The sequence below is a fragment of the Lissotriton vulgaris genome, chromosome 1_1 (genome assembly GCF_964263255.1).
Source record: "Lissotriton vulgaris chromosome 1_1, aLisVul1.2, whole genome shotgun sequence".
Taxonomy (NCBI): Eukaryota; Metazoa; Chordata; class Amphibia; order Caudata; family Salamandridae; genus Lissotriton; species Lissotriton vulgaris.
The window spans coordinates 2,046,224,728-2,046,296,816 of record NC_141685.1 but is presented as its reverse complement, the minus strand read 5'-3'; the positions used below and the strand labels follow the sequence as shown (position 1 = coordinate 2,046,296,816).

The following is a 72,089-nucleotide window of genomic DNA, read 5'->3' as shown; positions in this document are numbered from 1 at the left end:
AAGTCTACCCAAGACTGGCGAGGCAGCTTCCTACTGCCCCTGAATTTCAACCTTAACTCCTCCTCTGGGGAAACAGGTACCATACTCTGGGAACTGGGAGTGGGACTGTCAATACCAACACTTAAAAAGCTGCCACCACTGGACTCCACCCTCCCTGGGGAATCCAGAAAATTCTGACTGCGGTCAGGGGATAACCTACACTCTAGGGCTATCTTCTCCCTGGCCCTCTCAGCCTCTGCAGTCCGCTCATTCACACCCAGCTGCGCCATCCTCCAGGCATACTCTAACCTGAGCTTCTCCATGGCCAGCTGGTGCTCCCTCTCTTCTCTCCTATCCACCCACTCCTCTGGGGACAGGGAAAGGGATGGGGTGCTACATCTGACACTGGACCCAGCAAGGGACTCCCTATCTAGGGGGTACTCACTCTCTGCTGGCGCCCATCCACTGTCAAACTCACTCTCCACATCAGACTCTTCAGGGCTCCCCTCAGACCCACCACCCTCATGGTGTGCGGTCCGGGCCCTCTCCCTCTCACTGTGCTCACGCTCCCAGTCACTCTTCTGCCACAGGATCATGTTATCCCTAAGCTTGGACTGGGTGTCTGACTCACTCACTGGGATGTCTCTCTCCTTACATAACCGTACCAACTCATGCACACTGTACTTAAACAGGCCACAAAGGTTAAAAGGAGATTCCATCTTGACAGGATGCTCACAGACACGTGCAACACAAGGGAACTAGCAATCTGAAGTAGAAGTACACAATTCCAAAATTTCAACACTCTCCTTAAAAAAAAAGAACTCACTCATGCGTCCAGGAAAACACACCATTCATCCACACACACCCTCCCCTCGGATCGGTAAGGCAGTTTCTACCACCCCTGACTTCTCAACCTGACCACAAGTGACACAGGTACCAAACTCTGGAAGCAGGGCGGGGGACAAATGTACTGAACACAATTATCAAATGACACTCTTCAGGAGAAGCAATAATGGAACTTCACCAAAACACAATAATCCCCAACAATGTGGTCATCTAAAATGCAGAGCTTTGTAGTGGCCAGTTGCTACGGTGGTACAACGCAAACACAAATCCTTATCCCACCGCTGCCACCAATGTTAGAACCGGGACCCTGGCCGGCCAAGACTCGCGTCGAGGTCAGTCAGGGATCGCAAGTTCTAAGTGTCAGGGCAAGGGAGTTACACGCCAAGATAACCCCTCACTCGCCCTCTAGGTAACGTGGCGCGAGCAGTCAAGGCTAAACTTGGAGGCGATGTAAGTTAAGTATTTGCGCACGCACCCCAGCAACAACACCCAAGGCCCACCACAAAGAAACACTCCACACAAGGTTATGTAAAAATAGCCTTTGTATTATAATAAATATACATCAGATAAAACACACATCTTGTTACACTGTGCCAACAGGCACGGGCGGAATTTACAAGGGATATTTGTACAGGACAGGGCCACTTGGACCACTGTCAAGGGTATCAACACTTTTAGCAGCAATACTTTCAGCCCTAAAGCAATACCTTCAGTAATAAAGCAATACTTTCAGCAATAGCACTTTAGCAATATACTCAGTAATAAGCATTACTTTCAGTAATAGCACTTTAGCAATACCTTCAGTAATAAAGCAATACTTTCAGTAATAGCACTTTAGCAATATACTCAGTAATAAGCATTACTTTCAGTAATAGTACTTTAGCAATATACTCAGTAATAAGCATTACTTTCAGTAATAGCACTTTAGCAATATACTCAGTAATAAGCAATACTTTCAGTAATAGCACTTTTAGAACACCATATAAAAGTAGAGTATGCCACCAGTAATCACTGGTAACAGGGCCTCCCTAGCACCACCTATACTAGGGAGAAAACAACCTCCTACACGTCACACTACCTGTAGGGGTGTAAAAGCAACACACATGATGTCGTAACATTCAGAGGTGTAAAGGCACATGACGCATCAACAATACATTCAGAGGTGCTAAAGCGAAACACATGATGCCGTAACATTCAGAGGTGTAAAATCACTACCAATTTCGCCAAACTCACCAGTCACCACCTGTGACTGTCCCGGTGTCCCAATGTCAGGGCCTAAACGTGGCAGTTGCCCACAAAGTGCTGGGCAACTGGAGCAGGGAAAGTTAGCACAAAGTTGGAGCCTCTCTGGGCTCAAAGAACCACCACTGTGGCACTGGTGAGCCTCTCTTAGGCTCTCTCACCAGTAAGGGGGGCTGCTGAGCCTCTCAGGGCTCCAGCAACCAAAGGGTGCAGCCTCGCTGGGCTGTGGGGTCCCCCTCTCTGGGGACCCGGAGTAAAGACAAGGCACTTGCGAGCCTCTCTGGCTCTCTAAACAGGAAATGGCGCCCTGAGCCTCTCTCAGGCTCTAGCCACAACTGCGGCGCTTCTCTTTGGGGAGTCCCCCCTCTGGGGACTCGAAGTGAAGGTGGGGCGCTCAGAGCCTCTCAGGGCTCGTGAAATTACTGTGGCGCCTTGGAGCCTCTCGTTGCTCCAATACTCAGATGCCCCCTGAGCCCTCAGGCTCAAAACACAAAGGCGCGAGGTCGCGCTACAGAGAGGGGGCGGGGCGGACACCGGCAATGTGTCCCGACGCTCCCCCCCTCCCCTGCAGGCACCTACCGGGTTCGCGCTGGTCTCTCCAGCGGAGGCGGGTCTCTCCCGCTGGTCCCGGGGCTCTCCTGGGCGGCGGAGCCTGGCCGGCACCTTCTCTCCGTTCTCCTCGCTGCTGGGCTCCTCTCTCTCCCGGCGGCGAGGCGGGACTTCCGGTTGCTTCTCCCGGGGCCGTGCTCTGATTGGCCGGCCGGAACACTTCCGGGTCGTCGCGGGCAGCGCGGCGGCCCGTTTTAGGCAGGCAGGCGGGCTCCCAGATGATCCGAGGAGTGGGCTCCCTCGTGGATCAATAAATCGGCACAATACCGCGGCAATAAGCGGGGTGGCACCCGCGCTGTCAACTCGCCACACGGGGCGATCGGATGCCGGGTGGGCACCGGCCTTCACGAACAAAGCGCTCCCAAGCGCTATAAAGGCCAGTAAAGCGCTCCCAGCGCTAAAGTGGCAAATAAAGCGCTATTAAGCGCGGGGTCACCACAGAGCGCTCTCAAGCGCCAAAAGGCAATACAAAGCGCTCCCAGGCGCTGGGGGCTAATAAGCCCAGCAAAAGTTCCTCAGGGCAGGCAGGGGGGCAAGGCTGGGCCAGAGCCAGCACACTGGGTCTCCAGGCAGGGAGACTCCCCAAGTGGCGGTCCTTCTGGCCCCAGCAGCAGCAACAGCCCCCTCTGGCAGGATCCAAAAGAAGAACATTTTCAGTGGGGACACAGCCCCTTCTTATACTGACAAATCCTTTGTTACAATGTGCAGGGTGGGGGGAAAACCAGTCGCAGCTGGTTCTGGAGCACTCTTGATGGCCCAACCACCCATTTCATTCACTGGGGAGGCTAGGGTCGTTAGACACACCACAGGGGGGCGGAGCCAGCATTGTGTGGGGAAAACCCAGCCCATCCAGGACCCAGGTACACTCCTCCCACACATCACTCATGCTAATCTCCCACTCACCACCGGGCAAACCCATCTAGACTTCCTGGAGCCTGGCATGCCAGCCAGCTCCAGCCAATCACGCTCCAGCACCCTCACAGCACATGCACACATATCTCAATGTCCAGAAGTAGCACTTCCCAACTAGACACAAACATGCCGCAGACACCATCTTGCAGCATTCACTCTCACGAGTTTATACATACTAAACTCGAGCCTGCACTCCCCACGCATCAGGAACTACCAGGGACACACACATTCCCCATGCATTCCTATGGGAGGGCAGGCCAGCCATACTACACGCACGCACTTTCACTCTGGGACTCAGGGGAAAGTGCGCAGGGACCCAAAAATCACTGACACAGGGTCACAAATAAGGCAAAAAGTCTAGGGGTGAACCTGCCCTGCGGGCCAAGTCCAACAGAAGGTTTTCCTGAAACCTTTGTTACTGATAACGGTACACAGCTTGTTTCCTCCGAAGTTAAACAGTTCCTTGACTGCTGTGGTATTAAACATCATACTGTGTCTTTGTACGAGCCTAGAGAAAATGGTCTTGTGGAACGTTTTAATCGTGTCCTCAAAGATTGTATCTCTGGGATTGGTTCTTCCGACGATTCCTGGTTGGAGATGGTCAGGAAAAGACTTTGGGTCTACCGCATCACGCCTCATTCGGTCACAGGTGTGAGCCCTTTCAAACTCTTAAAGGGTAGAGAACCTTCTTCTGCCATTTGCCCCTGGTGGGTTAAAAAACTTAATAGGAATGATTCTAAAGTTGATGTCGAAAGTGTTGCCAAGCGTGTTGAAGACAAACAGCAGAGTATGAAACTTGCATATGATTCCAGAATGAATGTTAAACTTCATGATTTTTGTTGTTGGTGAGTGGGTGAGGGTAAAGAAACCTGGTTTCTTAATTAAAGGCTTCTCCAAATTCTTTCCTCCTATTAAAGTGGTCAAGGTATTTAAAAACTGTGTTGCCACGCAAGATGGGAGGGTTTGGAATGTTCGTAGGGTTGCTAGATGCCCTGCTACTTCTGATTCTTCTCCATCACCATCACGTGCACAGACCAACACGCCTTCTCCTGCACTTGTCAATGTTCCTGCTCATGTGCAGGTTAATGTACCTCTCCAGACTCCTGTTCTTAAAGATTTGTCTGTTGCTTCTAGGGTTAAATCTGATGTTAGACCCAAGAAAACTCCTAGTAGATATCTGTGTTGATTGTTCTTTTATTGGGGTAAGATGTGTTGCATTCTTGCTTTTCCACTGCTTGTTGATATACTCTGCCTTACCTCATTGTGCTGGAACCTGGAATGTATGATGCGTGCCTGCATCTTACATCCTTGGTTCCAGATTCTTTCCCAACTGTATTATCTCCCTGTACCTTTTACTTATTGGATGTGCTGTGCTTCCTTCCATCAAACTTTAAATAAAGCACCTCTTTTTATAGAAGAAGCCTCTTACTTTTTTACAACATTCTTTTACAAAATGTCATTTTCCCACACAATAAACATTGATTCATTCTTCGACGTTTGTTTTTTTCTTCTTTAGTAAACGGGCCTCTTGAAGTACTGATATGCATCGGCTCTCCAAGATCTGTTTTAGTAGCAGTGTCTGATTTATTAACACTTTTATCTATATGTATGAATATTTTATGATCTGCTCTACCTTTTTATCCTTTGCGTTTCGATAAATGGTGTTGAAACGTAACTACTAACTCTATAAATTCGCTGCAATTCTCTGTGGGGTACAAATCCTTTAACTCTTCACGCAGTCCTCTACAAAAGAAAGATATTCTTTTTTTCTTCCGGCCATTCCGCTTCAATTACCAATCTATTATATGTTGAAATATAATTAAGTTAATCAGAAGACCCTTGTTTTAAATGTAATAGCTCATTATCTGCTAATTGCAAAAAGACATGTTTGGGGAATAATCTTTTCATTGTTTCTTCAAAGCTTCTAACATTTTATAATATTGGATCGTCTTTTTCAATTAAGGGTACAGACCATAAGAATGCATCCCCACCAAAATATGATGAGAAAGATACAGCAAATCAAGTTAAGCTTGCAACCTAAATAATAAATCATGTTAGTTCCGAATCCCTATCAATGTTCTGTTCGTGCTGCGACTCTTATTACACACCACAATTACAGTCACGTAATCAATATGTTTTGAGATCTTGGATTTCTATGAATGTAATAACCAAACAAAGAAAGTCCATAGAATTTTAAATACATTTCAAATGGAAATAATACAATATCACAATAGTAATGAATCCACAGATTGAACCTACAATCATCATCTCATATCACAAAATTCACACGCACAACAGAAATCTGTAGGAAATTAACCCATTGACCGCGGTGCGAATTCCACCGCGGTTCGGGTGATTTATGGAGTGGGCATGTTTCGGATGGCGCCCGGCCATCCTCCGCACACACCCACTGTGAGACAGAAGTAGAAAGACCACCCAGCGCTTAAACATCAGATAATGGGAACAGCCAGGTTTTTATGCTTTTGCGAAACATCAAGAGATTGGGAATACCTCTAATGTGTGCTGGAAGAGAGTTCCAAAGTTTAGCCGCTAAAGGGCCGAGCAAACAGCCCCCTGCCCTCCAAACTCGAGGAACACAGACAAGCGCACGGTCGGCAGATCTCAATGCGCGCCTAGGCACATAGGGCCATGGGTTCGACGGCCCGCGTCCTTTTCCACCCCGTTTGGTCGGAATACAGCTATCCAGACCGCCCAACAACCAGTGCTGGAAGCACAAGTTCGCCCCCTCAATATCTGCGGGAATTTGAGGTCTATGCTCCGCTAACCAGGAAGCTAACACCCACGGTCCAACTTATGCCAAGGCCGTTTATTCACTGGGGCTGGACGGGACACATCTACTCTACCCTGCAGCTGCAGAGAGAATGTGACCAGTGAATGATCCGTCCAAGCCTGAGGAACCAGGAGGAAGTTTTTAGACAACTAAAATTAGAAAAAAATGAGGTCTAACAACTGACCAGCCACATGTGTGCCCTCAAGAACATGTTGCAACAACTGGAAGGCTTTAAAGTCCGCCAAAAAACTGGCGATCTCACCCTTCCCTCCATTCTCAAGGTGAAGGTTGAGATCCCCCAAAATGGTAAAGTTTGCCGCCTTACTGGCCAATTGTCCAATTTTGCTAACTAGATCTTCACGAAACAGACCTGACGGCCCTGTGGGTCTATAGATTAAGAGACCAGACATTGTGAAATTGCAGCTAAGATTGATTTTAAACAGAGCACTTTCACAACCCGCTATCCTCTCCTTGCCCAGGCTAAAAGTATAGGCTTCCTTAGCCACCACTGCGATACCACTCCCCCCTTGCCCCCTCTCTGTTAATTCTTTTTAGCACATAACCAGGTGTGAGGGCTAACCATGGCTCCGCCACTGCATCCTGGGTAAGTCAAGTTTCAGTAAGAAAGAGAGCATCAGGGGACTCCTCTGTTAAGAGATCAAAAACCTCAGCATGGTGTCTCGGCAAGGAGCGACATTTCAAACTAAGGAACCTATATTCCGTGGAGTTAGGTAAGCACGAAGACTGCTCCCCTGAATCCAGCTTAAAAGCACAGAATTCACACTCATAAGTCAGCTCCTGAAAGGCCCAAGGTAACGAAAAGCACTTGGAAGCCGTACCCAGAAGCTCTTCCCGTGTATAACTAAGCAAGTCACCAGAAAAAAATGCAGGGGTCCTGGCGACAGGCGACGGCCCAGTAGGACGGGCGCAGACGGGCTTGCCTTTGGCGCGCCAGCGACGCGTCCGCTGCACGGGCACCTAAGTGTCGACATTTATAGTGATGATCAGGCAAGCAAGGCTGCAACCACTAGCCCGCTAACCCACTGGTTCTTCCCAAGATGGCGGCAACACTCTAGCCACTCCGGGGAACCGCAACCGGCAGTCCGAGCCCCCGCCCGATTTCAGCAGAGCTCTCCCGCCCTATCCACCAAAATGTTTTTCTCCCGAAAGCAGCATCAGAAGAATTTTAAAAAATGGCGCGATTAGGTGAGTGCATATAAAAATTCAGTCAACAACTATGCGGTAATACAATGGCAGCAATGCACAGATAATATGAATAAATGCTAACTAAGCTCCCGGCTCACGCCTCAGGAGTCTGGTGGCTGCGAGGGCGCCTAAGTGTCAACATTCATAGTGATGATCAGGCAAGCAAGGCTGCAACCACTAGCCAGCTAACCCACCGGTTCCTCCCAAGATGGCGGAAACAATCCAGCCACTCCGGGCAACTGCAAACCGCTGTCTGAGCCCCCGTCCGATTTCAGCAAAGCCCTCTTGCCCTATCCAGCAAAATGTTTTCCCCGAAAGCAGCAATAGTGGTGAATATTGCCCACAAATCACCTCCTAGGTCGGAGTTAATTGCCCCCTGCTCCACCGAAGGCGCCTCTGTGTCTTCACCTCTGGCCTAGTAGATTTGCACTGCTCAAACTGCAACTTTGGTTGAAGTTTGTCTGGTTTCCTCCTCGTATGTCTAATTATGCACACAGCACGTAGTAAAATGCACTAAATAACTTTTGTGGCAGGTTCCTTGTTCGCTTAAGCTGGTTATATGGTGCATCTTGCACTGGCAGCAATGCTACCAAGTATGGCCCAGTGCCTGGAACAGCTTACAGACCAACATGCCACATGACACTATGTGCATCTCACTTTAAGGCGGTCATGGCATTCCTTGAGCGGGCCCTATCATTTTTTAGTGATGGGGCCTTCCACCCCAGCCTCTCTGCGCAGTCCGCTATGATCTCCTCAGAGCCGCAGGGAGTCGACATGCAGAAGCAGAGCAGTGCCCTGGAGCAGTGAGTGCCATGGCGCACACCCCTTGGCTGCAGCCACACGCGATCAGGGGCTGAGGCGCTCAGGGCTCCAGGATTGCAGGCAAGCCTTGCTGGCACCAGATCGTTACACCGGCCATGCCCAGTGATGCAGATGAAGCAGTCTCCGCGCTGGGCCCACCGGCAACCCAGGCCATAAACTCTCTCCCACCAGGCGCGGCTGCCTGCAGACACGAGTCAGGGCAGCCGTAGACCCCAAAGAAGCGCCAGGCAGTAGGTGCCGCACTGGAGAACGGCGTCACACCATACATGGTAGGCTGTGCCCCTGCCATTCGCATTCTTCGATGAAACAAGGCAGAAGATGGGTTGTTTGGCTAAGCGAAGGTGGGATATGATACCGGAGCGTTAGCTCCTTCGGAATCTTGAGATTTACATGGTAGATGGCTGGGGGTTACGCTAATTCCGGCTGCATTATTGGATTGGTCGCAGGAGCTTACTCAGGCTGCGGCCATCTTGAACCCAGGCAAACTAACGCCCCCAGGACTGACTGCTATTGCTGCACAATGGGATATTCCCATATTGCAACCTCGCAAACAACACTGGGTCAAGGTAACAGAGAATGGAAATTTAAGAAAGTGAAACCATGGACATGTGACCAGGAGGCCTTCCAAAGTTGTGGTGGGAAGCGGCGCTATTTCTTGGCTAAGGCCGCTGTACCTGTTTTGGTTCCGTCTTCTCAATCATGCTAGTGCCCCTAAACTCCGCTCTGCAGCAGTTGGCAGAGTTTTTGCTGAATTCCACACTCCAAGCGGAGCGCGAAGTGGCAAAAACTGTACAAGCTGCACCGGCAGAGCGGAGCTCACTGTCCACGCCTCCTCAATGGCTGTGGCAGTTGTAAGGTTAGGGTGTTGCTTAACCCAATTTCAAGCGCTCGCGGGAAGAGCATCAAGAAACTTCTCTAAATATACTTTCTCTGTAGCATCTACCACACTTGATGTACTTATTTGAAGCCACTAATTTCCCAGGTCTCGAAATATTGTAACATAGAGCTCTTGGATTGTCACCCGTAGACCACTTCTCCTTACCAAACCGGGCCCAGTAATACTTGGTATCACAACTCAGCATCTCTAGGATGTTTTTTTATTGTCCGCATACGGTTTATTGTCCTGCCAGGTTGGCCGCTTGATACGAGCTTGTACTTCACCAGACAGTGGTGATATATATTGGCCCCATCTTTCAGGTGGCCATGCAGCCATAGATGCCACTTTCTCAAAGCTGATAAAAAGATAACGGGGTCATCCCCCACCTGATATTTCTGTAGTGCAGTTCCTGGGACTTTTGGATGAATCATTGCGCTGGTAATGACATTTGTCATTCTCAATATCACCTGCACATGTTGATTGTTTATCAGAACAGCATGACCCTTTAAGGCTTCCTGAAAGGTCTCATGGGCTGCTCGTGCCTGCTGCTCAACTCAATGACTAGCTCTAAATTCTGCTGTCTCTCCGCTAGCTGTGTCATGGTTGCAGTCATTCAAATTTCCCACTTTTGACATCACTTGTTATAAGTGAAATGTACCATAGGACCTCTAGTTCAAGTGGCTTTTATTGGAGTCGACTCCAGGTAAGTAAGGATACTCTCAAAGTCCTTTCCCCCCTAGACTTGGTTTTCATTCTCCGGTCCTCAGGCTCTGTTTGAGACTCATTCCTCCTCTTCTGTCATCCGGGTAATAGGAGCTGAGACTCTATGGGAAAATCCATATGAATAGGATTAATAGGCTATTCTTTGAATATTAGGTTCTTTTATACACCACATACCTTGTGAGTGCTCTGTTATGCTATTCTCTCCCAGTGTTGGTTTTCATTCACCATTATTATTTATCTGGATTTTTTTGGGTGCTTCTTCCACCCTTCCCTATTTATCTGGTATTCCTTTTAGGGTTCTTCTCCCACCCTTCCCTCCCCTCTCCTTGTACCACCAACTTCACAAGATCCACCTCCAGGGCTCTGGCAGTGGTACCTGGGATGTTGTCATTTATCTCGGGGCTGCTGGTCTGGCAAACAGTTGATTTTGGCTCTTAGAGACCGCCACTGCTGCCTTCATAATCCTCCCAGTGTCTCCTGAAGACATCTCTGCCTAGCTGATGGATCCATCTTCTACCTCCACCTGCTCCTATGGTGTTCGGGTCCCGCTGGCATCTCCTCTGTCTCTCGAGTCCGTTGCCAGCCTTTTGTGTTTCCCTTCCTCGCTTTTCTTTCCCGAGCTGTGGGGCGATTCTCAGCAATCCGCTCCCAACACACATACCACATCGGCCCTCTGATTAGCTGGGTTCCCGCTGTCCGGCATCTTGGAATTCCCGCTTCACTCCAGTGATTCTTCACTCGGCCATTTAGTTCTAACGCATCAATGTGTGCACAAGAGACTGAGGTAGGTGATGAGAAAGGAAATAGGACAGTTGAGCCTGTGGTGGGTGGATGGGAAAGCAAAGTTGAGTACGCAAAATGTAGATGGACTCTTTTTCTTTTTTGGGGTTATGGGGGGGTTATATAGCTCAAACTGGACCCTAAGGTATGAGAGCATTTTACATGAACATCAGTTGCGTTACAGACGGACATTTAAATGTTTGTGAGGCACAGAGAGATTAAGTGATTAGCCTAGAATCACAGTATGTTGAGCGTCCCCTGCCAAGACTAGAACCTGTACGCCAGCTCCGATGTAGACTACTCTAGCCATTAGGCCTCATCCTCTCCCAAAGATCTCAATTGAAAGCAGAAGGTAACAGAACATCTGCCAAACATTAGCAGTTGTCTAGTAACTTCACCTTTTTAGAGTGTGGTGGGAGAAAATGTTCTCAATTGCGGTGCTGCCTCAAGCAAAATGATGTAAAGACGAAGTACAAGTCACAAAACTGCAGGTATGTTTCTTAATGTTTATTATCAGAGCACACAGTAGGCAACTTACTCACTTTGGAATGTTCACCTTTAAACAGCTACATGGAATCTGACATACGTCCGATTCCATGTCTGATGACAGATTCAATAAAGCACATGGCACTGGCTTGATACAAACATCTCCTTTGCTTCCACATAGTATAAGAGAACAGAACAAAACTTAACAATACTAGCATAAAAACATAAAATGAACTTCTAGAAGAAACAGAAATGCAGAACTTCATGCTTGACTCCCGTGGAGCGCATAGTATCATTTCATGTACACTTTTCTCACAACAGTATAAGATGCCAAGTATAAGATGCAGAGTAAGGAGAAAGGTTACTGTACAAACTCTTTCAAATACCCTGGAGATCTATAACTCCTAATACGCCTATTCACTCCTTGGCACACACTTTCACTTTGTGAATTATTTCCACTCATAGTCTAAAAAACACAGGAATTATCACCAATACCCAAGAGTGAATCACAAGCATTACCATGTCCTGCATTCTCCAGATTCTGCGCAAACAAATACCCACTGCTAAATTCACTTCTTTCACAGAACACTCACCACCCCTTTAGTATAGGGCTACTCGAAGACAATTCCTCCACCTTTCACCATTTTCCAGAATATAGAATTTAAAAACTCATTTGACTTTGTACGGAAATTTAAACTTGAACAAGCCTTTAGAATTTTTTCCTGCCTTGATCTTCACCAAATCACCAATATTAATAACCTTATTGACATCAGATGCATTACTCTCATTTTTTTCACGGCTACTCCCTCCATTTGACACCCAATCTTTAATTCATGAAGGTACCAACTTGGTTACAGCAACCCTACCTCTCATAAGCCCACACCATTTCTTCCACCATTTTATCTACCACTTGTCCGTTCACACTTGCTATTTGTATAATGCTCTTAACCAACCTATCAGCCCTCTCCCATAAACCATTACCTTGTGGGTTATACAATGTGCTGTGATGATGTGTACTACCACACCCAATCAAAAATGTCTGCATCTCTTGTGAAACCAACTGTGTCCCATTGTCCATTATGAGTATGGATGGGACTCCCTCTTCCAAAAATATTTTGCCCAAACACCAGATTGTGGCCTCTGTGGTCGATTTCTCTTACACATTTCACACACAACCACCTTGTGAACACATCGACACCCACAACTGCAAACCTATTTATTGCCTGTAATTCATTCATAAGTCCAATAAAATCCAAGCATATACTATGCCACAGATTTCCCGGATCAATAATATGCCCCATACTGGATTTGGGGCCCACCTTCAATCTCTTTTCCCCCTCCTTGTAAATGGGACACCTCTCCACACATGGCACCACCTGATCATTCATGCCTGGCCACCAAAACTAAGGTTTAAGCCGACTTTGGGTCAAAGCCTGCCCCAAATGTCCCTCACGGGCAAGTGACAGAAGTTTACTCCTTAAACCAGGGGGTGGTATTAATCTATCACCTCTCATCAAAACACTTTTCCCACACAACCCTACTTCCTTCTGAACCTTGACAGACGGTCTCACCGAAACTGACATACAACTCTTCCCTTCTGCGCCCCTGATTCACCATACGGACAACCTTCTAAAGAACACCATCTGCTTCCATCTCTTGGTGCCACTCCTCTGCCGTAAACGCACCCTCACCCACCATTACAACATCCTCCACCAAAGATACAGCACCATCACCATCAGAATCTGAAACTGGTGGCCCATTAACAAGTCTCCAATCAGCAGACATCCTTGACAAACAGACAGCTTGTAAATGTTTCCACCCCTGAACATGCTCAATCACACACTGATAGTCCTGCAACTTGGCTGCCAACCTTGCCGAACCTTTTCCAGCCCTGCTTGGAAGCAATACTCTAACCACGGGCTTGTGATCAGATCTCAACAGAAACGGAGTAACCCAACCACAACCATACATGCAAATGTTCTCCACACAAAGCAGAAACGGTGTATCCCAAATATTCTATTTCTTCCACCAAAAATAGACATTTCTCCTTCCGGAGTGTCCAACCCACCTCAGCAATTCTATGCTACACTTGTTTTAAGACCATATTGTGTTCCACTATAGACTTCCTCAAAAATCAAGATGTCGTTTTGAAAATAGACCACATTGCCTATCCGTCTGAAAACCTCAGTCACCATGCGTTGAAAAATACTATGCACGTAAAAATGACCAGATCACCAGGAAAGGACATAAGATCATTTGTACAAAAGACTAATGTAAGTCCACTGTTGTGATAAACTCAGGAGCTAAAACATGCAGTTCTCATTTGTTGCCCCGCCAAATTCAGGATAATCGACGGCGGACGACATCACTATTTCAACGACCCTAAAGAGCTGGCTGCATACCTGGACAGACTAACATCTCAAGAAATGGAGACGTCACAAGCCGGTTCCAGCAAAAGGAGAGCATTGCCGAACCAAATACTGGATGAGCACACCTCACTGGCAGGGCCAAGTTCTTGCACCTGCTTTTTAGAAGGAATCAATAACTATTACCGATCTCACTAACTACTCCACTTTGCACAGTATGACAAGATGGGATCAGTAACAGAAAACTACTTCACTAAGTTACACACTTCTACCTCAATAGCTTTCTCATACCAACAGACACCCTGCAATGTCGTCGCAACAACAGGAGAATACGGTGCACAACCTAGAGGCATAGCCTCGTATCCTTTATAGACGCTTATACGGTGCAGGCACCCTGATCAGACACGCTGTATTTGTGATGTATGAAGGGATGGGCCCACACGCATAGGGGTTCTACATATCAAATAGGATCTCATAGGGATTGCTGCAAACTAACCTACCCAACAGTTATTCTCCAAGAGACGGGACAACGATCCTGCCGTCGCACCGCTGAAAAAAGCAGTCAGCCGATGATCAGTGGAAAGGCATACAAGTAAATTGAAAAGGTCCCTTGGGTCCCTTGGGTGGTAATAAATGCTGTCAAATATTTAGACTCACTGTGAAGCTTTATTTGGTGATAAGCAGTACCAACCTACAGGAGGTAACCCATAAACTGAGTAGAAACCAGGGTAGAAGTGTATAACAAACCACAATGCAATGAGAAACTTTTTCGTATATTTTAGTAATACACTCAAAGGTAAAACAGCACTGTGTTACATTGAATGTCATGTAAGCCATGAAATACTGAGTACAGCTGCTTGTGCAGGGGTGAACGGCGCTAGCGACAGGTTTTGCCTTTGAATATACGACTAAAATATATGAAAAGGTTTTTCATTACCACATGTCTGCTCAATTTATTGTTTGCTTGATCCCCCTTACTTGCTCACAGCAATTAATTGTGTCTCTTTAGGAATTGCTTTCTAAACGATAACCTCAGAGACATTGTTGTATGTTATTTGGTGATATGGCACTCGTCTGGTTTAACTTTGAAAAGTACCTACCATCCTTCAACATGGAGACTAATTCACCAATATTAGGTATGGGGAACATATCTGCTACCGGTTGAGGGATCTTAGGTCAACACAAAACCTAAGCCTGCCATCTGCTTTTTTGGTGATCACAACAGGTGACACCAAGCTTGAAGCTTTTACAGGCTCTATGATGCCCCCATCCAACATTTCTTTTAGCAAAAGATTGAACTCATCCCGACCCACAATGGGCACTCGTCTTAATTATTGTTGTAGGTATACTGCATACTTTGTCAACATAACTTTGTGGACATACCCTTTAAGTTGCCCCAGTTTATCCTTAAACACTGGTTTAAAGCCACCCAATATCTCTGGTAACTTCTCATCCTCAACAACAATGACCTGAGTTGGAGCCCTGTGATTCCAATGACATGGAGGTCATATTGGTGTACCCATCCCATAATTGGAGGTCCCTTCTCAACCACATACACTTTAACCTGTATGGATCTACCAGAAAATACAATAAGGGTATCCATGTACCCTATTATATCAATATGTTCCCTTTAGTATCCCCCAGGAGAAATAGCTTTTGGTTTCAAAGATATTCCTTCCCAATACCGCTCAAATATTACCTTTGGAATTATAGTGTACATCGATCCAGTATCTGCAATGAAGATGATGGAAGGCCCATTGATTGCAAAAATTGCTTTAGGACTTTTCTTTTTCTTACCTTCCTCCCATGCTGTATATTCTTCACCCACGCGGTTTATCCTGTCCTTGAGATCTCCATCACCACTTAACACCTTAACGGCTATGGAACGTCCAGCTCCAGTGCTGAACGTTCCATTGCGCAGGTGCAGTTGGAACGTCCAATGGCCGACGGCAGCACTCCCGAGGTAGTGGTGCCGTCGGCCGCTGGACGGGTGCAGCACTTAAGGTGTTAAAGCTACAGAGACAACCGCCACCTTACTCCATCGCTTAGTCTTACATGTCCTTGCATAGTGACCAATGTGAACACTCTTTATTAGTCCTTTTTCCCCATTTTAGTCTTGTTCTTCAATGCAGCCACAGCCCCTGATTGAATTACCCCAGTCTCACCCCCATCAGACACCTCTGCCACATCGTGACTGTGGGTTTTTTCCTCCAACTCTTGCATAAATAACTCAGATTGCTCCACAAGCTTGCCCATATCAATAGCTGCCTACAAAGTGGGGTTCTTGGCCACCCATAATCTTTCCTGAATTTTCTTATTTTTGCATTGGACAATTTACTGATCTCTAATTAGTTCATCGGCCATACCCCCAAATTGACATCTGGTTGACCGTCCCCCCTAGCCTAGGTACAAATGCATCATCATATCTGTGGTGTTGCATGTAAAATTTGTAACAAGTCATAAACAGATTCTCCTTTTTGGCATATCTGACCTCTAATCTGCAAACTGCTTCTTTATATTCATCTTGTATTGGTTGACCATTTGTTAGCAAAGCCTGAGGCAAGTATCTAAAAACATGCTGCCCTTCCTTGCCTAAAGTACTTAAGAACAAAGGTTTTTTCCGCTTTAGTCGGAACTTCTGCACATCTGCAGCATCCAAATAATTCTCAAAAATCAAGATCCAATCCTCCTTTTGTATTGGTGGAGAGCCTGTCTGAGCTAAGAAACAAAGTGGTAACCCCACAGATACCAGAGATGCTGCCATGACCCAAAGTTTTTTTTAATAACCTGTGTATCAGAGAAACAGTGATATCCGAATCCCAAGCAAAGATGGCCACTTCACGTTTCGATGTCTTGTCAGCAAACTCAATGCAAAGATTAACTAAGATGGCCGCCCTCACATCATTATATTACCCAATAGAAAATGGCCACTGCAGTGACACACTTGCTCACCACATTATGGCCATCTGTTTTGAAGAGGCTCACAACACCTTGCCCTAGCCGTACTTGTATAATCAACACACTTCCCTTTCTTGCCGTACCAATGCTTTGGTGTGCCGAAAGTGCTCTAGGGCTACACACTGTTCGCTGAATATTTCTGCTTAACGTCCACAACTGCATGTCTCTGGATTCCGTCTGCCTCTGTTTTCGATCTGCAACTTCGCCTCTTCCTCATGTTCCTCATCCTCCAAAATGTTGTAACAGCGAAGTATGTGTCACACAACTGCAGGAATGTTTCTTCTTGTTTATTATCAGAGCACACAGAAATTGGCGGACTGGTCAGAAGGCAACTGACTCGCTTTGGAAGGTTTACCTTTAAATAACTACATGGAATCTGACACACGTCAGACGATAGATTCAATCCGGCACATGGCACTGGCTAAATACAACACATACACATACTTGTCCTTATGCGGATTGGTTTCGGAGGGGTAGCCTAATTAAAGGTGGATCCTCTAATATCATTCCCATCAGTGTAGCTTTTATGTTTGACACTTTAAAACTCGACATTCACTAGCAGACAACTCAAATGGCTTACATCAGTTGTGTTATTTCAAGAGCCTGACCCCTGCACTGGGGTTCTATTTTCCAGAATCACATAAAATACATATCACCTAGCATGGCCAGGGCTGGCTTTGGGGCTGCGTGACTAGTGCTGTCGCACTGGGCACTGTGCCCGGGGAAGTGGGGCTATATTTTGAAATAAACAATGGTTTTAAAAGCGCTTGCTGCAGAGTTCCTTGTGAATCAGCAATTTTCAAGCACCAATATAATTGTCAACTTAACTCTGCTGATTAATGCACCTGTGGGAGAGAGATCAGAGTTTTGTCTAGGGCCAATTCTAACTCATATTAAACTAGCAGACATATTTTAATATGCCGCTGCAAATAACATGTACAATGCAGATCACATAATTGCATTTCCTGTAGATAGCTCAATGTGCTACTGCTTTTGTCACAGAGATCCTTTTGTTATTTCTAATTTATAAATTACAGTCCTAATTTACCAGAGTGATCTATGAACTGTCATTAGAGAGCTTCATGTAAACTGCAAGGTATAGGTTAGAATGTTATGCTTTTTTCCTTAGTTTTCATCATCCTAATCTTCCTATAAAAGTGTTTGTTAGGGTAGAATTAAATTCGTATTATTAAAACCAATCTTAACCGGTCTGTTGCTTTTTAAAATCCAGAGTTTGCCCTTCTCCAGATGAAGCACTCCTAAAATATACTGCCTGCCAGTATTGATGATGTGTGACTCCTACACCTTGTAGTCCTCATTGTCTTATATGACATTTCCTATACAAGATTTACACAAGTAGGATTCATTTCTTCAGTAAAATGTGTGTGTCTTGTAAACTACTCTTGCACCCTACACTGCTAAGAGTAGTGCTATAAAACAATCAAAATACATGTGAAAGGGGGCTCTTTTAGAGGGTGGTAGTGAGGGAATCCATGAAGAACAAGGCATCAAAGGTTGTCGCATCGGGCCCCAGCAGTGCTAAAGCCGGCCCTGAGCATGGCGGAACCTCAGTCATCTGAGTTTTTTTCATGAACCAACTAGGGAACTACATATGGGGAGTGTTCAAAGGGGAAAATGACTGTTGTTACAGATTTGGAGGCCTGGCCCCCACTGGTGTGGTGAAAGCACTGCCTTCACTCCAAATTTTGCTTGGTACCAGAGCCGCTAACACTCAAATTGGTTCCCTTGAAAAGACACCTAATACAAACAATTTGGATTTTCCAAGAAAAATAAGAGCTCAAGAATTAAAGGGCATACTTATGATTGTAAATTTGCATTATATTGGAGATGAGGATACAAGCATTAGTATAGAAGCAATTAAATTAAGATCAGTGTCTACCACGACAATCTACTGCTTGGTACAGTGTCACCGCCGCCAGCAGGGGAAAGAGTGTTGAGTGCTCTTTAGTGTGCATGATGGTTGGGCCAGCCAAACAGTCAGGTGCACTTAGCTTGTTCCTCCACCAGCTGTATTGCACAGTCTGGGTGGAGAACATGCACAGGCTCTCACTCCCTGTCTGAGTGCCGAACTATGGCGCTCAGACCAATCATGACGCTGCTGTCATGCTGGTGACAGCAGCGTCCAGATTGGTTAGCGGATTCTAGGAGCCTGTGTGCTTCAGGTTCATAGGAGAGGCGGAAGCCGGCCAGTTGGTAAGTGATTTTTTCTTTTTTTGTTGTTAACCCTACCTCCCCTCTACCCACCTTACACTGACTGCCCAGGAGCAGCCGCCACTGGTCGTCAGTCTTCAAATGATGAAACCACTGTATTGACAAATGCACTGCTCCGTCAGCCAAAATAGAAATCTAGAATTCAAGACCAACTATGATCACAATGTACTTTTTTCATAACAAATTGACACAACATCCAATATATTAGTATTTCAGTTGGTTTATTTGTCCTTCATAAAGTGCAGTGTTTTAGGAACTTCTTGGTGTTTTTCAACGAGATTAAACATACATTTATCTGATTCGTTTTATTAAACATGCATACTCAGGAGTTGGAGTATAACATTTGTTATCACAGTATAATGTCAAAATATCTGCCTGCTAGTTAGGTATTTCATCACATTTCATACAAAGTGCACATTGACTTTCAGGGTTTTGATAACTAATTGTCAGTCTGATTGATGATGCAATGAAAACGCATGCCTAATTTGGAAAGCGACACAGTAGGCGCTTCAGCGCGCACTAGACTTAGTGATTATACTTTCAACATTGAGAAAACTTAAGACTCATACAAGGGAGTATAAGACCTTTAGGCAGACCTAACACCAATTTAAAATATATTCAGGTTATCAATTTACAAACAATGTTTTTTTTTCTTTTAAATACATATTGACCTATGGCTCAGCACAGCTTTGCTTTTTTGCCCGCATGGGTTTTTCTTGATTCTTGAAGGAATAAACTCAAGATACGTGTGCGAGGTATACCTTGAATTCACAGTAAGGGAAATAAGAAAATGCACAAATATACAAACTTTTTGGAGAAAGCTGCTCCGCTCCCCCAAGGTTCCAAGGTTCATCCCTCAGTCCCCCTCTCTTCAACATCTACATGACCCCTCTAGCTAACATTGTCAAATCCGTAAAATCAACATTATCGCCTATGCCGACGACATCCAGCTCATCCTCTCGCTCTTGCAAGACCCCACTATAATGAAGACCAACTTCCACAACTGCATGAAGAATGTCACAGCCTAGATGAAGGACAATTGCCTGAAGCTCAACACGGACCAGACCAAAGGGTTGATCTTTGGCAATCATACCTTCCTCTGGAACAACACCTGGTGGCCCACTGATTTCTGACCCACCCAGTACCAAATGACCACACCTGCAACCTCTGCATCATCCTGGACAGCAATCTTACCATGAAACAACATCAACAGAGTCTCCTCCGCTTGCATCCAAACACTCTGCATGCTCCGAAGAATCTTCTAATGACTCCCAAAAAGCACAAGAAAAACAGTAACGCCAGACCTAATCATCAGCTTTCTGGACTTCGGCAACGGACTGTACGCAGGAACCACCATCGAGCTCATGAAAAGGCTCCAGACTATACAAACTTCAGCAGCCAGACAGATCCTCAACCTGACCAAAACTACACCACATCACCCAGCACCTGAGGTACTGCCATATTTTCCCCATCCAGAAAAGATGCCAATTCAAACTACTAACACACGCCTACAAAGCCCTTCACACCCAAGGACCAGCATACATGAACCACTGGCTCCACATCCAGAAAGATGCCAATTCAAACTACTGACTATCGCCTACAAAGCCCTCCACAACCAAGGACCAGCATGTATGAACCACTGCCTAAACTTCCACCAGCCATCCAGAAACCTTTGCTCTGCCTCCCTCACACAGACAGCGTGCATCCACTGTAGCTACAGTGGAGTCCGCTCCTTCTTCCACCTCTCCACCAAGTCCTGGAACACCCTCCATCTCCGAGCATCACCCTCGCTGACCGACTTCAGAAAGAAACTCAAGACCTGGCTCTTCGACTAATCCCAGCAACTCAGCACCTGCGTACCCTCATGGGTGATAAGCTGCAATTTTACAGGTACCGATTGATTGAAAACTCACAGGAATTCGTGAAAATAATCTTTTTGCTATTGTCCTCAACTGAGAGTAAGGCTGTCGCATGACACAACTGGCAAAGTGTTTTCATGTTATTAAACAAGTGATTTACTCTGATTTCTCCTAGTTTTTCACACCACATTCTTCCGACAGTTTTAGGATTGATGCCCACATAACGCATTTATCTTCAATGATTGCGACAGAACTTTACTGAGAAGGTAAACATAAAAGAATATTCTATTATGTATTTTTTCCTCCTCTGAAAGAAGAAAGGCAGAGTTTGCCCAGTGGGAATTGGAACCTGGGAAGTACAGTTCACACAGAGATCTTAGCAGTGAAATTCTAACTCGCTGCACAATCTAAATGGAATACTTTTTGGCCAATCGCCCTGGCTCAGTGGTAGCCCTTACCCTTCAAGAAGTGAAGTTGGGTGTTTCCTGCTGCCATTTCCACCTTGGGCGTCTTTCTGTATTTAAATGGCTCTCTGATTGTCGTAGTATTCCCCTGTGATAATAAATTGTAGCTTAAACAGTGCTCTTGTAACATAAGTCTAAACACATTATTTTAACTCAGCGATAATCTTAACTGCTTTTGAACCAGTGACCTTTAGGTTGTACAGCGATTTCATCAGTAGATGCATACATCTGCTGAGCCATCTTACTGCGGCTGGTGGCCAGGGACATGCCTACCAGGCCACATGAAATCATCACTTCAATTCTACAGAAGTACATTACGCATCCTAGATAGTCAGTAAAGTAGGGTCCTCCATGAAGGTTTTTGTAACATAAGTCTTATCACTAATGGCTGCTGTTTATTGGTTCTGAAGAAACAACACAGCAAGTGGCATAGTCAGGTTCACAGCCGCCATTTTGGAATGGCGTCTGAAGATAATGAGGCAACCTTGCATTGCAATGCCATTTAGAGCAGTCACTGATCTGTATTCAGCCTATCCCATTGTTTCTGTTAATGTTTACAAGAATCAAGTGCATTTTGAAAAAGAGTATTTACACATTTAAATCCGAAAGAGCATTTTGAAAACTACAGTTATTACTCCGTGGCAGTGAGTCCACGTTATATCTTGTGGCAGAGAATGGATATTAAATTTCCCAGATTTAGTGTCTGGGACCCACAGGTGATCAAACATGACCTGGGCTCACATTTGTGGGCAGACATTCAATAAGAAAAGCCGCGACAAATTGCCAACGTGTCAGTGTATTAGGAAAGTGCAGCTCGGACTCAGAAATTGGCCTTTTTGGTAGCCCTTCGTCTCATTTGGCAGCAGTCTTTCTGACCGGGAATTCTTCTTCCAAAGCAGTCTCCACATTTAGTAGAAAGCTAGCAAAGTCTGGAGTTGGGCTTACTTTTGTACAAAACAGAGGGCATAATTCTAATCATCGGGCGCATTCCCTCATTCGTATCTAATGCGCGTTGCCAGAGCGCTGGACTCCATCTTCGATTTGTAAACGTCATCAAACAGTCGGTTCTGTTTAGATGAAAAGTGGTTTTTCCAGTCTCCAACAGCTCCTGGAAGAGTAAAGAAGATAAAACAAGCAGTGTGAGTGACCTTTGCAGCCAATAGAACAGAGTTGTTTCATCCTTGGTGATCGGATTGAAGCCCTCAGAATACATTCTTCACGTGTCTCTGTCTTTCTTTCAACAGTGCGGCTCAGGTGCGTTGTGTAGAGGCTCATCCTATGTGGCCTAAAATCCCCATTGCTTCATAATTTGTTGTCATGCAGAATTGCAAAAACGTTTGTTTAATTCAGAAAATTGACAGTCACCAAACCCTTCCTGTGCATTGTCAAATAAAGATGTGGCTCCAGAGCAGTTGGTCATGGGACTGCATAACGGTGCACTCATTACCAAGATGCACGTTTCATGGAATAATGCTGCCTGGAATGTTAGCATAAATTAACATTACAGAGAAGCGTAAAAGTATTCACACTATAAATAGATTCTACTATAAGCAAACATCTTTTTGAAATTGCATTTTGTATATTTTTAGGTCTTGCCTAGGCTGCACTGGCGCTGTCTCTTTGAGCCATACTGTATTCAGGTATGGACCTGAAGTTCTGCCCATTTTCTACCCATCTTTTCAATTGCCTCCTGTTACTGTCGATTCTAAATGGTTGCTTTTGATTCGTGAATAGGGTTAGTAGTCTCTCCTTAGTACCCCCTTATCTGCTTTTGTAACCTCCCTTGAGGACTGGCCCTTTTACTTGTGTTGTTACTCAGTATGCTTCATTTACAGTCTGTGAGCACTAATTTATTCATAACTTCCTAGCTGCTGTTGCAGGAGGCAAGATAAGCTTTCCAGCTTTGGCTTAGACCCAGCACACGGCAGCAAGGCACGCCTTTATCTTTAAGATTGGCTGCCTTGCCATTCCTGTCTTGGGTGCGGCTCGCCATACTATTTTTTCAAAATTATATGCTTTTAGTAAGGAGTGCAGCACTGGAGGCATGCTGCGATGCTTACGAAAAGTTTAAAATATTGAAAAAATAGACCTTGGCGAGCTTTACCTTTCCTTTCTTCGGCGAGGCTCGTCAAAGTCTATTTTTTCAATATTATATGGTCTTAGTAAGCAGGGCGCAGAGGCAGCGTGCTACCCAGCTTACGAACATTTTACAATATTGAAAAAATAGACTTTGGCATTACGTGCCTTTCTTTTCTTCTGTGCGGCTCGCCAAAGTCTATTATTTCAATATTATATGATTTTAGCTAGCAGTGCGGCACTTGTGGCATGCTGTGCTACTTACGAAAAGCGGTAAACAACCTTTACAACGAAACTTTTACAACGCACTACCATTGCGATGCAACCATTACAACGCAAACCATTACAACGCATTGCGCTGGGGGGCGCTCTAGGATAGGGAATAGATTTCATTTACTATCCAACATCTTCTCTACTATCCACGGGGACTGGAGTTGGAATAGTAAATTAAACTATTCACTACCCAGCACCCCAAAGCGCTATGCGTTGTAATGGTATGCGTTGTAAAAAGTGCGTTGTAACGGCATGCGTGGTAAAAGCATGCGTTGTAATGTCATACATCCACGAAAAGCTTACAATATTGAAAAAATAGACTGTGGCGAGCCTAGTCTTTCTTTTCATCTGCGCAGCATGCCAAACTCTATGCAACAGGTCTCACATTTGTTGGAGTTATTGGCATTATAGATGTCAATGTTTTTTACCTCGCCATGTTGCAGTAGCATGGGACCTCTTTTGGCCCCATATGGTACTGCACCATGCAACATGGCTGGTAAAACAAAATTGCATTTCTAATGCCAATTACTCCAAATCCAACAAATGAAAGACCTATTGCATTTGTAATGCTTGTAAATTTGTTGCGGGCTAGGAAACGCCTATTATTTTCAACAATAGATAACTGTGATATAATACACTAATTTATGAATCACATTTGTTTAAGATCCCTTTAGCTAGTCCAAAGGAAAACAGAGCCTAGGGGCAATATTGGGTGCATAATAGAAGCGAATCATCAGGAGACAATTCAGTTTGTAAAGCGTTCTTTAAAAAAATATAGTTACAAATGCTGCCATTATTCCTTTGACTATTTTTGACGTTTTTTTAAATTTTACTTTAATATTTCAAAAAATAGACTTTGGCATTTCTAAAGGTCATCAGTTTGGCCTGCTTTGCATATGATATTTACAACAAGGGGTGGTAGTTTAGTCTGCCCTGTTCCCATGATGCACTGGGCCAGGGACAGACTGATTTGCATATAGCCAGGTTCTGAGCTGGGATGGGGCAGTGAGATAAATAACGGTGATGGATCAAGCCCTGATCTTTGGACTGGGTAAGAGTGGTCTGCTTAATTCAGACACTCTGTTCATCACCACCCCCCTTTTCTGAATCGTTTTTGGCCACTATAGGTGTGGCAGGGTATACTCAGACATGAGTCCCTTTCTCACTGCTCCATCAGGATTCAAGCAAGCCGGGCCGAAGACGGCTGAAATGCCAGAAACCGGTCCCCGGTAGCTTGTCTCCTTTCTGGTGAAGAATTGGCTTGGTAGTTTAGTCTGCCCTGTTCCCATGATGCACTGGGCCAGGGACAGACTGATTTGCATATAGCCAGGTTCTGAGCTGGGATGGGGCAGTGAGATAAATAACGGTGATGGATCAAGCCCTGATCTTTGGACTGGGTAAGAGTGGTCTGCTTAATTCAGACACTCTGTTCATCACCACCCCCCTTTTCTGAATTGCTTTGCATATGAGGCCCGCTAATCAATTGTAAAATGTTGGGGGCATATTATCAAGAAACTGAGTAAAAATTATCGCCGCTTTAGCGGCAGAAAACTGCAGCTAAAGTGGCAATAATGGGCTTGATAATATGCCCTTGTGAATTCTCATAGAAGCCCATGTGCTCGTGTGAACATGGGCTTCTATGGGAATTCTCTATGGCATATTTTCAAGCCCATTATCGCCGCTTTAGCAGCAGTTTACGATAAGTTTAACTCAGTTTCTTTATAATATGCCCCTTGGTTTTCCTGGGTGATGCTAGGTTGGCTTAACAGGTTAGCTTGAAAACATTGTAAACTGAGCTATATTAGCAAGCTGTCATTGGAATGATGGAGTATAAATTGGTGAAAAAAAGATGGATGCTTCACACGTCCTCCCACCCACAAGCCCCCCTCTCTCTCTCTTGCTATCCCTCCCTCACACACGCACACACAGACACACACACTCTCCCTCTCTATCCAGTTCTGCTCACTTACCTTTCCTGAATATCAGCTTCCTGTTGGATGTGAGTGCACACACTGTGTGGTTCGGGTCGTGGTTTTCCTTCTCAACGTTGTTTTTCATCTCGCTGAAAGAAGACATCCTTGATACCTCGTTGATTTCTTGGTCACTAATACTTAAACCGAGGAAACTGCATATTTTCCGGATTGATTTAGGAAGATTCTGAGAATCCAAGAGTGAAATAACTATCAGTCACCTGAATCGCTGAGAGCAGGAAACAACTTTAATTGCTACAGAGTACTTTCTACACATCTTTTGAAAATCCTATTAACCTGAAAAGAAATGCCCAGCGTACATTATATACATTAATATTAATAAAAATAAGATTTGTTCAGTTATCTTAGAAGTAGGTGAAGGAGGAACTCACAGAGTTTTACTCCACAGAATTCAGCAGAGTTACTTAAAAACGCTGCAAGATTCTGCAGAGTTCCGCAGGAGGTGGAATTCCAGTACGATGTGCAGCTCCCATTGACTTTTAGTGCAGCGAGCTTGTCCCATGCTGTAAAATCAGTGCAAATGGCACCATGCAGCGCACCAGAGGGCGCTGCTTCTTTCTTTCGCATGAGTACATTTCCTGCTCGAGCGACAGCATTCAGAACACAACCAGCAACTTTCTCAACGCAAGCGATAGTGACCGGCAGCAATCGCCAGCACTGAGAAATCTCTCCGGGAGGCGGTCTAGCGATCGTTTTTTCTCAATCGCGCTTGCTGTTTGCAAGAAAAACTCCACCACACAGCAGTTGGTGGAGGTTTTTACGAATTTTGTGCTCCAAGTAGAGCACGAAGTGGGCAAAACTCTGCTAACTTCACCGGCGGAGTGGAGTTTCCACCCACCCCTTCTTAGGAGGTCTTCCTCCAGTAGTACTATACGGTCTTTTTCCAAGCTCAATAAACAAGAGTGCACCAGAAAGGCTGATTGAGTGTAGCTTCTACAACAAAATATTTCCCTGGAAGGGAGGTGACCCTCTCGTGCTGAAGGTCAGGTCATCTAATACACTGCAGGTATAGATCACAATTTACAATAGTGACCCGGTCTGGTTAGGAACTGCCACTCATAACAATGTTGACAGCACTGCTTGTACTGGAGGGATGACTGCAGGTACTTGGATCATTTGGGATGCTAATGTTGCAGAAGAATGTTTTCTAAAAATAATCTTTGTCACCATTGATAGTATAAACATATTTTCCCAGAACTATGCCAACTAACATAGTATAACGTCTTATGCTTGCTCTTTAAATAGTTACACTCAGGGCTTTAAGTGGGCCAGGTCTGAGCACCAGCAGTTTTTTTAAGCGGGCCTCGAAACGGGTCTCTCTCTGGCACTGTTTTGTGCCCTGGCACAGGCGGTCCTTTTTTTCTTTTTAAGCGTTATAGGGGAAGTCAAATCCTTTAAAAATAGTAATTTCTCTCTGGATTTCCCTTCTCTTTTTGAAACCCAGTAGCAGCAACATTGTCGTGGTCTCATCAGGGCTTTAAGTGGAAGCTTTTTCAATATTATATACAGCCATAGTTGCTTCTCATTTATCTAAAGCAACTAACAACCATTGACAAAGCCAATAGACCTGACTTGTTGTAGGTATGATGTTACTTGTTGTATCATATATCAGGATGCAATGACAAAACAGCAAAATACCAGTCGGGCAACACACTATGCTAAGCATCATGCACGCAATGCCCATTGGGCTCAAAGGGCTTTCACTTATGTGTTTTAGGCCACGCCCTTAATTATATTGGCCACTCCCCCTTGAGAGAACCCCCCAGTTTTTTCATCCCACTTGAAGCCCTGGTTACACTACAATCACTTACCACTCTAACGTACAGGGTAACATGCATAGAATCACACAATGTATGTTTGTAAGGTGACAAAGCTGAGAGCGGAATTCAGGACTTCAGGATCCAAGTCTAGCAAATTAGCCGGAAGACCTCAAACCCTCCCATCTACATAAACGCATCTGCACCATTGTGGGTCAATTGTTTGCTTTATAGAAGAACCGAAGGGTGCTGTTGCAGTAGGACGACTGACAAGCCACAGAATGTTTTTCATTACTATTTTGATGTTGTAGGGGCCCTTAGAGCTTCTTCAGGGGTTCTGGTTGGCTGCAGTAAGGGGAGCACCCGGCCGAAGATGTATGTAAAAAGATGCTGAGCCAGCTATTTTATTGCTTCTTTTAAAGAAACAATCACGTCTGTAATGGGCCTTTATTTGTTTAAATAGTTGATAACTACCTTTCGAGCTCATTTTTGTCCACCTGATATAGCAGATAACTTGCTGGATGCCCTTGCTTGGATTTTGGTGCCTTAAACATAATTGTAATTGACATGATGAAAATGAGAGTGGCAGGAAAGTCATATTTACTTATATTTCTATTAATCAATGTTCATGTAATGTCAGTGAGTTGATGATGAAATATTTTATATCCTCCCATTCAGCCCTACTCTATTTATTATATACAGAATAGTTAAATATGCATACTTTTCGACTACTTTAGTATTAGTGTTTGGAGAATTTAAAAGTCTCAGAACTGCTCGTTTTTACCTTCTTCATTGACTCGTAGTATAAAATTAGGATAGTTCCATCATTTTTGTGCTCTTCCCATCCCAGGATATGGTCAAACCAAGACCCACATACAACTGTAAAGCAAAAACAGGTTACAGTCAGTGGACGTATCATAGAAACTAGCCAATGGCACAATCCCAGAAAAAAATATATTTTCATTGAAGTAAAATGAAAGACATACTTTGGCATAAACACTTCAAGCTAGAAGATCAAATCTATACAATTCCTCTTATATCGGAATCTAGGAGTTTACTCATCACAGATCTGTGTCTACCCGCCTCTCCACCCCCCCCCACCCGCACACAAAAGTCCACATAGCTCACATATTATGGATAGGAGACATGAAATATGCGGTGGTGGAGGAACGGAGTTGGCCATATTGGCATCAATAAGCAGAGGGTCCATCACCCATTTGGGCAGGGAGCACAATTCCTAGCGTTGGCATCTAAAGGGCCAGTATTGGAGAAGCGTCACTGTAGTTTTGCCCCAGTCCCATGTGCATAATTACATGAACAAGCATTAGCATTTGGGGCTATTCGTACGTAGCTTATTTGTTTGTTGCTTTTGTGCATTACATTGTCCCCGTTTAAACGTTCTGGCTGGAACTGGGTAAGGAGTTTTGGATGTGATGCTTTTCTGTGCAGTATGCCTTCTTTTTTCTTTCATACTTCCCTTGCCCCCTTTCATTTTTGCCTCTCTCTGTATTGCTTTGGTGCATCACTCCGGACCCTCAGCATCACATTCTCCTTCCTTGACTTTCAATGGATCTTGGGTTTCTCCCACGTACATTCAAGAGTACTGTTCTATGTAACGCAATTCATTTTTGCCAAAGCTAACACTACACTGGCCTCATTTATGAGGCCTTGCGTCAGTTTTGCGCTTCCGATGCGTCATTTTTTGTGACGCATCGGCGGCGTAAAACTTGCCTCCTGTTGCGCACTATTTACAAAGTGACGCATCTAAGCAGATGCGTCACTTTGTAAACCCCTGCGCTACATTATACCTGTGTCAGGTATAATGCATGCAGCGGGGGCGTTCTCCCGCAAAAAGCCTCGTATAAGTGACGCAGTGAAATCTATGAGATTTCACGGCGTCACTTCTTGGACGCCGTTGCGTCGAAATCTTGCGCCTGCCTCACATCAGGTGTAAGACTGACGCAGGCGTGAAAGAACGCATTGCTGGAGTTGCGTCACATTCGTGACGCACTCCAGCAATGCATCACTTTTGCGATTACAGATACGTCAGAAATACTGACGTATCTGTAACTCCTTGCGACATTATGCATCATACATTAAATATGACGCATCAGTTATGTCGCAAAGAGTGCGCACTGAGAAGTGACGAGCTGCTTATACGCAGCAATGTGTCATTTCTTATAAATGAGGCCCCACAACTTTATACCTACGTATTTCTATTATATGTCGAGGATGTGGCTTTATTCCTCTCGGTTTCATGTACTATCTACATGCTCATACTATTACTAACCAACAATATTTTGTTTTGTTCTTAAAATCCTCAATAAAATCTTACTAAACACAAAAAAAGGATTTTGTGTGTCTTAAATTCTATGCCTCTACGATGTGTGGTCACTCCTCATCCGGAAGACTTTGTGCGTGACCTTATAGATGTGCAGAAAATAAGTGCTGCGCATAGCGCTAAGTATGGGCAAGCTCAAGTGTGCTAAGTAGGCCATCTTAGCAATGTTATTTTAAGTCTGCGGGCTCATTTTGCACAACTTGAAAAATGTTTTTGAAAATCTGTCTTTTATTTACAGAGCTTTGCAGAATTTATCAAAGGTAAATCACATCAGAACTTTTGTTAGAGAGCTAACAGATCTTTTCAGCTGACAGGAAACTCTTAAACATATCTGCCGTAGTAAAATCAGCAAAGTATTTAGGAGGCAAAACATTCTATGTTTTTGTGCCTGTAGACATGGCTTTTAAACAGAGCAAGATGAAGAAAGAAATGAAAAAAGAGGAAACGAAAGATAGGAAGCTCTGAAAAGAGAGAAAGCAGGAATGGAAAATAACCTTCAAGAGAGATAGATATGGACAAGAAATATTGGGTTGTGGGTGGTGCAATCAAGAGAGACCACCTAGATTTTAGGCAACCCTAGTATTCGACAGTGATGGTGGCAGTCTCTAATTAAACATTTAAGACTTCTACACATATGCATTTATTTACATTTTTTGCAAATCAAACACTGCTTCTATAACATATCTTGAGCCCACCATCTCCAATTCAGTAAACAATATTAATACTGTTTTTTTCTATCAGCCGGAGTGTGGCCAAGTTTGTCTTTAACCGGTAAAGCCACCTCTCATCTCAGCACGTGGTAGGCTTTAACCACTCTTTATTCTGGGTTTGATGTCGATTAAGGGCGTAAGGCATAGGGGGCATGTCCCTGTCGAATGTAAAGAGGGCCCCCATATCTCACAGATATGCATTGGCCATAGGCTGAATGAGGCCCCCTGAAGGGTTAGGGGCCTTCTGAAGGGTGGGGGCACGGAGAGATGCACCTCATGGCCCATGCTACTCCCCTGATGTCGATATCTGAATATAGCTGTGTCGGTGCACCGTGGGAACTCCACAGTACCAACCTTGATTTTGGGACACGTGAAACGTCCTATAAAATGACCAAACAATTGGGCTAGGCAGATACTGTAGTAGAGTGCCCCGCCCTCTTCCCCGCACGGTCTTTGTTTTTTCCCCGACATAAAATCCTGCAATAATTCAAGATATTTGCACACAATACATTTTAAAAATCGGAGATATCACTATAATATCCGCTCTCAGGATTTTGGTCGCGTACTTGGAAGAGGTTAAGGAGAACAACTGTTCGGGGAAAAAAACAGCCATAAAACTCACCCGGCGAAATCTAATCTGCTTCTTCGAAGAATCTAGGGGAAAGGTCACACTCCCGCCATACTCTATGGGGGCAAAGCTCAGGGTGACATGACAGTCCTACAGCAACATATAATAGGTTCGGAAGAGCACGGCTCGCCTGACCTTATCTGCAAAATCACGTAAAAGGAATTTATTACAATAGCTCAACCGAGCAACAGTATAAAGCTTTCGAAGTACAAACGTCGAAAGCACCGCGCAGGTGCGCGCGCATTCTGGCTGCAAAAGATGTTGCAAGTGAAAGCATACTGGTTCCTCGAAATAGCAGCTCGTGGCACTAAAGAATCACACTGGAACTCATTTTCAATAATGCCAAGAATAGGTGAACATGAGTTCATTTATTATCGAAGCGAGACAATAATAAATGGCGTCGAACGTTACGGAGTCGTGCACAAGACAGGCCACAAGTCACGTGATCACAAAAGTGTAACCAGTAGAATTGGTGAGATTACACAGTTGGACTTCTGTGGGCGGCGCTGGGCCAGCAGGAATGGGAAGGGGGCAGGATTCTGGATCAAGCAACTGAACAGCAAGAGGCCCCTTGTTGGGCAGGCGTTTCGGAGAGACCAGCTCAGAGGCCATTACTACTGCCATAGCCAAGGAAGGTGTGGTGTGCAACCGATCCACAGAACGACGGAGCTCCAAGGAATCATTATCATTGCTTCAAAAGCCCAGACATCAGGGGCCAACCGGCCAGTAAAAAAACTCTGGCTGCAATGGACAAACAAACAAAAGGGAACGATCAGCTCCAAGTGTTGCGAAAAACCCGCTTTTCCCAAAGAATGTATGACCACAAGTCGAAGGTGACCCTCTACATGTCAGGACTTTAGTGTGGGTCAAACACACATAGGAGTCAAAATATACCACGTTTTGACTTTAATCTGTTAACCTCTCACAAGGTAATTATATTTGTGGAACATCCTGATTCTGTGAGCGACACAGTTTGGAGAAGATTCATCACAAATGCAGAGTAGAAAAAAGAGAAAGTATTTAGTTCTTGTTTTGAAAGGTTACTGTAGGAGAGTAGGGTCTGCTATCCTATGGTCACCCCAAATTTTTGCTTTTTGCTTCCCTGGTTTCTGACTTAATGTGGCTGTGGGCCTGCTAATCAGACCCACAGCCTGCTGTTCTCTCTCTAAATTGATGCCAATGCACTTTAGGTGCATTACGAATTGGAACTGGTTCACCTTATGAGCCCCTGTAATAGTGCACCCTAGGTGCCCAGGGCATAGGTGTATCCAAGGCCTACCAGGGGCTGCAGCACGTATTGTGCCACCCCTGGCCTGGCCTCCATATTTGACACAACTGGCTGATCACTCAGCTGGGGTAAGTCGGTGTAACCACCTCTTACTTAGGTACAGTATGTCTGTGCCTAACCCTAAACTGGACACATATGTTCCTATCAGCCACTCCTATGGAAGGCCTCATCAATCCTGGAGGCAGAGTGCTTGGAAATATGTGAGATGGTGCTCTGGCATGAGCTGAGCCTGTCTGCAGCTGTCGGGAACAACTCCCTAAGCTGTTCCGGGATATTGCCATACCATATACTCTTAAGTGCATTATAATCCTCGCGGTTAAATGCTATCTTTGGTTTGGCTTTATCAAAACATGTCGAGTAAGGTGTCATACGAATTGGAATACTATCCCCTCGCCAATTCTGGCGACGGGGATAGCATTCCACCCTTCTAGAGGGACACGACATGTGTGTAGCCTTAACCCCGGTTAAAGTTAAACAGAGCCTCAGCTTCACAAAATGGACGCTGCCACCACAGACACAAGTCTGGCCTCCTGCTGCTGACCGAAACTCGGCAGATGGTGGCCTGGACAAAGGGTTTCCTGCCTTGGGAGGTGCGAGCACCACCCCAGACAGGATTTTGTGTATTGGGTAGGACAGGGCTGAATAGAATCAGACATGCCCGGGGCACACAAGGTGTCCCCGTGCATAGGCCAGTCCAAACCGGTTCTGGGGCCTTCCAGCCCCAGTCCTGGCGCGGAGCTGGACAAAGGAAAGGGGGTGTAACCGCCCCCCTTCCTGGTTCCTCCCAGAGGAGGGACCTAGTAGGTGATCCACCCCCAGTTTGGGAATAAGAGGGGGAGCAGTGCCATTGCACAGCAGATCATCCCAAAATCAACTTTAAACAAGAAGAAGACTGGACTTCGACATTCTGCTGCACAGAAGACTGAAGAGAATCTCCCTTGTGGCCTAGGAGTGGCCACCCTGTGAACACAGGTACCAACCAGCAACTCGACGTCTGCTTTGCCGCCGCCTCCCGCCGGAGACCGAGCCCAGAGCCTGACAAGAACCAGACTCCCAGACTTCTCAGAGCCCGATCCACAGTCCCTGCAAAGAAGGGACCCGTGGAGGCACCGAGCGACGTGGGACCGGACCTCTTGGAAGACACTCGAAAAGCTGACTGCGCAGCTTCTGAGGCATCCTCGACGTTGTGCTTTGGGGATTGAGAACCCCCACCACCGAGCAGCCCTTGCACCGAAGATCAGCCCTCCAGCATCTCCACGATCTGCGTGGGGCCCTTTTGCATTGTGCCACTCGACGCGCCATCCCGGCCACTAGCCACGTGGTCAGCGGCCATCTTGGCGACGAACCCGAAGATTTAAACAGCAGGTCTGGTTGCTCCAGACCTACCCAAGCTCCTGTGAAAAGGAGCACCCGCTCTGACCTTGCTGGTCCGAGTGAACAGCATCTTTCAACTTCTGCGTGGCTTGCATTTGCCAAGGCCTGTTTGCTCCGATCAGGTCGCCGACACCGCCAACAGCGAGAAGCCTACGTGGGACAGCTCGTGACCGACTCCTGGACGTCCTCGACCCCGGGTATCCACGTGGCTGCAGAAAGAAGCTACCTGACAACGCCTGTTTGCACCCGACATCGCCTGGTTCCAATCTGGTTCCACGGTAGTCACTGGCTAGTGACTTTGAACACTGTCCCCTCTGCTTTCAGGTCTTCACATCTTCCGATCCACCCTTGGATCCACCCGAACTCTTCTCATCGAGCCGCCTGCAGCTTCTTCAGCTCCAAGCACCATCGACCAGCGTGACGAAACCCGACACAACTTCGACCCTGTGCACCCGCTTCCTGTGGGTGAGGTAACTCAGCTCCGCCGGTGCTCCTGCACTGGCACACATCCCAAGGGCCTGTGTTTTAAGTTTCAGCTCCGTAGGTCACTCGGAAGGTTCCTAACTTTCTAACTTTGTGCTTTTTACGCACCATAGACTTTGTATTGAGAAGTGCGTGCACTTTGAACACTGCACCCGAGTCCCGTGGGCCTTTCCCGACTTAGTTAACTCCAGTCTCGAATAGCTCCAGCGATTCCCAAGGCCCTAGGCCTCTTCACTTTCCTCTAGGTATCTCTTATACCACTTTCTTAGTATATGGTTTAGGTGGCCCCTAGGGCTCATCCATATTGTGCAACTTTTGTGTATTTTAAACTGTCTTGTGATTTAACGCTTGTGCTTCTGTGCTCATAAAGAGTCCAGGGGATTTTAATAGTTAATAAATCAATATATATTTTCAATATATATCTGTGTGGTGTCCCTTTCATTTGGTATTCAAGGGGGTTGTGTATGGTATAACAGTTGGCTTCACATGCCTTTCAGAGTTTAGCCTAAGACTGCTTTGTCCACGTTACCACTAGGATAACTGGTCTACAAGGTTGAATTACAACCATCATCATAAGGGTTGCTTGGCATGGTACAAAGTGATCACTAGAATTAGTGAGCATTATATACCAGGCCAACTTCTCACATTGGTGAGCAGCGGATTGGGATCTGAGCTTGCTGTTGTTTTACCATTGCAATCTTTGAGATTATCATTTGAAAGATCATACAGGTACCTGCTAGGTACATATAAAACAAGACTAGTATACTTAAGTTCTACTGAACTTAGTTGTTGTAGAGCAAAGGGAGTAGCACACCCTAGCTACAACTACTAGATAGGTTTAGTAGGTAAACACCAGTGTAGGTAGATTGCAACACATCCACCCACACTAGAGCAATGTCGGGAACAGAGGGGTCCAGTGGACTTACTCCTGTTGAGAGTGACCCTCCAAGGGCACCATCCCAATTTGCTATTTTTCCCTTTAAGGAATTAAGACAGCTTTGTGTCTTAAGGGGTCTGAAGACAGGGCCTTCCCCTACTACAGACCACCTAAGAGAGCTCTTGGATCAGTCTGAGGCTCTAAAGACCTCTAAAGCAAACCCCACAGGGAATGCTGAAGGAGGCCATCCTTCAGAGGATGACACTGTAGACACCCCTACCCCTATCATCCTAGTAGATGAGGAAGCCTCCACCACTGGAGCTCCTCAAGTAGATGTAGAGGAAGAGGAAGAAGAAGAGGAGGAGGAGGTGGAAAGCAGTGAGTCAGATGATGACAGAGATAGTCAGGTGCTGGTCAGTAGACTGAACCAGGCTAACAAGTCAACTTGGGAATGAATCAGGTAACAACCCATTCAGACCCCCAGGTGGACTTAACCAGGGCCATAGGAGGAGAAGGCATCACTCAGGTGAATCCAATACCTCCCATGTCTCTAGAGGCTCTCATGGTCACTCCAGAAAGGAGATGACTAGCCATCAGAGAAGGGAACATGAGGCCAATATGAGAGAGGCTGAGCTTAGGATCCAGAGGCAAGAGTTAGAGGTTGCCCTGGCTAAGGAGAAACTTGCTAGAGCAAGACAGCCTAGAGAGAGTGGGATAATAGAACCCACTGGTGGCAGCAATATCCACAAGGATAAAGACAGGTCTTTTGATAATAGAAACCTGAGTAAGATTGTGCCCCCCTACAAAGCTGGGGATGACATCCATAAATGGATTACTGCAATGGAGAGAGCCTGCAGAGTACAGCAGATCCCTCAGGAGCAGTGGGCAGCAATCTTGTGGCTCTCCTTTGAAGGTAGAGGCCGAGACAGACTCCTCACAGTTAGTGATGGGGATTCTAGAAACTACCTGGTCCTGAAGAGTGCTCTGATTGATGGGTTAGGCTTAACCACTGAACAGTACAGGTTAATGTTCAGAGATACCCAGAAGACACAGACTCAGGACTGGTCTGAATTTGTTGAGTGTGCCACTAAGGCTCTGGAGGGATGGTTGCTGGGAAGCAAGGTTACAGACTATGAAGGATTGTATAATTTGCTGATGAGAGAACAAATTTTAAATAATTGTCAGAACCAGCAGTTGCATCAACATTTGGTTGACTCAGATTTGACCTCTCCCCAAGAATTGGGAAAGAGGGCAGATAAATGGGTAAGAACCAGAGTTAAGCAAAAGAACCAGAACCAGAACCAGGGTGGTGACCAGAAGAAAACAGACCAGAAGGGTGGGGAGCAGAAAGCTAAAGACCAGAAGTCTTCAACAGGGCCCCAAACTGAGACAGAGGGTGGGTCCCAAACTTCCAAGAAGAAGAAGAAAGAAGGTCAGAAGAAACCCTGGTGTAAAACTTGTAAGAACACCTCTCACTGGACAAGTGAGTGTAAAAAGGGTGGAGCCCCCAGCACTGCAGCCCCTAAGGCACCTGCACCCACTAGTACAGTTAGCAGTGTTGGTCCTCAAGCCAAGGGATTAGTGGGAATCACTTTGGGAACTGAAGGAGATTCTGACCTAGTCAGAACCCTTACACAGGCTGTTCTGGTTTGTGAAGGGGACATAGATTTGACCCCTGACATAAGTCCCAGTAACCTGGGCAAATACAGACAGACACCTTTGATTAACAACAAAGTGGCTCAAGCTTACAGGGACACATGTGCCAGTGTCACTATGGTGACACCTAACTTTGTGGACCCTGGACAATACATGCCAGGCGATGATTACCTGGTGACCAATGCCAGCAATGTCACTACTACACATAGTGTGGCACTTGTTAACTTTTCCTGGGGAGGGGTAACTGGCCTAAAGAAAGTTGTGGTTAGTGCTGATCTCCCAGTAGAATGTTTGTTGGGCAATGACCTGGAGAACTCTCTATGGTCAGAAGTTGAGTACAGGACTCATGCAGAGATGTTAGGGATATCATCACATGTCCTTGCTGTGACCAGGTCACAGGCCAAAAAGTGCCTCTCTGAACCTCAGGTCTTGGATCCTGGAACAATGGACCAAGTACCTCCCAAGAAGAAGAACAGGAGGGTTAAGGCTGCGCCTTCCCAACTGCCTACAAGTGAGGATCAGGCTTCACAGGAAGCTGATCTTGAGACCCCTGAAGGAACTGTCCCTGAAGAACTTGAACCTGATCAGGTTGAGTTTCTGGGGACAGGGGGACCTTCTAGGGCAGACTTGGGGCAGGCTCAGTTAACCTGTCCTTCTCTTGAACCCCTCAGACAGCAGGCTGCTGCTGAGGCTGCTGGGAATGCTCAAGGTGCCCATAAAGTATATTGGGACGATGGACTCCTTTATTCAGAGGCTAGAGACCCCAAGCCTGGTGCTACCAGGAGGTTGGTTATACCTCTGCAATTTAGGGGCTTCCTACTCACCTTGGCCCATGATATTCCTTTAGCAGGACACCTAGGCCAGAACAAGACTTGGGACAGGCTTGTCCCTCACTTTCACTGGCCTCACATGTCTGAAGACACCAAGGAGTTTTGTCGCTCCTGTGAAACCTGCCAAGCCAGTGGTAAAGCAGGTGGAACAACAAAGGCCCCCCTGATACCACTACCTGTGGTGGGGGTTCCCTTTGAGAGAGTGGGGATTGATATTGTTGGTCCAATGGATCCCCCTACAGCATCTGGGCACAGATTCATACTGGTGGTAGTGGATCATGCCACCAGGTACCCAGAGGCAATTCCCCTTAGGACCACAACACCTCCTGTTGTGGCCAGGGCCTTACTTGGAGTTTTCTCCAGAGTGGGGTTTCCTAAGGAGGTAATATCCGATAGAGGTACCGACTTCATGTCTGGATATTTGGCAGCTATGTGGAAGGAATGTGGTGTAAACTACAAGTTCACCACTCCTTATCACCCACAATGCAATGGGCTTGTTGAGAGATTTAACAAGACCCTAAAGGGCATGATTAAAGGATTACCTGAAAAGCTCAGGCGAAGATGGGACATCCTTCTGCCCTGCCTTTTGTTCGCTTACAGAGAGGTCCCTCAAAAGGGGGTTGGCTTCAGCCCCTTTGAATTGTTGTTTGGGCACCCTGTAAGAGGACCCCTGTGTCTTGTGAAGGAAGGATGGGAGTTACCTCTCAAAAAGCCTAAACAGGACATAGTGGACTATGTACTTGGTCTCCGCTCCAGGATGGCAGAGTACATGGAAAAGGCATCCAAAAACCTTGAGGCTAGCCAAGAATTACAAAAAGCTTGGCATGACCAAAAGGCTGTCCTTGTTGAATTTCAGCCTGGACAGAAGGTATGGGTGTTGGAGCCAGTGGCCCCAGCAGCACTCCAAGACAAATGGTCTGGACCCCATACAATTCTGGAAAAGAAGGGAGAGGTTACCTACTTGGTGGACCTAGGAACTCCCAGGAGCCCCCACAGGGTGCTCCATGTGAACAGATTGAAGGCATATGTCAGCAGGGCAGACATGGGCTTGCTCATGGCTACAGATGAGGAACAGGAGGAAGAGAGTGACCCTCTCCCAGACCTGCTCACTCAGAACCCTGAGGATGGCTCAGTTGATGGTGTGGCCTTAGGTGGCAGCCTCACTGAACATCAGCAACATGACTGCAGACAAGTTCTACAGGCATACGGGCATATGTTCTCATTGACACCCAGTCAGACTAACTGGTGTACACATGTGGTGGACACTGGTGACAGTCTTCCTGTAAAGAGCAAAATTTACAGGCAACCTGACCACGTCAGGGACTGTATAAAGACTGAGGTGCAAAAGATGCTGGAATTAGGTGTCATTGAGCCTTCAGAGAGCCCCTGGGCTAGCCCAGTGGTTCTGGTCCCCAAACCTCACACCAAAGATGGCAAGAGAGAGATGAGGTTCTGTGTGGATTACAGAGGACTCAATGCTGTCACCAGGACAGATGCACACCCTATTCCAAGGGCAGATGAGCTCATTGACAAGTTGGCTTCTGCCAAATATTTGAGCACATTTGACTTGACAGCTGGCTACTGGCAAATCAGGTTAGCTGAGGAGTCTAAAGCCAAGACAGCATTTTCTACCCCTAGTGGGCATTATCAGTTTGTGGTGATGCCCTTTGGTTTGAAAAATGCACCTGCCACCTTCCAAAGGTTGGTGAACCAAGTCCTCACTGGGTTGGATGACTTTTGTGCAGCTTATCTGGACGATATTGCTGTCTTTAGCTCCACCTGGGAGGATCACCTGATCCACCTGAAGGAAGTGCTTGAGGCTCTGCAGAAGGCAGGCCTCACTATCAAGGCAACAAAGTGCCAGATAGGGCAGAGCAAGGTTGTATACCTGGGCCACCTTGTAGGTGGAGGCCAAGTTCAACCACTGGAGAGTAAGATCCAGACCATCAAGGACTGGTCCCCTCCAACTACCCAGACTCAGGTCAGAGCTTTCTTGGGCCTGACTGGGTACTACAGGAAGTTTGTTAAGAACTATGGGTCCATTGTGACTCCTCTTAATGATCTGACATCCAAGAAGATGCCCAAAAAGGTTCAGTGGACAGAAATCTGTCAAAAGGCATTTGATGACCTGAAGAAGGCCATGTGCTCTGCACCTATCCTGAAGAGTCCTGACTACTCAAGAGAGTTCATTGTCCAAACAGATGCTTCTGAGTTGGGAGTGGGAGCAGTGCTTTCACAGCTTAATGTAGATGGCCAGGACCAGCCCATTGCTTTCATTAGCAGAAGGCTGACCCCCAGAGAGAAACGTTGGTCAGCTATAGAGAGGGAGGCCTTTGCTGTGGTGTGGGCCCTGAAGAAGTTGAGACCATACTTATTTGGCACTCACTTCAAGATTCAGACCGACCATAAGCCCCTCCTATGGCTTAATCAGATGAAGGGTGAAAACCCCAAACTACTCAGGTGGTCCATTTCCCTACAGGGGATGGACTTTACAGTGGAGCACCGCCCAGGGACTGACCATGGCAACGCAGATGGTCTCTCCAGGTACTTCCACTTAGAACATGAAGACACAACTGGTCAAGGTTAGTCTAATGTCCCTGCGTTTGGGGGGGGGTTATGTAGGAGAGTAGGGTCTGCTATCCTATGGTCACCCCAAATTTTTGCTTTTTGCTTCACTGGTTTCTGACTTAATGTGGCTGTGGGCCTGCTAATCAGACCCACAGCCTGCTGTTCTCTCTCTAAATTGATGCCAATGCACTTTAGGTGCATTACGAATTGGAACTGGTTCACCTTATGAGCCCCTGTAATAGTGCACCCTAGGTGCCCAGGGCATAGGTGTATCCAAGGCCTACCAGGGGCTGCAGCACGTATTGTGCCACCCCTGGCCTGGCCTCCATATTTGACACAACTGGCTGATCACTCAGCTGGGGTAAGTCGGTGTAACCACCTCTTACTTAGGTACAGTATGTCTGTGCCTAACCCTAAACTGGACACATATGTTCCTATCAGCCACTCCTATGGAAGGCCTCATCAATCCTGGAGGCAGAGTGCTTGGAAATATGTGAGATGGTGCTCTGGCATGAGCTGAGCCTGTCTGCAGCTGTCGGGAACAACTCCCTAAGCTGTTCCGGGATATTGCCATACCATATACTCTTAAGTGCATTATAATCCTCGCGGTTAAATGCTATCTTTGGTTTGGCTTTATCAAAACATGTCGAGTAAGGTGTCATACGAATTTGAATACTATCCCCTCGCCAATTCTGGCGACGGGGATAGCATTCCACCCTTCTAGAGGGACACGACATGTGTGTAGCCTTAACCCCGGTTAAAGTTAAACAGAGCCTCAGCTTCACAAAATGGACGCTGCCACCACAGACACAAGTCTGGCCTCCTGCTGCTGACCGAAACTCGGCAGATGGTGGCCTGGACAAAGGGTTTCCTGCCTTGGGAGGTGCGAGCACCACCACAGACAGGATTTTGTGTATTGGGTATGACAGGGCTGAATAGAATCAGACATGCCCGGGGCACACAAGGTGTCCCCGTGCATAGGCCAGTCCAAACCGGTTCTGGGGCCTTCCAGCCCCAGTCCTGGCGCGGAGCTGGACAAAGGAAAGGGGGTGTAACCGCCCCCCTTCCTGGTTCCTCCCAGAGGAGGGACCTAGTAGGTGATCCACCCCCAGTTTGGGAATAAGAGGGGGAGCAGTGCCATTGCACAGCAGATCATCCCGAAATCAACTTTAAACAAGAAGAAGACTGGACTTCGACATTCTGCTGCACAGAAGACTGAAGAGAATCTCCCTTGTGGCCTAGGAGTGGCCACCCTGTGAACACAGGTACCAACCAGCAACTCGACGTCTGCTTTGCCGCCGCCTCCCGCCGGAGACCGAGCCCAGAGCCTGACAAGAACCAGACTCCCAGACTTCTCAGAGCCCGATCCACAGTCCCTGCAAAGAAGGGACCCGTGGAGGCACCGAGCGACGTGGGACCGGACCTCTTGGAAGACACTCGAAAAGCTGACTGCGCAGCTTCTGAGGCATCCTCGACGTTGTGCTTTAGGGATTGAGAACCCCCACCACCGAGCAGCCCTTGCACCGAAGATCAGCCCTCCAGCATCTCCACGATCTGCGTGGGGCCCTTTTGCATTGTGCCACTCGACGCGCCATCCCGGCCACTAGCCACGTGGTCAGCGGCCATCTTGGCGACGAACCCGAAGATTTAAACAGCAGGTCTGGTTGCTCCAGACCTACCCAAGCTCCTGTGAAAAGGAGCACCCGCTCTGACCTTGCTGGTCCGAGTGAACAGCATCTTTCAACTTCTGCGTGGCTTGCATTTGCCAAGGCCTGTTTGCTCCGATCAGGTCGCCGACACCGCCAACAGCGAGAAGCCTACGTGGGACAGCTCGTGACCGACTCCTGGACGTCCTCGACCCCGGGTATCCACGTGGCTGCAGAAAGAAGCTACCCGACAACGCCTGTTTGCACCCGACATCGCCTGGTTCCAAATTGGTTCCACGGTAGTCACTGGCTAGTGACTTTGAACACTGTCCCCTCTGCTTTCAGGTCTTCACATCTTCCGATCCACCCTTGGATCCACCGGAACTCTTCTCATCGAGCCGCCTGCAGCTTCTTCAGCTCCAAGCACCATCGACCAGCGTGACGAAACCCGACACAACTTCGACCCTGTGCACCCGCTTCCTGTGGGTGAGGTAACTCAGCTCCGCCGGTGCTCCTGCACTGGTACACATCCCAAGGGCCTGTGTTTTAAGTTTCAGCTCCGTAGGTCACTCGGAAGGTTCCTAACTTTCTAACTTTGTGCTTTTTACGCACCATAGACTTTGTATTGAGAAGTGCGTGCACTTTGAACACTGCACCCGAGTCCCGTGGGCCTTTCCCGACTTAGTTAACTCCAGTCTCGAATAGCTCCAGCGATTCCCAAGGCCCTAGGCCTCTTCACTTTCCTCTAGGTATCTCTTATACCACTTTCTTAGTATATGGTTTAGGTGGCCCCTAGGGCTCATCCATATTGTGCAACTTTTGTGTATTTTAAACTGTCTTGTGATTTAACGCTTGTGCTTCTGTGCTCATAAAGAGTCCAGGGGATTTTAATAGTTAATAAATCAATATATATTTTCAATATATATCTGTGTGGTGTCCCTTTCATTTGGTATTCAAGGGGGTTGTGTATGGTATAACAGTTGGCTTCACATGCCTTTCAGAGTTTAGCCTAAGACTGCTTTGTCCACGTTACCACTAGGATAACTGGTCTACAAGGTTGAATTACAACCATCATCATAAGGGTTGCTTGGCATGGTACAAAGTGATCACTAGAATTAGTGAGCATTATATACCAGGCCAACTTCTCACAGTTACCAATACCAAAACCAGGCGTAGGGAGAGCTCAGACCCTCGTTAAAGGATTGTATTGGTCCAGACAAAAGTCCTGCCTCTGCAATAGACCTGCGCCCAAATACAGAGCAAACTGCAGGATGCTCAGAATCACAAGGGTATCACCATTTGGTTAAAGAATTCCATCCACAACTCCAAGGCCATGACAACGACAGTGGGTACCAATGAAACACCAGCTTCCTACATCCGGGTACCTTGCTCCAATGAGAGTGTTCCCACTCCACTAGACATGCAAGGTCAACCTCCCATACACGGTTGACTATCTGCGAGCCAAAGTATACCCGCTTTAGGGTCAGAGCCCTTAGCTGCAAAGGCTCTTCCGCTGCACCCTGTTTGAACATGGATGTAGGAAGTTCTGAAGAGTGCGGACACCCAAACTGTTCTCCTCTGTGTAGGAATCATCAATCATGAACTAATTGACGTATTATTTTCCTCTGCCTCATTTGCTCATGCTCCCCTTCTCCTCTGTGTTTGACCCTTGGTCCTCTGAAATACTACCCTGGCAGCCTGAGTGCCATACTAAACAACACATTATAAAATAAACGGAATAAATATTAGACTAGGATTTATATTCTGGTTTTCGAAATGTGTGTAGTTAATCCAGGTGAAGAAGAGTCACACTTGAAGACTAAGTTGTTGAAATGCTTTCACATGTTGGAGGCTCCTCATACGAGCTTTGGACATGTTCTTTTGGTCAACACCAGCCTGTAGGCAGTCTGGGAATGGCATGGGTCCTTAGAACCAGATAAGAGGTGTGTCCGAGCACGCCCTATCCCCTCAATGTTTCTTATGATGAGTTCTGTGTGTAAAGCAAGTGGTTGGTTCGGGAATAGATATATTATTTACTTTTTATTTCATTTACAATCTGTGATATTATAGTGTATTTCCTCATTTTACTACAATCGGAATTGTTGCTGTTTGTGGTAATTTAGATTAATAGTGTACGCATGTTTTCAGGAATTTGAAGCCATAAATGACTATTTAAGTGGTACAAAGAAGATAATCTGAGTCAAATTATACCGTCAATGAGTTGTCAGCACTTCAGCATTAATTCAGACAGGGAAGTTCCTGGTACCTTGCGCCAGTGCAGGGTTTAGATAAGGCCCATCAATAAAGTTGATTAACATGGTCTGCCTATACAATAATCTTCTGACGAGCGCGTTTCCTGTTTCTAGTGACACATTAAAACTGTGTCCCCTTGACATTTGGACACAGAACAAGGAAGCAGGCCGCAGGATGAATCTGTGGGCAGAGTTCCAGCCTTGTGAAATGCATAGTCCTGAGTCAATAAAGGGTTGTGTCAGCCACTCATCTTTCTGAGGTCGATTGAACAAGGATCATCGTATAAAAAGCCTCCCATTCAAGTACCTGGTTATAAGCCAGTTTGTGATGCTCACACGGAAGATATGTCTTATAGTTATTAGTATTTGAAAAGCCCAAACCATGGCATGTTTTAAAAAAAAGCTGCAGTGATTCTTTCTGATGGGCAAAACAATCAATGGATGATGTATATAAACACCATATAGATTTTGGTGTTTATATACATCATCCATTGATTGTTTTATGGCCAGGCCTAAACATATGTATGCATGAAGTCAGTATACCTGTGTAGTCAGCTGTGCTGCCCTCAGTTATTTTACCCTCAGATTGATGGACTCGCGTTCAGCAAACAGGACTCCGCCTTTTGTATGGATCTGCGGGAGTGCATTCTCTGAACTTATGAGAACGTTGAATACTGACATAGGTTGGAATACCTGTAATGACCCTCTGGGCTGGACCTGCCGCTGTTCGTTCCATCTGGGTGGTTTAGATTAAAAATATATTTCATGTCTGAGTTTTAGGAATTAAGAGGAAAAGCGGGGTGAGGAAACCCAAACATGGGGTTATAATTGACAGCGAAGCAGCTAGGGGTAACATTGACAGCATTTCAGTTTTTACAATACAGAATAAATATATAGAACTTGCACTGGTGAAAACACGATAAATCTACAGTGGGGCATTTATAATATGCACCATAGCACATATGATAAAGGATTATCAGCCAGATTCATCAAACCAAAATCCGCTCGCAAAGGGCCAGATTCTGAGAATCTGGCCCTTTGCGAGTGGTATTTTTGCATTTGGTATGCATCATCCCAAATGCAAAAATCGCAATTTTAGAAATCGCTACATTGCGATTATTTGCATTTAAGGAATCTCAATTTGAGATTCCTTAAATGCAATGCAGGAAACATTTCAAAATTGCGAATTCGCAATCTGGGGCCGCTATTTACCGCAAAGTCTAACTACGTGGTAAATAGCAAAAAACTTAGAAAAATGCAGTTTAGTGCATTTTACTAAGTTGTATATTACACACACACATGTCCTTGGGACATATGTGTGTGCAACACCAGTGTACATTACCATTTCAGGGGTGCAACAGGGTGTCCTTTGGACACCCTGGCATCCTTGAAATTGCTTCCTTATTTGCGATTCGCTAATTGCTAATCGCAAATAAGGAATTACTCCCCATTGATTCCTATGGGCCTTTAGGCCCATAGGAATGAATGGGAAAGCCATTCCTTATTTGCGATTAGCAATTAGCGAATCGCTAATAAGGAAGCAGTAGAAATCGCAAAAAATATTGCGATTTCTACATGCATCCAGTTTTGCGAGTATTTAGTAGCGATTCCTTAAAATTCGCTATTAAGGACTCGCAAAACATAACTTTGATGAATCTGGGAGTTAGTGTTTTTTTGCATTTCAGTTGTGAAAGCTCGGTACAAGTCAAAGGCAAAATGGTTTTGTTTTCTTTTATTTGTTTTGAAAACGGGGCAAATTCGACTTGAACTATTTGTAATGGGTTCTTGACGTACAAGGGCATTTTCTGTTAAAACTCGATGACACTAATACAGTGATTTATAAATAAAAATGCAAACATAGGATTGCGGGATTTCTTTAAAATACAAACATTTAAACGACAAAAAAATCTTTTTATGAGACATGGCAAAAGTCTGACTATTACAGTGGGCAGAGTTGCAAAAAACTTCAATAACCCTCTTCCAACAACTGCACCCTTAGATAACCGAGCAGCCTTTGTTGAGCTTCAGTTGCCAAAATTGGGGTTTAATTTAGGACCAAACCACAAAGTTGCATAAAATCATCAGGGTGACAGTTTCATTGGTGTGACAAAGTAGGACATGACATTGAAGATGGAGAGCGGCCCGGAAGCTGACAAGGCAGGGAAGCCTTCTTCTACAGAGGCTTCACTGACAGAAGCTCTAGGGAGGTGACGCAGGGAGAAGATTATAGGACTAACAGCAAGCTTGTGAGATGTGAGAAGGATGGTGATTGGACAGCTGGTTTGGGCAGTGGGATGGTACAGAGAGAGGAATGTAACCAAACAGGAGGCAAGATATGGCAATATGCCAATCACCTCTCCCTGTTTTGGTACTGCCACCCACCGCCGACTGTAGCTTAGCGTGCACTGTGCAAAGTATTCTTCATTGTAAGTGAACTCGTTTCTCATCCCTGTATTTAAGGGACATTGTATGCTTCATTAATTCCAGTAAAAGCCACGGCCTTTGGTTTATCTCCACACCAGTACATTTTCATTTTGTAAAAACAGAACTGGTGAAATGTGACAGATGGAGAACTCAAGAGGGGAATATCAACAAAGGTGGAAACACTGACCTATTATCATATCACGTGATATATCATTGCTTCTCACTAGACTGGGAGGATCCAGGTAATCTGCTCAGACCTTACTAAATGTGCCTGCAACTTTTTTCAATTACCATGACACAACTCATGTTTCTACATACAAACATCTAATCGGTTAAAAGCCTTGAATGAATTAAAATACATGACTGTCATAGACTTGCTTACCTTCTCCCTGCAGGAACATATTGAAGTAAGCAGGCCATGTTTCAATGGTTGGCAGGTTTGGGTTGTCTCTGTAGTAATGATACAGTGAAACTGCTGTGTCCTTTGGATTTCGCACAATGTAGATTGACTGTAGGAAGGAAGAAATGCTGTCAGTTGCGGTAGAACGTAGTCAACTATGAAACAAATCCGCTCCTCGACGATTGATAGAACTATATGATACAATGCACATTTCTTTACGTCATTATCCTGATAATACCTGTCCCGTATTGGTGCTCCTATCTGGTGCAGAAAGAAATTCTACATTCAGAACTAGAAATATTTTCTTTGAGTTTTTTGTGTCAGTACACTTTATGTTATTTAATTTCGACATTAGTGCATTGTGTTATAAATATTGTTTATAGAGATAAACAAAACTGTTCAAGTTCGTTCAAAACTATGAAGATGTTGAGAAGTATTCCATTCTTGTTCTACTTATTAATTATGGTCTGAATATAATGTAGCAGTATGTATTGCACATTATTCAATGCATGTTGCTGAGCACTGTCCATATTTCTACTTAATATTTCAAAAAAATAATTCTTACCTTGCATTTTTTTGCTTTCAAGTCATGTGGCACCATGTTGTAGCTCAAATGTGTAGGGATAATTCTTCTGGAAGGCAGATTTTTCATTTCTTCTAGTTTTGACAGCTCTCCAAATTCAAGTGGGGATGTCAGTGTCACCTTGGAGTCATACAACTTCTTAATGATTTCTGCCAGCCAGTGGGTCCCTAGAAGAACATTGTAAACATTTAGAACCCTTCCATGGAAGTCCCCTAATCACATTTGATGCTACCATCAAAACGAATGCAATGATTTTGTTAACTTCGGAGAAAATAACTAATACAACAAGACCAATATACACAGTGATTTTAGGTAGTTGGATCAACCTATGGAAACATGTCTGCCATCATTCAATATAATATTGTAATAGCGAGGGTGTTCTACAGAACCTTTCACATATGCACACCATTTCTGAACAAAATACACTTTTTATAAAAAAAAAATTGCATTTGCATGCTACATTTTCTATCTGTTCCATTTGACTTAGTGTCTGAAGTCAATCCTGCAGGCCCATTGATCCTGGCCACTTTCCATACCCAGGTTCCCGTTGATTTGCCCAAGTCAAACCCAGAATTAGTGCTCCTATGTATAACTTCTCTTGTTCCCAAATATTCTAAGACTGAAACTTAAAATACATGTTTCTAAATTAGTAGCGTTTACTGAGCTAAACACGCATCTGCAATAATTTAATGAGAACGTGACAATAAAGCAATTGAAATGCTTTGGCAGTTTTTGATGATTTGGTGTAAGTAAAGAATCCTCATCTCCCACCAGGTACTGGGTGAAGAATGCACATGTGGGACATAAACAAATCTCAACCTGCCCCGAACAAACCTGCTTGTATAGCTGTTCCTATTCCTTCAAAATAATGACATAGACAATCAAATTCCTTATAGAAAACATGTGCATCTTCCTTGTCTTTCAATGTGATATGTTTCATATGACAATTCGTAATTCATCCACTTTGACCAACCTCAGAACACACATAGGCAGGCTTTAAAATGTATAGACGCTGCTAATACTAGTCACGTGTCATGAACGAACCTTCCTGATTCTGCCTCGAAAAGATTTCGTGTAGAGCTTCTAAGCAAGATCCCAATACATAGTGTTCTACAAATTGAATATATAGGTTTTGAACCTTAGATTCTTATACGATTGCCATCCCATTTCATGCAGGCTAAGGCAAGCATCCATAATAATCCATATTGCAGTGTACAACAAGGAATAATACACTAGATATATATTCTGAGGACTAGCCTTTGAGCATTCATAAAGTAATCCATTTACAGCCAGTAGTGCAGGCGCGAATTCTGTATAAAGTACAATAGACTGCAGTCCAGAGATTATGCCACATCAAGAGAAATCCACCATTATACGACCACTGAAAAAATCCTGGTGCAAAAGTGACATATTTGAAATGCAAACCAAACCCTTGGAACATCTTAAAATGCGAGCTTACCTGACTTCGGATAAGAGACGAGGAGCACGTCGTCTTCCCTGGCCTGGAAGGTATCGAGCGACGTCAGCAGTTCAGTAGACGACCTTGTGGTGAAGGGGATTCCATTGAACATGTGAATAAGGTTGGAGTGGTTTGACATTGTGGCTAGTGTGGTGCGGTCTTGGAGTATCACTGGAGTTCGGGTGGCGGTGGCTTTGCAGTCAGTGATACACTAGCCTCAGTGCTCAGGATAGTGAGACTGAGGCCACGCCGGAGGGCTTCTTTATACCCCCAACTCCCAGCCACAACATTCCAGCCAAACCTTATCAGTCACTTTATGTCCTGCCCTGGGTGCCTGACGCAGCCCCAGAGAGCTGGTATCAGCGTGACCCACAAGGAAAACAAATATTTCATACCTTCCTTCCATCATAACTAATAGTATTACCCAATGCCACCTATCTCTTATCTGAACTCAGTAAGATTAGTGTGGAGTAACTGAGATAGCCTCCTTCCGTGAGACACGGCTCTGTACAGCACTTGTATTTGGCTTTAACGAAGACAAATGTATCTGGCAACTAATAAAGTACAAGGAACATGGTGTGGGGAGATCTCGAATTTTCTGGGGGAAATCACGTCACGTTTCGTGTGACAACGAGTCAACGACCATAGCAGATCGAGGTCGTGGGCGTTGAGACCCTTTGCAAGGCAGCTGCCTAGCTAGGGACCCTCTGATATGCCACATAAGGACAATGGCACACTAACATTGAAAGTGACAAATGCTTAAAAGTGCCTAAGAAAGAAAGGCTTGTTGGCGAGACAGACATCTGAGACGGCATTTGTTGCATTTCTCCACACAAACACCTCATACTCAATCGCATTTGCTCGGAATTCTTCGTCATGCCACAAATGATGATGGCTACATATGTTTTCTTAAGAAGAGTTGGTGTAAAGTCCAGCGCCCCGTCCTTGGATTTGTAGAGCCAGATTTGGGTCTCGGCGTCCGCTCAACATCCTGTGATTCTTGCCAAATCACCGACTCACCCCGTGCTTTAAAAACATGAATGTGCCCTTGTGTAATGGAACTGCTCATTCAAAGCGCTCCATTACCTTCGAGTCGAGGTCGCCCTATACCTGCAAAAGAAAAAGAAAATGCTGACCTCATTGAGGTCTCTAAAATGTCTCACATTTTGAAGGTGCCCAGAGCCGAAACTAGTCAATTGGATATAACTCCGAAACGATTTTACTAACTATGAAAGGAAGTACAAACCCCAGCTTTGCTCTGTAAATATTCACATAGCATCACTTCAGGCTCCTCTTCTTGGGGTTTATTTAGGAAGGCCGGCAGCAGGCAGTCCCACTGCGTGGTCTTAGGAAACAGTGAGGCTGCAGTCGGCTTCTCCATTTGTCCCTTATCGGCTGCACTGGTCTGGGATATGTCTCAAGGTCCATCAGTCTCTGCTCCCTGCCACTTTTCTCTGATTGCTGCCATGGTCTTTCGAGGGGGTTGAATGGGTCGTCCTGTCACAGAATAGTTTTGCTTGGGGCAGCCAAAAGAGCTCCTTCCCGCCATTGGTGTAGGCATCGCCTCCCTACACCAACAGTTCCATCGAATTTTATTCATTTTATTTTTTCCCTTATGCTAGATAATTAACAAAATACTGAATCACTTTAAGCACGCCCACAGAAGTTGCATCATACTACATTTATAACATAGTAAGGGGCATATGTACAATGAAGTGGCGGAGTGAGGCGTTAGCCGTCATGGATTAATGCCTCATTCTGCCTCTGAATTGCAAGGCTGCACCATATTTACAACGATATGGTGCAGCCTTGCGTTTCCCTCTGCGATGGGGCTACACTTAGCCGTGTAGCGTCAAGCAGGCACCCTTGCACCATAGTGCAAGGGTGTCTGCGTGCAGGGGAGTGTGGGAAGGAGTCCCTTCCTGCACATAAACAATCCTGAAATGCCATTTTGTCACTTTCATGTGTGCTCCTTAATGCAGCACACATGAAAGTCAAATCAAATCATAAGAAGGCTTTATTCGATTGTTATATCAGACAATCATAAAAGCAGGTTAAAAAAGAGAAACACATTTTTCATTACATACAGTAAAAAATTCAGTTAAGATGTTGATTAAAACAGTATTAAACTAACATAGCCCTCTTTCATATAAAACAATTACATTAGCATAAAGTTCCTTTTGCTCATCATTTTCCTCATAGCTAACAATCTTAAAAACACATTACGGAAAGACAAAATAAGATTTTTCGTTACACGCAGTTCTTGAAAAAAATAATTAGGACGGGATAAGCAAACATAGCCCTCTTTCATATAACATTAAGTGAACATACATTTCCTTTGACTCAACACTATGCTCGTTGTCCAAATGTTGTAGTGCCAAAAAAGCAGGTCGACACTGCCGAAGACCGAACCACTAAATAAATACTCCTCACGTGGGAATAAGATTTACAAAAAAAGACAACATGAATCGTAGATTGGGCAAAAGTATTATCGCAGGGGCATGGTTGGAGGTCATGCGCCCAATCGTTCATCTTAGGATGGGTAACTAATTTGTGAAAAAACCCTAACCTAAATCGGGTTAATAGGAACCTGTCGTGAGCTCCGGGTACAAGGATTAAATAGAGTTGGATGTTAAAATAAGTTAAAATCAGTTGGCTGTGCACAACAGTGGGTTTTAATATCTCAGTTGACATTCTAATGGAGTCCAACAGCAGAATACCCACTTGTCTTCATTCCTTCCTAGTTATTAACCAAACGGTACTAGGGTTAGTAAAATACGGGATAGCCCAAATCTTTAAAAAAAATTCCGGACATATCTATTCCATGGGATCCTCAAAGCCCCTTCTAATTTCAGAGTATCCAAGAGGATATCTCGGTTCAATTTTGCCTCTTCTTTAGTCCAGAGCCGATGCCATAATAGCACAGGCTCAAGTTTGATCAAATCAGAGATGAAGGGGAGCCCCCACTCCGTATGCCATATACACACTGAAGAACCGTTAGGGACAGTAAGAATGTATCTTAGGAAATAATTTTCTGCTCTTTGGATAGGGAGCAGGTCAGTGAACCCCCAAACTCCTGCCCCATAAACTACAGCTGAAACACACTTTGCATTTTTAAATAGCAAAAAGCTCCTCCGGTGGTCTTTTCTCAGTTTCTTAGCAAAGGTAGTAAGGGCAGATGTTGTACGTTGGAGTACTAGTTTTTCAGCTGCAAATGTATGAGCCCAGTTATCATTATGGGAAAACAAAATACCTAAAGCATAAGGGAGCAGAGATTTCCAATAGTGGCAAACCATTTCCTCACTCTTACAAGAATCAATCATGTTTTTTGGTATTGATCCTTCTCATTATTCAGAGTGCTAGTCTGCAATTTAAATGCCAATTAAGGTAGTGACTTTGCTGTTGGATTAGTTACCTAATTAAGAGCAAAACTCCAATAGGGCCTGTGCTTCTTTCACTGAGTTTTGCATATGTCCCAGCCCAACTATTGTCAGTTTCAGTAATGCGGATCAATAAGGAAACACATGAGCATCCAAAGATGTAAATAAACCCATACGTTTCACAGTTTATGAGGGCATAAACAATCTTACACCTTTTATAAGGTAATGGTTTTCTGGCTTAGAACCAATCAGCAATAACTAATTTAGATGGTACATTCTCAAAAATGTAATAATTAAGCTAGGATCACCACACTGCAGGTTGTGTCCAGTCAAGATCCGATGAGTCTTGTGGATCCCACATCTGAAATTCTAAGCATCTGTTAAAATTGTTCTGTATCACCGGAGCTATAAGCGAAGCCCTCATTCTGGCTTCAGCACACCTCTGTCTGGTGCTTGCACCATCACATCGCTTGATATTTACAGGCTGGGTGGTGGCAATTGTCCTCACCCAGCTCAGCCTTCTCATCCTCCTCTGAAGCTTCTGAGGCTCTGTGTCTTGTACCTTTCTGAGGGATTCTCGAAGGACTAAGCATTGGGCCTTCAACAAAATTCTTAAAGTGATTCAACAGCAACTAACAGTGCGGTCTGAAAATTGGCCAGAAACGGTAAGCTATCATACAGTGCTTTAACTGTACTTCATCAATTTCTCTTACAAAAAGTAGCGCCATACATATTACCTCTTTTTGATTCTTATGTATTTTAATTGTATACAACAATTTACACAGATTATCAATATTCAAAGTACGTCATAAAAGCGTCAAGAGCCCTTTCAACACCTGTTCATCTCAGTATTCGTTGAATGTCAATTAGTTTTATACTTACGCTTTTTTGCTTGGTCTATACAAACAATCCTTACTCTTGTCATGCTTTGTAATATTTTCTGGGTCCAGGCTCTAAGACCTCCTATGGGTGTAGACTGTGCAACAACGTCCTGCACAATAAACAAATGTGCACAAATATATCTTTGATTAAATATACGCACAGCAAAAAGTTTGCAAACAAATTTAAAAAAAGATAGATCACAGAAATGCTAGCAATTAAAAAAAATATATAAAATGTAATGTAATGGCATCCACTATTGCGCATCATTGAGTATTAAATCCATATATATTTGTAATGCTTTCTGGATTCCATTTCTTTGTAACAGTGTTGCGATGTCATGTAGGTAAGCCCAGCTATTGTGACCACACATTGGTTAATAATATAATACTTTGAATTACATTTCTGTACCATGCTGAATTTATCAATTTTTTCATTTTCAGTGTTAATTATATTATGTGATTTCTACTTCTAGGTGCTGCTTGTCCTTAGCATACATAATAACAGTGCTTTAGGCAAGTACCGACTCTGCACATTCCATCTTTACGGAAATGGCAACAAATACACAAAAGCCCATGCTTGCTCCTACACTGCCCCCAGAGTCAAGAAGGCTTTGTAGGCATAAGTTCCACCTCGGATCTAGTACCCAGTGACGTGGTAGAAACGGTAAACATGAGGCATGATAGGTGGTCCCTAGCATCAAGTATCTGTGGGAAAGACTGAACTTTTTTTATTTGAATTGTTTACTTTTTGAAGACATTCTGTTGTTTTGTCTCATTTTTATCTTCAGGTTTTCTGAAGTCATTTTCTTATTTTTAAATATGAAATAAAACATTTTTGTGGGAAGAGTTAAAAAATAAAAGGAAAGTAGGGGAGCTCTTTATTCTCTTGCTTTATATATGTTGTGCACTGATTCGTGTTTGCTTTATTCAGGCTTGCTAATCGAGTTGTTTTATCAGTCATTGTTTCATATCAGTGAATCTATGAGCAGCCTTCATCAGACAAATATTAATCACACATTAATTTGTGTTTGTTACACAGATCCATTATCTTCTGTGGTAGACCACAGAAGGTTGGAATCGGTAGAAATTACGAAATCTGATTCTTTGTCACGCCTGAATGCTCATAGTTTACTTACCCACATGCCTTGAAATGATGAAATGCTATGGTTTGGCGACATCAGTTCACCTGATAGGCACAGAGATTCTGGATGTTGCAAGAATAAGTACTACGGGGTCATTAAGTTTGGCGGACTGGTCACAGACAGTGGTGGACTGGGCTATCAGGCAGTCTGGCACTACCAAAAAGCCCAGTTTGAAAGAGTCATTGGGTGGTTTTTTTGGGGGTCCAATAGGCTGTGACGGGACCAAAACAAAACATCCCACACACTGGCCCTTTCAGGCTGGCCCATGTGCTAGTGCCAGATTGTGCAAAAGACAGAAAAACTATTCACAGATGTTCCATGCCATTTCAGCAGGACAAATTTATCAACACCTGTATCATTTGTGAAGGCAAACGCTCCCAAATTAAGGTCTATCTTCACACATTATTAATCTCCACTATCTGATCCAGGGACATATGAGGGCTTTTCCTGTGCAGTATCATCGTATTTCAAATGACGATTCTTTGCAGGAAAAAGGCCATTGCACATAGCGTAATAGGGGCTGCCCTAAACATGGTATTCCCTCAGATGTAATTTCTTCTGGGTTCTTGTCTGCAAAAAACAATTAAACTTACCTTTCCAGTGGTTGCCTCTCATCTGTCCTTCTTGACACGACGCAGGAAACCAGAAGTACACTGGCTCCCAGACTCCCTTAGCCAACCACAACGTTGCTGAGAGCAGTGTCGTGATTGGTCTGAGTGCTGTGTGTGGTTTGAAGCTCAGACAGGGACTGGGGGCCTGGCCATGTTCACCACCAAGGCTGTGCATTACAGCCGGTGGAGAACATGCAAAGTGCACATGAATGTTTGGCCAGCCACCAAAAGGGCAGGCCAAACTGTCATGCACACTTGGAGAATACATACTGCACCCCCCTGCACTGTGGCCAGCCACACCCTGCACCTACAGAGTCGCTAGGGAAAAATAAGATGATAATAAAATAGTGTTATTATCATTTTATTTTTCTTGTGGGGCAACGCTCCTCCAACTTAGCAGAGGAGCCGCCGCTGTGCTCTGCCCTCTAAACAGGATAACATTAGCTTATTCCCAATTGGCATATTTAATTTACTTATAACTCTCTAGAAAAGTGCACTACATGTGCCCAGGGTCTCTAAATGTAATGCTACTAGTAGGCCTGCAGCACTGATTGTGCCAGCCACTTAAGTGGCTCTTTAAACGTGGCTCAGGCCTGCCATTGTAGCCCCTTTGTGTGCAGTTCTAAACTGCCATTTTGATGTTGCAAAATAAATGTTTTGTCCAGCCCAAAACTTCCTTTTTAATACATATAAGTGACCCCTAGGGTAGGCCCTGGACCGCCTAGAGGGCAGGGTGCAATGTATGTAGAAAAGGACAAGCACCTATACGTTTTACATGTCCTGGTAGGCAAAATATCTTAAATTCTTTTTTTCTTTACAGCAAGCCCTATAACTCCCATAGGATGACAGTGGGATACCTCATTACATTTTATAAGTGTAATTTTCAAAAGGGGAGATATGAATGGTTCAAGTTTGGTGTCTCTGGAATCCTAATTCAAAATTCTAACTTATGGTGAAGTTGGGTTTTAAATTACAATTCAGAAAAGGCCACTTTTAGAAAGTTTCAAAAAGAACAATTGATGTACGGAATGCTGAACAATGATAAACCTTCACCCCCAGTACAGACATCTGGGCCTAAATCCATTGTTTATTTGCGCACCATGCCATTCCAGTTAGAACCCAGCCATATGAAAATTAGTCTAATCCCTGCTCTCCATGGGAATAGTCCAGCCAGAACTGCCAGGCCAGCTTCTACCTGGACTGGAAAGCATTCCTCTCATCAATTGTTCTTTTTATATTTAGAAAGTTGCCATTTGTTTGCCTTGGCCTTTTGATGCCTGCAGCATGTCTCTGGTCACATGACTGGGTGTAGTTGGCAGCTGGGCTTTGTGTATTCCTTCTAGACAGCTACACACAATGGAAGCTAAGGCGTGAATGAATGAGCCATCCAGGAAGGGAGGGAGGAGCTGGACCCAGCCTCACTTACACCTGAATAGGCTGTGTCCTGTCCCCACACAAAAGGCTGCATACCCCCTGTAGTTAGTCTGGAGCGAGGCCTGGCCGGGCAGAGCATCTGTGCACTTCAAATGTATGCCTCTTGAAGCTTCTCCCCACTTTAAAGGCATAACTGGGAAAAGGACATCTGACACCACCACTTTAGTACACTTCTTCCCCTGTGGATACTCTGCCAGTAAAAACGACTGCTGTGCTGCTGATGAGCTGCCACTCTTCTGAACTCTCGGTTTGCTGTGGTGATTTGCTGCCACTGCCCTGTTGCCTGGGTAAGAAGGATAGGACCTGCATCACTTGAACCCAGAGTGACTTCTAGGGCTTGTTTGCTGGCTTCCTGATCTGGAACATTGGGGACATAACAGGCTTCCAGCCATCTAGCACCTGGACTCTGCCATCTGTGAGTGTGCCATGCCAAGTGGTTCCACCCTAGTACTGGACCCTTGGAAGTGGGTTTAAGGTGCTTGCCAGGGAAACCTACACATCTTTGCTGAGCGATGCATCCCTGAGTAGAACCAACACATCTTCTCGGCTGAGTGGCACATGCCAGAGCAGAACCAACGGATTGTTGCTGCTGCATGGATTGGATCTGTCGCACAAGAACTACATTGCATTAGCAGTCCTCAGAACTGACACATCGCCCTTGGCACATCTCCTGCCCAGGTCCTCGTATCTCTTGTCAACAGTAGCCTTGGAGATGTTGGACTCCGCATCGCAGCCTCACAGTTCCACAGTTCCAGATCTTTTGACTGGGTGTAAGTGCTTGATTGATTCAGATGCTCCATCCATCACCAACCCCTTTTGTACCGCTTTTGGCCGCCACAAGTGTGGCAGGGTATGCTCAGACGTGAGTCCCTTGCTCACTTTGCCACTGGATTCAAGCAAGCCGGGCTGAAGACGGCTGGAATGCCAGAAATCGGTCCTCGGAAGCTTGTTTCCGGTCCAGGGAAGACATGGCTTGGCAGTTTGGGCTGGACTGTTCCCATGAGGCACAGGGTCAGACTGATTTGCATATAGCCATGTCTGAACTGGGGTGGCAGAGTGGGCTAAAGAACGGTGATGGATTAAATCCAGATCTTTTGACTGGGTGTGAGTGTTTGATTGATTCAGATGCTCCGTCCATTACCAGCCCCTTTTGTACCATAGTTCCTCGGAGCGAGTGCATCACCAACTGAGCGCTCTATCCCAGATGCCAATACTTTGCATTACAAGCCTCCCAATGAGACCCGCAACATTGACGCAACAGGATGTACACTGCAGCCTTGCCACATCTCAGAACTGACACATCGCTCCGGCTACACAGCTCATCTTGAATCTGGATCCATGCAATGTTCCACAACCATGATTTAAGATACTCTGTTCAGTGATCCTTAACGGGTCCCTGTAGCCGGCCTGCCCTCCATCATGGTCGGCCTGAACTTGTGACTTTGCCTTGTCTGGCGCGACCAGATATACCCAATGGGTGCTTTGTGGTTTTTTGCACTATTTTCACAAGACCCTTTAAAATTCAATATCTCTGGTTCTACTAATTGGATTGTTGTAATTTTGCTTGTGTTGTATTTATTAAAAAGTACTCTATTTTTCTAAACCTGTTGTGGGCTCCTTTTGTGTAGTGTCTTCACTGTTTTACTGTTTGAAGTGTTGCACAAAAACTTTACAAATTGCTTCTGAGTTAAGCCTGACTGCTCTACGCCAAGCTACGAAGGGGTGAGTACATGTAAATTTGGAGTTTGCTTGTGCCGTATCCTGACAAGGATTGTGGTTGCTGCTTGACCAGAACTTACACCCCAGTCAACCAACAACCCAATTTCTTACACTGGTGTTCAGCAGTGAGGATTTGTGCTTGTCTTTATGCCTGCCATACAGTAATTTGGTGTTACACTACCACCACACATAAATAATTTAAGACAATTCTTTTTGTTAATTCTCATTGATCGGCTTCATTTTGATTTTTCCAAATCTACCCTCACCCCTACCACTGTCTGAGACCATACCTGCAGCAAAGGAGTTTGAGCTGGCCAACCTGGAAAGCTATGCAGTGGTTGAGCTACACAATTCTATCAGGAAAGGGGACTGAAAATGAAGAAGGACACCCAAAAAGTGGAGCTTCAGAAAACGTTCAGGGCCTGAACAGATGTACACCAGATGATGACACCCACAGAGGAGCAAGAGGTTGAAGATGATATGGAGAATCAGGAGCAAGAAACAGCCCTGGAATGCAGTCTTTAGGGAAGAGGGAGGACTCATCCCCTGAGTTGAATCCCAGAGCAGGAACCAGTGTTTCTTTGCATTGCCTGTCCACAGAGTAGCTGGCGGACAGGAAGGGTGAAAGGGAATTCCAATTGCAAAAGGTAAAACTAAACATAGAGAAGGAATTAGCACTTGAGAGAATGGCTCATAAAAGGAGTCTTAGAAAGCTGGAAGTCAAAGCAAACTGATTCCAGCAATGGTGGCACCAATTCTACAGTGTCTGAGGGCAACAGAAAGGTTACTATCCCCAACCCGGTGCCCAGTTATGTGGTGGGAGATGACATTGATAAATAGCTTCCTGCCTATGTGTGTATACAAGATCCCAGTAGAGCATTGGGGTGGGGGGGTTGTGAAACTACATGCCTACCATGGGGTAGGACACACATCCCACTTTAGAGGTAGGGCACACTCCCATGAAAGCTATTTTGATTGCTAAGTTTGGACTAACACCTGAAAAGTACCGCTAAAAGTTTAGGGCAGGAGCCAGAAGCTCCCCAACCAGTCCTGGGTAAATTTTGTGGATTACTCCACCAAGGCACATGTAGTTAGATGTGGGGCAGTAAAGTTAATAATTACAATGAGTTGTACAATCTGATTATGAGAGAACACATGCTTAGTATTTGTTTCCAGAGCTGCGCCAGCACCTAGTTGATAGCAAGCTGACTGGCCCCAGGAAGCTTGCTGAGGAGGTGGATCTCTGGGGGGATAGCACCAGAGTGTTTAATAAGTTATCTGGGGAGACTCACACAAGGATGATCAGGGGTCCCACCAGAAGAAAAAGGGGGGAGAAAGACTTAAAAATAAGTTCTTTTAAAGCTAATAAAAGAATTCACAAAGGAGTAGTGGTAACTAGTCCATGCCTAAGAAGAAGGGGTTCTTTGACAAACAGACAGGGAGTTTTGTACCATAATGCACACTCTGCTACAAGTATGGGCACTCCAGGTGCGACTTCATTCGTCCGAGGAGGACACAGCCCCACACCGGTGGTCCGACACCTAGTTTAGGAAGTGTGGTGCTCTGGGAGGAGGTAGTCCCGGTTAGCTTTGGAAGCAGACGGTGGTGCCCCAAGTTTCCCTGGGGGATAAGGAGATGGTGCCAAAATCCAATATGCCTGCCGCTGCTTCTAAGTGCAGGCAGTAGGTCACCATCAATGGAAAATGGGTGGAGGCTCTGAGGGACACAGGAGCCAGCCTAACTACTGTTAAATGTCAACTGGTGTCCTCAAAGCAGGTCCTCCCTAACACATTCCACCAAGTCAGAGTTGCCGACAATCGTGGGAGCCTCTGGTTCCCTTAAAGTGGGGGGGGATCTCTGGTTCTGTAAAAGTAGCTGTGAGCCCTGCCAAGCCTGTATATTGTCTGTTGAGCATTGCCCTGGAGTATGCTATCTGCTGGGAGGTCACACTTGGAGATGTTGGGATCGCCAAAATGGGTTATGGCTGCCTGAGAAGGGATTCAAGGGCGTCTAGAGCCTGGAACAATGCCCAGACAGCTACCAAGAAGGTGAGGGGAATTGGACGTGGGAAAACAGCCCCTTAAGTTCCTATGGTCGAGGTTGCCAGGACACCTGAGCTGAGGAGGATGCCCACGATCCAACCAGGTAGGACATTGCCTTCCTGGGTGACCTGCCTGAGCTTGATGGTTGGCAAGTTAAGGGTGGGCCCACCAAGAATAAATTCTGTATGGCATAGAAAGAGGGCCCCCTCTAGAGGGCTTGAGGCAGCAAGCTGAGGCTCACGCAGCAGGTGATACTTCTGGACATCACATGATCAATTGGAAGAATGACCTCCGCTATAGTGAACCTAAGGCTTCTAGATCTCGGGCATCCCATTTACTCATGTTCCCCCTGCGTTACAGGTCTTTCCTACTAGGTTTTGCTCAATACATACCGCTGGCAAGACATCTGGAGCAAGGCTTGTAGATCACTTCTATTGGACCTGGATAAAGACAGCCTCATATGCCTTCTGTGGGTCCTGTCCCACCTGCCAGTCGAGAGTGAAGTCAGGGAAAAAGCTTAAGGTTCCCATGACCCTATTATCTGTTGGTCGCACCCCCTTTGAGAGGTTATGCATCAATATTCTTGGATCCTTGGGCCCTTAAGACAGCTTTAGGCAATACGTTCAGCCTGGTCTTGGTGGACCATGCCATTCGCTGCCCAGGGGCAAAAAGAACAATTGATGGATAGAATGTTGAACAATGTCAAAGGAAATGGGACCGCTTCCACTTCCTGTAAATAAAGTGCACAACCTGAGCATCATTATTGACAAAAAGCTGACCTTTAAAGATCAGATCAATGCTCTGGTATCTTCTGTCTTCTTCCTACTAAAAAATATCAAACGTATCTGCCTATTTATTCCACCTGATCTTCAGAAGACAGTGGTGACTACCCTGCAGCTATCCAAACTTGACTATGGAAATGCCTTATTTCTAAGTATCCAGAGGATACGCATATTACAAAATGGTCTGCTTCTTCTACGCCACCTTAAACAGCAATCCATCTCTCAAGGCGTAGTAACACTGCATCAGCTACCAGTTGAGAAAAGGATAATGTTCAAATCACTATGCATTGCCTTTAAAACACTGCACATCTTTGGTTCGGAATATCTAAAACCTTAATTTAGATTGGTATTGCCAATTGAGAAATTTACATTCAAACAAGGCCAAACTAGTGATGACCTCCAGAACAAAATGAGCTTCCTGGAGGGGGTGGGTGGGGGGAGTGGGGAGGGGGGGTAGGTAAGCTTCATTGTCGGAACATTCAAACTCTGGAATTCGCTCCCTACTACATTAAAACGCAGTCCCAACCTCTGGTCCTTCAGAAAAGTTTTAAAGACTTGGCTGTTCAGCACTTAATACAGCTAAATAAATTTTTCAGTATTCTACCAGATAGCTGCAGGACCAAGACACCTCTGGTGTTCGAGTGCTTTTGCAAAATTAAAATCAAATAAAGATTAACATCAAATCAAAACCTAATGCTTTCTGCATTCAAAGTACACATAGAGCATGCATAGAAGTAACACATATACATTTTTAAATTCGTTTTATTTATTTTTACAGTTTTATATAGTGCAAACTTCACCTGAAGGTATCGGGTATCAGAGCTCTTTACACGAGCACCAAGTGCGTTACATGAGGACACATTCATTTTTGTTGGGCATGGGAGATTAAGTGATTTGCCCAGAATCACAGGATGTTCAGCGTTGTTGCCGAGACTCAAACCCGGCTCCCCAGATTCGAGGTCAACCGCCCTAGCCGTCAGGTCAACTCCTCGCCCAATAGATAGATACATAGAGAATGCTTACAGTTAACACAAACACACTTTGTGCTACAGTTTCCTTACCGTCATGAGTGAATGCTGTCTCTTGATGTCAATTCGACGGCTCTGCAGTTAGCGTTGAGTGGGTGAACTACAAGTCCCATGAGTCTGAGGGGTGCTTTCTGTTTCTTCCGCAGGGAATTCTGGGAGGATATCCGGCCGGATCCTTTAAGGAACTGCGATTTGGAAGTCTCAAGGCAGGTTATTTCTTCCTGCCGCTCGAGAGGTGCTGTGTTTTCAGTCTTATATTGAAGCTACCCTGGCGGCAAAGACACAACCCAACCATAGATTGGAGGAAAAAGACTGTTAGTTTCAAAACCATGTATTGCAAGCAGTATTGTGCAGTTCCATTGCCTTTACTGGTACAAGAGTTGGTTATGAGAAATGCGATTGCTACTGCTGCTGAACAAGATATCATTCTGCCTGATTTGTATCACGAGTATAGGGAGGTGTTTTGTGATAAGAAGGCAGAAAGGTTACCACCGCATAGACAATACAATTGTCAGATCAATCTTGTACCAGGGGCGCTGGTGCCTTCTGGTCGCATATATGTGGAGAATGAGCATTTGAGAAAATATTTGTATGCGTATTTAGCTAATGGGTTGGTGATTTGGGCCCGTCCAAATCACAAACACCCTCTCTTGTGTTCTTTATTTCTGAGGTGAATGGTGAGTTGAGGACTTGCATTGACTTTAGAGCCCTCAACCAAATGACTGTTAAGTCCCCTTCCATTGATCAGTGTTCTGTTAGACCAAGTAAAAAACACAGTTGTTTTCCCTAAGTTAGACCTGCGAGGGGCTTACCATTTGGTTCGGATGAGACATGGTGATGAATAGAAGCCCGCCTTTCACATCAGGTATGGGCTATTCGAATACAGAGTGGTGCTCTTTGGGCTCTGTAACCCCCTGGCGGCATTCCAGTATTTCCTGAACGAGGTACTGAGGGAGTAGCTGGACGTTTTACCATAGTGTATATTGGTGATATATTAATCTACGCTGCTAGCATTAAGATACACAGTGAACATGTAAAGTCGGTTCTTAAAGGCCTTACAAGAGAATAATCTTTACTGCAAACTTATCAAATGTGAGTTTCATGTTTCCGAACATGGGCAGGAAATGTCATAAAGAAAGATTGAAGCGGTGCAAAATTGGCCAATTCCTGTCACTGTTTGAGATGTGCAGTGTTTTTTGGGCTTTGTCAATTTTATCAAAGATTTATCGATCAGTTCTTGCATTTGTGTCACCTATAACCTGTTTATTGAAAAAGAAGACAACATTTGGGTGGAATGAGGAAGCTCAACAGGCCTTTAAGCATTTGAAGGCAGCATTTACTTTCGCACTACATTGGCTCATCCCAACCCTGAAAAACTTTACACTGTAGAAGCAGATGCATCCGAGGTAGCTATAGGACCTATGTTGTCTCAAAGGAATTCGGACAACAGGCAGTTGCATCCAGTAGCATATATATCCCAAAAGCTGAATGGTGTGGAACATCCTTGACTCCAAGTTTCGAGGGCTCAACCTTTGGTATCTGGTCTCTTGGAAGGGTTATGGCCCGGATGAGAACTCTTGGGAACCTGCCTCCGGGGTTCATGCTCCCAGGTGTGTTCGTAGGTTTCTTGTGCATTTTCCTCAGAAGCCTAGTCCGTGACAGCGTTCCCTGGGGAGAGGGGTGTATTGTTGCGGTTTCCTTACCTCCATAAGTGAACGCTGTCTCTTGATGCTGTGGTACTGGCTTGGTATCAGACTCCTTAGGAGTTTCAGCTGTTTTTCGCAGGCTATACTGATGTCATAGCGATGTCACATTAATATGTTGCAACGCGTCATCTGCTGATACCTCAGAGTCGATGTGATGTGATGTGTTTGTGAGTCTGTGCAGCCAAAACCGGGATAAGGAATTCAGGTAAGTAAGTAAGAAATATTTATTGTGTGGTTACTGAAAACCAATGCAAAAACACAGTGTATAAAACACAATAAAAATAAACAAAACAGACAATAGATAAAAACAGTAGTCAGTGACCTGATCTTTGTGTGAATAAAACAACGTATTGCTTATCCATACTCAACTTTTCAAACAACCGAAGCACATGCAGAATTACCCTTGTGCTATTTCAGAAGCTTAGCTATCACCACCTTAAATTTCTGTGATTTCACTTACCAATTGCATACCTATCAAAAGGTAAAACGTATGGAAGCTCTTCACAAAAAGCAAGGTTGTTTTTCATTGCCATCAAAATAATACACATATAAAAACAAGGTTCTGTGGCCTATACTTCATGCGAATGAATTGATAAAGTGCTTGTCCATTCCACAAATTGTCGTCTAGCTATGGCTCATACTAAGTTGCCCTTAACAGTTTCTCTAGCTTGTCTGGTATCAAGTTGCACGCATTTATAAATCCAATTGCCAGTTGCATATCTGTTAGAATAAAGCCCCCCTTTAAAGCCAATGCAGTTGATCTCATATTTAAGCATCTGAAGGATGGCACTAGGAGTGTTGCTTGTTCTGAAGAAAGGTCCCAACAGCAACAACTGACATGTGCCAATGAGTCATCGCAATATAGGGAGAAATGACTTTTTTTAACCTCCATTGTTGTCTAATCTCACCCACAATACATAGACCAAATCTTTAATCTCGTTAAATCCCTTTTCATTTTTATTAGTATTATGGGCACCAAGTAAGTAGGAGTCGGGGGAACTTGTGGAGTTTCATAAAAAACCCTGTAAAATTCCACAGAATACTGAGAAAGGGCAGAATTCGGCACATTGTGCTGCTCAATCTGATATTTAGCACAAAGAGCTAATTCTGCACAAAAAGATCAGTGCAAACGGCACCATGCAGCATGCCAAAAGGAGTGCTTCTCTAGTTGATTTTGCTGCCACTCAAGTAGATTTTCTACTCCAATGGCAGCTTTCCGACCGGGAATAGTCGCAACATCCCACGACTGCCCTTGATCAGTAAATCGCGCTTGCCAACTTACCTTTGGAGAGCCATGCATGAGATAAAACAAAACCATGCCGCAGTTGGCAGAATGTTGCTGGAGCTCTGCAAAGTCCGCCTGCAGAGTGGATCAGTGCTGAACGACAAAAATATTGAGTCAATAATATTGTATACAAAAATATCGACACCCAATACACAAAACTGAAATGACACAAACATCGATAAAAAAAATTGTTAAAACATTTCTCAATAAGGAAAATAGACAACAAAAAAAACACAAAAATATTGATAACATTAAAATAACATATGACAACAAAAACATCAATATAACAATTATTGACAGCACAAACATTGAAAAAATACATATAAACAATATAAAAAATACCATTTCAAAATAAAAATACACTATTTTCAGTAATATAATAAAATAACATGTACCAAACATAAAAAACTCACAGAAAATTACTAAATTATAAAGCTAAAAAACAAATACACTGAAAAACCAAAACCAAATAAATAAACAAACAATACAACATCAAAAAAATCCCAACTATCAAAAATAATAAAACATACATATATGTATATATAGAATATAAAATACATACATTTTAATGATACTAATAAACACAATAAAAACAAACATTAAATAAACATAATTAATATTAAATAAATTAAAGTATAACTGCCAAAAAATTCTAAAAAGCTATCTCAACCAATAAATGTAAATTACACCAACAAAAACCATTAGAAAACTCTAACTCGTTAAATAAACACTATAAAAGCAATAAATTAATTACCACAAAATTTACCCTGAATAGGACAAACACTCAAGAAGCATGAAACTTTGTGAGACATAAAACAGAATGAAAAACAATTACACAATCAACTATTCAGAAAAACTCTTATTAAAGGTAAGAACAAAATTTTTTAACTAAATAAATACAATTTGCTTAAAAAATATAAACAAGCTAATTAAAACTATAACATGTTTTACTTTATATTTCACAGATTATACTTCACTAAAACTCAACCTAGAAAATTCCAACAAATGAGTTAATTCCAAAATAAGTACAAAATCAACATTAGTGACAAATTCATTTCTCTTAATACCTTCAACAGTCTTCAACAAAACAACAACATCAACAAAATAAATGTCATCAACTACGAATAATAAGTATTTTCTTTTACAACTAAGGGCCTGATTCTGATCTCGGTTGGAAGGGCTCCGAATTGGATTTAGTTTTACCTAAACTGATCAGGAGCCCTTGTTTCCGACCGACTCATTCCCAATTCTAAATGACCAAGTACAATGCGTGGAAACACATAGTGGTCTATTAGGATGGTGGTCGGAAAACCATTCCGACTGCCGTGATAGCAGAAATGAACCGTCCGCACATACCGCAGGAAACTGGCGGTCCGATTATGATCAACCGCCATAAAAAAAACGATTGCAGCGGAACAATGCCACAATAGACCGCCTGTAGTGGGCGGAGCAGGTGAAAATCCATCTGCGGCGGTCCGACTCACGGCGGAAAAAGCCAAAACAGTAGCTAGGCCAGGTGATTGACTGCACCTACATCTGGGATACCATTGAGGTGACAGCGGGACGATCCGCTGTTTCCGACTGCCACAATCGCAAACAGTGATGAATGGGAGAGCCGGCGGAAGGGTGGTTGCATACCCACCCACGCGGACGCTCCGGAACCATTATGGCGGTCGAAAAAAAAAACACATAACAAGGCCACCAAGTGTACAGAGCAAACTAGCTCAGCCCCCAAAAACACCTAACACACCCCAATGACACATTCCCATAGCAACTAAAAAAATACAAATCCCAGGACAACTCACACAACACACCTGACAGCAATACTCCATTTTGACACACCTACATAGCTGGGTATAAAATCAGCCCCTTCCTTAGCCAGAATCCTTTGCAATACTTCACCCCTGAAGGAACTAACCCTACAGCACAAAGGAGAGGCAAACCACCACACATCTCACCAGCACATCAACACACACCACCACCACTCTCACACCTGCACCTTTCACACATTTGCCTATCACACACCATGGTACAGAAAAAATGCCCACATTAACTGACAATTAGTTATCAGTCATGGTAGATGAGGTAATCAGAGTCGAACTACAATTGTTTGGTAACCTGGTCCAACAGACACCATTAGTCACCAGAACACAAATGTGGGAAAGGATAGTCAACAAGTCAATTCAGTAGGGAGCACACCACACTCCAAGAAGGAGATCATGAAGCGGTGGCATGACCTCAAGAGACAGGTGAAAGAGAGGAACAACAAGAACCATCAACTGGCTCAGAATACTGACGGTGCTTCTCCCATTCCACCAAGAACATTCACTGCATGGGAGGAGAAAATGCTTGCCATACTTCATCCAGAGAGTCTCACAGGAATAGCTGGGGGAGCGGAGGCTGGTAAGTACCAACACATATCTACCATCACACTGCTATGTACTGTCTTGCACAACTACAGAGCTACACCTCCTAGGCCCACATGCATTCATGTGCACCACACACATGTCTCACAGATCCAACATTCACTGACTCTGATTCACCCCAAAGGTAGCTAGAAACACTCCATGGGTTGCATGTGTACAGGCAGCCAGCACCACAAATCCCAACAGACCCCCTGTCCCAAAGCTCAACAGGATGGAATACTCCCCCCACCCAAGAGTCATGTGTAACCATTCCCTTTCTCTGATCCACAGGGAGCCAGCCATCTTAACATGGAGGGGTGTTTGTGGATAGGCAGCCAGAACTACAACTCCCACCAGGCCCTCTGGTCCCACAGCTGAGCAGGATGGATCAAACCCACCACCCAGAACCATGTGGCAGCCATTTTATTAATCACATCATACTAACAGGTAGATAGCCATCTTAAAAGGAGGGGTGTTTGCTCACCTCAAACTTACAGGTAGGTAGCCATCTTAACAGGGAGGGGGTTTGTGGTGCGGAGCCAGCGATTCAAACCCCATCAGGCCCCCTTGTCCCACTGCTGAGCAAGATGGAGCACTCCCCCCTCCCAGAAGCATGTGGCAGCCATTGTATCTCACCAACCAAACCTACATGTAGGTAGCCATCTTAACAGGGAGGGGGTTTGCGGTGAGGAAGACAGCACTACGGCCCCCACGAGGCCCCCTTGTCCCACAGCTGAGCAAGATGGAGCAATCCCTCCTCCCAGAAGCATGTGGCAGCCATTGTATCTCACCAACCAAACCTACATGTAGGTAGCAATTTTAAAAGGGAGGGAGGTTTATGGTGAGGAAGCCAGCACTACAACCCCCACCAGGCCCCCTTGTCCAATACCTGAGCAAGATGGAGCACCCCCCATCCTAGAAGTATTTAGCAGCCATTGTATCTCACCAACCAAACTTACATGTAGGTAGCCATCTTAACATGGAGGGGGGTTAGTGGGTGGGAGACCAGCACCCCAACTCCAATCAGGCCCCTTGTCCCACAGCTGAGCAGGATGGAGCACTTTTACCCCACCCACGATGTGGCAGCCATTGTATTGCCCACCTTTACTTAACAGGTATGTAGCCATCTTAACAGGGAGGGGTGTTTGTGGGTAGGAAGACTGCACTACATCTCCCACCAGGCCCCCTTATCCTACAGCTGAGCAGGATGGAGCACTTCCACCCCACCCAGAAGCATGTGAAAACCATTGTATTTAGACAACCAAACTTACAAGTAGGTAGCCATCATAACAGGAAGGGGGTTTGTGGTGAGGAAGCCAGCACTACAACCCCCACCAGGCCCCCTTGTCCAATACCTGAGCAAGATGGAGCACCCCCCATCCTAGAAGCATGTGGCAGCCATTGTATCTCACCAACCAAATGTACATGTAGGTAGCAATTTTAAAAGGGAAGGAGGTTTGTGGGTGGGAGGCCAGCACTCTAACTCCCATCAGGCCCCCTTGTCCCACAGCTGAGCAGGATTAAGCACTACCACCCACTCAGAAGCATGTGGCAGCTATTGTATTTCAACAACCAAACTTACAGGTAGGTAGCCATCTTAACAGGGCGGTTTGTGGTGAGGAAGCTAGCACTACAACCCCCACCAGGCCCCCTGTCCAATACCTGAGCAAGATGGAGCACCCCCATCCTAGAAGCATGTGGCAGCCATTGTATCTCACCAACCAAATGTACCTGTAAGTAGCCATCTTAACAGGGAGGGGGGTTAGTGGGTGGGAGACCAGCACTTCAACTCCAATCAGGCCTCCTTGTCCCACAGCTGAGCAGACTGGAACACTTCCACCCATCCAGAACCATGTGGCAGCCATTGTATTTCAACAGCCAAAGTTGCAGGTAGGTAGCCCTCTCAACATGGAGGGGGGGGTTGTGGGTGGGTGAACAGCACTACAACTCCCACCAGGACCCCAAGTCCCACAGCTGAGCAAGATGGAGCACTCCCCTCCCAGAAGCATGTGGCTAAGCATGGGCGGAAAATCCGTTACGCTCGTGGATTTTGCGGATTTTCGGTAAATTCGCAATCCACGAACGCTCGCGAATTTACAGAAAATCCGCAAATTCGCACGCAGCGGATTTTTTTTTCTTGGTGATACAATTTTGCGGCGTGCGGTGTAAGTTCGCAATTGCGAACATGTAGGTGCGGCGGGCAGCAACAATCTTGCACTCGCGAAATTACAAAAATTGCAATTCTGCACAAGAAATCCACTAGGAAGCAGCATAGACCTTCTGAAAATGATGATTTTTATCAGAATAACTCCTCAGGTTGACATTTGCCTGCAATTTTTTGGATTTGAGGCCTTTTGACTTTCTTTGGATCACTTTTGGATTAGAAATCAACTTTCACAAGTAAGCTTGTTTGGGGCAATACAGTTGCTGTAATGCTGTTATGCAGAAAAACGAGTTTTGCAAAAGTGAAAGCATTCAGCAGGTGCAAAAGTTCAAACTCATCATTAGTAATCATTCCCTGTAGTGCTTCCTGACTGGGGCCCCTCCAGAGTTCAGTTGCTAATTGCAACAATTGTATGACCCTGCTCTGACCCTCACAGCAGGCTCATAGAATAGCTACAAGTAGGCCACAAAGGTCTTGGAAAAAAAATTGCACTGCAACAGAAAGCAAATTACAGATAAGGAAGCAGGTGCCAGACTGGAATTTTAAAACAGTGACACATTAATAAATCAACCCCAAATTAATTCATGTCAGTTGAAGCAGAGCAGGTGTGCTTGCTTTTTCCCCCCATAATCTACAGTGATGATGAACCAGAGGGTGGCATGGGTGAAACAGAGGGTGGCAGGGGTGAAACAGAGGGTGCTGGGAACCTGTGATGATGAACCAGACGTAGAAACAACATAATCGCGACCGTTGCCAGCCGACATGTAAGTTCGCAATTGCGAACTGGTACAAAACCCTCGCGAACTGGCAAAAATCCTTGCGAACACACAAAAAAAAATCTGCAAATTTGCGAGAATTCGCGGATTTTGCGGATTGCGAGTTCGCAAATTCGCAAAATTTGCGAACGCCAAATTCGCAAAATTTGCCCATGCTTACATGTGGCAGCCATAGCATTACTCCCTTCAAACTCACTGGCAGATAGCGATCTCATGTACCTTTGTCTCACTCCTGAGCAGGATGGAACACTTGATAAGCGTGGCTCAAATCCACCCGAGTGACTTACCGCACTCACCTATAGTAACTCTGTAGAAAGTCAGCCGGACAGTGAAGAAGAATAAACAAAAGTCTTTATTAGGCCAAACAACACTCAAATGAGAGGGCCCTGTCCGACCTCACTCCTAGGAGTGCGAACGAGAGGACTGACTCTCTGCATCACAGCAATACATTATAATGCAACACAGTTCATTAGGGTACGCCCCTTCTGGAAAATTACTGAAACCCAGACCAGTGAACAATGCCATCATGCAGCAGGCATCTGCACCTGCAAAGGATACATCGCTATCTTTACTCAAGGCCATCGAGCTAGGCTTCAGCGTCTCTGGGGCATGAGAACATTACTGATAAAGAGACTTGTTAGTTTCGGCCACAGTAAGCTGAGAAACGAAAACTGCTGTCTTAGTGAAATACTCTATTCCTGCGGGAGGGGCAGACGAGCGAGTGAGGCTCGCGGACACAGAGGGATACACAAAATGGCGGCACATAAGCTAAGCTAAGGAACTAATATCATCACACATACATTTGAATAATAAGGTAACGGACGGGAATAATTCAACACAAGTATATATACTTATTCCATCAGTTAGCCATATGATGCTAACTCACATATGAGAACGGGCATGATTGGGGCATCGAAAAGTGAACTCTATCAGACCCTCCTTTTAGCATCATTGGCTAACTGCAGCCATGTTTATTTGCCAAAAGGTAGCGCCGACACATCCATTCTAAGGGCAGAGCATCATTTTTATTCAAAAACATCATCTGAAATAAACATCAACCAATTTGCGTCAGGAATATCAGTAATTATCGAAGCAGTATATTGACCTGACACCTTCTTTTGTGGTCGCATCTTCGTAGCACACATTGAGCAACATGGAGGGAGGCAATATACACAAAGGCAACATGTCAGTATTACGCTCACCACGCCAACCAAACCCATTAATATTTTCCAACCCCAAGAGGAGACAGCACCCCAGAGCCACCCCTGTAAGGACCATGTCCCATTATCCTGATGGAGTTCAGTCGCTAATCTATGCAATTTCTGTACTGCCAAGTTAACAGTCGGAGCTGAGTCTGGAATATACACACAACAAGACGTCCCGATGACGCGACAGGCTCCACCCCTATCTGCTAGGATGACGTCAAGCACCATCCTATTTTGAATCGTAAATAATGTCATAGCCTGAATCTCAACAGACATGTTAGTCGCAATGTCAGCTTCAGTAAGGACTACCTTTTCCATTACCCTGGACAGTCGTCGAATGGCCCTACTATTAAATATCGGACCCCAGAAAGGCAGCAAGCCCTTAGAAAAGTCAGTCCATTGCTGTGAGGAGGTGTCTGTCTGGTCAACGTCATCTACCTGAAGTTCCCTCCTTTTGCGCTGCTCTTGTGGACTAGGAAACCTACGATGAGTCATATACAGGAGGAATCATATAGGCTAAGTAGCATACCCCACCCTAACCTTCGGGCAACCATAAATATCCATTATCTCCACACACAAAATAGATGCTAGGAGGAGTAACCAAAGAGGGACTGAAAGGCAAACGTATTAATGCCGTCACATTACAAGAACTATTACCAACCTTGATAGGGCCCCTGCCCTCAATACAGAAAAATGGTGGGGGACCCACCACAGCCAGGGGTATCAGAGACTTAACACTGTCGTTTCCCTTTGGGGGGTGC

At 45.0% G+C, this 72,089-nt stretch overlaps 1 protein-coding gene across 1 annotated transcript; it reads right to left on the bottom strand.

Moving 5' to 3' along the window:
- Nucleotides 1-19,033: 19,033 nt before the first annotated feature.
- Nucleotides 19,034-49,072, bottom strand: LOC147751582 (sulfotransferase 6B1-like). The gene is made up of 6 exons (XM_086920415.1): nucleotides 48,769-49,072; nucleotides 47,292-47,476; nucleotides 46,709-46,835; nucleotides 28,034-28,128; nucleotides 25,472-25,658; nucleotides 19,034-22,260 (listed from the first exon to the last, which is right to left on the bottom strand). Exons 1-6 carry the CDS (start codon nucleotides 48,905-48,907, stop codon nucleotides 22,145-22,147), a joined length of 849 nt encoding a protein of 282 aa, XP_086776541.1. The 5' UTR covers nucleotides 48,908-49,072; the 3' UTR covers nucleotides 19,034-22,144.
- Nucleotides 49,073-72,089: the final 23,017 nt, after the last annotated feature.

Bases quoted from the DNA above. Each gene is read 5' to 3' on its own strand.
- LOC147751582 (XM_086920415.1), bottom strand. From the start codon at position 48,907: ATGTCAAACCACTCCAACCTTATTCACATGTTCAATGGAATCCCCTTC. The intron at 28,129-46,708 runs GTAAGCAAGTCT...TTTGCTTTACAG, and splicing joins TATGTTCCTGCAGGGAGAAG to TTGTATGTGGGTCTTGGTTT. The intron at 25,659-28,033 runs GTAAAAACGAGC...TTGGATTCTCAG, and splicing joins ACTACGAGTCAATGAAGAAG to AATCTTCCTAAATCAATCCG.